A 72,089-nucleotide genomic window follows, 5' to 3' on the forward strand; every position below is an offset into this window, starting at 1 on the left:
CAAATGTGTTTTACCAAATAGCTTTCCAAACACTGATCATCAGTGAATAAATCATTTAAAATTTCAAGCTGATTCCACCTGGAACAACATATATATTTCTCACTTCCTTACATATTTCACAACTCTTTGTTATAGGATTTAAAAATATAGATGACGAAGCTACTGGGTTAAGCAAGAGATTATGCCTAGATTTCTTTTTTATTCTTAAGAAAAATCTAAAAATATTCAAAACAGTTGACTGCTCTATTGGTAAAAGATGATTTGCCATAAGAAAATTTAAAATGATGCTAAATATATTTATTCACTGTACCAGGACTGCCTTATGAAAAATTAAGCAAGTTCTATTTATTTCTCACCTATATAGACAGATTAGCTATGCATAATGTGTGTGTGTGTTCATATAAACATCATCATGTATTTTTCATATTACATAGCAAAGGGATTTTTATAATGGGTACTGATTCAGTTTGTGCTGAACTTGAGGTGCATGAAAAGGACACACTAGCACAGATTCTACTTGTAATTCACAGGATGGCATCCTCCTGATTGTCAAATCATCATTTGCAGATATCAATCATTCTTAAAACTTTGATTCAGAGATCCAGGAACTAAATTTTATATACTCAACATAGTTAAATGTAGACATGCAAAAATTTAACATATAATTTTAGAGAATTTTCAGATCATTTGTTTTCTATCCGTTTACCCTGCAAGGTCAATATACCACAGGTTCTAAGCCCCTAGCCTGGTAAACAAGTATGCACTGTTGAGACAGCTACAGTGAAGTAATGCTGACAGTGTTGCTGGCTTCATTGTAATATTAAACCTGTTAGGTACCATAACCAGCACAACAAATTCAGCTTAAGATTCTGTAAGTTGTTACTGAGGTATTAAGTACTCGTCTTTACCCAAAACTGTGCCAAGCATTGCATAAAGCAAATACATATCTTTGGAACTTTGGGGAAAATCCATAGGTAATGCTAAATTTTGCCCATATGAAGTAAACCAAATGGCAGAAGCCCCATAGCGGTCAATTAAAAATTTAAGATATTACTAGATTGTGCTTGACTTTGAGAAACTTTTAATATATTTTCCTTCTAGGACTAATGCTGGATTCATCCACACCCCGAGGTAAGAATCCAATTGACCCCTTAGATTTCAGTGTTTTATTGGTAAAACGCAGGGTTTAACCTAGACGCTTGTTTCCTTAGTAAACTTTGAAACCTAGATTTCTTTAACTCTGTATTTATACATTTTTATTTCAATCCAAGGAGTTCAAAGCACATTATTTAATCCCTATAAAATAAGCACTCGGTGCTTGAATATTATACTAGTTTTTCTTTTGTGAATTAAGCTAAAGAATGAGGATGCTGCTTTTGGTGACAAAAATCTTCTGCTATAACATGATCAATCACCTACACTGAATCATTCATCTCTCCATGGATAAATGACACATACCTTTAAAAATTTATCTTCACCTGGCAAAATTTCTACTTTCTACTGATTCATCTGTGCATCCTCTATTGGTAGATATATGCATCTTTGCAGAGGATGTCTTCTAGTAATTGGCATCTGATGAGCCAACCTGTGTCTCAGAATATGTTTGAAGCAGTGTCCTTTAACTAATAGTTTTTTAAAATACTGAGTATCAATATTAGTTATAAAAAGGTCACATAATTCATTTTTATAACTTATATCAGTAATTCCCAAATAGGAGTACAGCAGAGTCTCTGAGGGAGAGGGAGAGGACAGTGTGAGATATTATATTTACCAAAGGCAGCAAAGGTTAAAAAAGGTTGAGTGACTCTGTCATGAAGAAAAATTATCTGGACACTCTGGAGATCTTTCATCAAATGGAAAAAAGAAAGTTCACAAAAGTTAATTGATTTAAAAAAATAAACTGGATTTAGAACAAATGAATTTTAATGACTATTTGTTAATTTTGAATTCTAAAGCTAAAAGTTGGTGAGTATATGTGATAATATGGAGAACACTAGAATCAAAGCAAGAGAGGGCTGAGTTCAAGTCCCAGCTCATTTACTAAATGGTGGGGCCATCATTGTTTCAGATTTCAGTGTTCTTCTGTGAAAGTGAGGGGATCAGCCTAAATGATTGCTAAGTGCCTTAAAGTTCTGTTACTCTATAACTCTACTAAATTTTTATGTCAATTTTTATGAAAGTATTTTATAGACTCTATAAAAAACAAAAACAAAAACAAAAACAGGGGCACCTGGGTGGTTCAGTGGGTTAAAGTCTCTGCCTTCAGCTCAGGTCATGATCCCAGGGTCCTGGGATGGAGGCCCACAGCATCAGGCTCTCTGCTCAGCGGGGAGCCTGCTTCCTCCTCTCTCTCTGCCTGCCTCTCCGTCTACTTGTGACCTCTCTCACTTTCTGTCAAATAAACAAATAAAATCTTAAAAGAAAAAAACCCCCAACAACCTATACTTGTACAAAAAACCAAAAACAAACATAAAAGACCAAAAACCACAGGGGTGCCTGGCTGGCTCAGTTGATTTAAGTGTCTGACTCTTGATTTTGTCTCAGGTCGTGATCTCAGGGTAGTGGCATGGAGCCCCACATTGGTTCAGTGTGGAGCCTGCTTAAGATTCTCTCTCCTTCTCCTTCTGCCTCCCCCACCCCCACCTGTGGGCATGGTCTCTCTTTCTCTCTCTCTCTCAAAAACAAACAAACAAACAAACAAACAAAAGAAAACCAACCAACAAACAACAAAACAAGACAAAAACCCCAAGATAAACCACATAATACTTGAGGGATGATAGCTATAATTCTTTCTAATGAGAACCTAGGTCCCTGACTCCTTGATGCTACAGCCCAAAGACACGCAGATCCTGCATCTTCAATCCTTACTAGAATCATTTGTGCAGTATCATCAACCTGGAAGTTCTATTCAGTAGAGCTGATGACGCACCTAGCCTGTGTACTTTGAACACCTCTCAGTGATTTTGATATGTACCCTTGGTTAAAAATCACTCTTCTGGGATCTCTTCTGACAAAATATTTCTTGAGTTTAGGTTGCAAAGACTTTGCCAACAAGGGAAACAAAGTGATGCTATAATTCATCTCAAAAAAAGATTCTTTCTTTCTTAGTCATCTGTGGATAAACTCAGTATTTCGTATTTATTACTTCCACTGGATCAGTTTACGAATGCTAGATATTTCAAGTTTTCTCACTGTGACAATAAAGTACCAGGTAATAGGAACTCAGCTGGTACTGAGATTGAGAGAGAATATGTATTATGCAAGAGGAAAACATATGCATACTTTAAATTACATGTTTAAACATAATGTATAAGCATATAACAATAAACAAGTAGTAAACTTTTAATCTCTGAAATCTTTGTTTGCTCCTCCAGATCCACTTGCCACTTTTTTCACCCTTCTCCATCCTGTTCTCTATACCAGGAAGCTGACCGGAATGAATTGTTATAGCCCCTGTAGCCTCTGGCCAATGTATGCCCTAGTAGGACATCACAGGAAAGAAGAAGAGTAAGTTCAATGCATTTTTGTTCCTGGATCTCTCCTGGCAAGGTCATATTTGGTTGGCTGTGTCCCTTCACCAAAGATCACTGATCCTCTTCTGCCAGTAGGGAGCTCATGGTACTCTTTGCTTTCAGGTTCAGATGATTATCCCTTTCCTCATCCTTGAAGTATGGTAACAACACTGATGTGCCTGGGCCCTAGTTTACTGCACTAGTCCTCATGGCTTTTGTGAATTTATACTTTATAAATAGATCCTTGTAAATAAACCCTTCTGGAAGGAATTACCTTATTTTGAGCATGATGTTGATCTCCCATTTACTGGGATCATGACTGATACAGTCCTTTACATTGAAGTTACCTTTGAGAATCTTTGATTAACACAAAGAGATGGAGTATGTGAAAACTTGAGCTGTAGTTTGTTAAGGAAAAGAAAAGCCCTAGTTCTTTTTCCTAGTTTAAAAAAAAAAAAAAGTATGTCTAAACAATTGAAGAAAAGTAGGTACAAGTCATTTTTATAATTGAAGTAGTGGTGAATATGAGAAAATGGGATGATGGTCTGATCTATGATGTGGAAAACAAGCAAGGTGATGTGAATTTTAACTGAATACCAACACCAAGTCACAAGGCTGGAACCAGTATTGTTTCTTTACATGCTCCAGAGACACTGGATCTGTGATACTGCATTCATCTGGGGGCAGATCATTAACAGGGGGCCATAGAGGAGTAACAAAATGATAAAAAGCGCTGGAGGATGGACATGGGAGAAGAGATAAAAAAAGATGAAATCACTGGGCTTTTGTTAAATGGTGACTAAGATGGACTATTCAAGTGTCTACAATTATGCAAAGGTTATAAACTTCGAAAGAGAGGCAGTAATTACTACAAATCAAGGGAGTAGTGCTGGGTAAAGACACACATTAAGAAGAGAAAACTTGAGTTCAAATAACAGGGCCATTTTCTAATGTAGAGCTGTTTTATGTCTTATAAAGTTAAGTGTTCCCTACTAGAGTCTTTGAAAAAAAAATCAAATTACAGATCATCACTTAATGTATGTGGACTCTCTGTAGTCTATTGTCCACCTATTGATGTGTCTTAGAAATCAGCCACTCCCAAACATATTTAGAAGTAAAAATAATGCCTGCCACCGTTACTGTTGATTTTGTGCTACTTTTAAAGTGCAGCTCATTTAATTGTTATTATTGCATTTTAACAATGAAAGAAGATAAGAAGATGGGGGTTAAAAAATTTGAGCAGAATTCTGAACATCATCCAGCTAGTAAGTGTCAGAGACAGAATACAACCCCAGAGGGCTTTAGCTCTATGCCTCAGCTCATAACGCATGAATAGTTAGATTACTTTGGTACATCACTGTATCTGTAAATTTTCTTTCTTCTATTATTTACATGACTGTATGGATTATTGACTAATTCTTTAAGATATTTTGTTACTAATGTCCTTGAATACCTAATGGTATATTTAAGTACCTTGGGATGTGGTTACTCAAGGCTCATGGTCATTAACTTTGTAAGGGATAGCCATTTTCCCTTCCTGAACAATACATGAGGTCACCACTTATTCTTGCTGTGTTGATGATGTAAAGCCCAAATAATTTTATTTCCTTATTCTATACCCCACTCATTTTTAATTTTAAATAATAATTTCCTGGGCCATGATTTTATGCCATTCAAATTGTCCAATAAGTTAAAATGTATTTACAAAGTTGTAATTTTAAAGAAATGCTGTTAGGCAGCTCTCTTTTTAAAAAAAAAATTAATCACCTTTCACAGTTTAATTAATTGAATGAAGAATAGGAATCTCCCTTCCCCTATGACCTTCAGACTCTATGATCGGAATTAACCACTGCTAACAATTTCTTCTGTGTCTTTCCAGGAATTTTCTAGGCACATATTTGTGCACATTTTCTTTGTTCACTTAGCCATTTATCTTGGTTATCTTTCTGTGTCAATATATAAAGTGGTACTTTAGCCTTTTTAATGACTATATAACATTTTATTGCATGGGTGTCACGTTATTTATCCAGTTTCCTGTGGGTTGATTTCTGAGTAGTTTCTAGAGTTTTTAAAATAGTCAATTATGTTTACAACAGATCTAATTTTTTAATACATATACTGATAGGGTAAATTTCTAGCTGGAATATTTCAGGGTCAAAGCATATGTCTGGTTAAAATTTTTTGTAGGTATTTACCTGATTGTCATCTCCCCAGTGGATTTTACATTAACACAAAAAATATGGTGGTCTAAATAGGGCGGCTCACACTTTAAAACTCACATCAAACTCCAAGATGTCATGGTATTAATTTCTGTTTTGTGGGCATAAAATGGCAGTTTGCTAGAGATGAACATTTTATTCTACATAAATATTTCACTCCTGGGCCAGGCCTACCATTGCCCATCTATATTTTCAAGGTAATAACACATTACTTGTATATATTTTTCCATAAGTTAATTAAAAGAAACTTACTGATATTTAAAATAACAGATTTGACTATTTGTTCTAGGCCTTGGCTCAGGCCATTTCTTCCACCTGGAAAATCCACCTCATTCCAGCCCTGCATGTCTATATTCTACCTACCCTTCATGGTTTATTTCAAATGATAACTTCTTCTTCTAAATCATGTTTCTTCAAGACTCCTAGAACCTTTATCTAACACTTTTATAGTTCACATTTTACATTGTCAGCCCCTGTTACATAGTAGCAATCATTATTATTAGGCACTGGATTTTCCTCCATTCTATAAATGTTCTTCTGTTCTCCTATCTGTCCTTGTCTGCTTCAATGGATTGATTAAGCTCAAAACTAAGCGGTCCATGTTTTTGTTTTTAAGATCAAATGGCTAAAACAATTTTTTAAAATTCTAAATTCAGATTTTTCAACACAGCAAAAAATTATTTAAAATGTTTTTTTGGAAATCACCTCAAACAGATGCAACTTTAAAAACTGAGAGTTAACTCTGAAACATACTTGTGAAAGTAACATGGATGCTATCATATTAAAGGCCTTTGGAGGCAAGCTAGCATAGTTTACACGCCATTGGACCTATTTATAGAGATGACTCCTTTCTGCAATGTCAACTGTAACATAATACTTATTTTAAGCCTCAGTATCTCAAATATCAGCCTCTACTAGTTGTACAGTCTTCCCTTATTTGATATCAGAGAGCCCAATGGAGCCTTCTGAAGAACCTAGACAGATTAGCAAAGATAACTTTTTAGAAGTTCCTAATTTATCTGATTCTCTTTCTGAAGATGAGGAAGTTAAAACTACTTTCAAACCTGGCTTCTCCCCTCAACCTAGTAGACGAGGTTCTGATTCTTCTGAAGATATATACCTGGACACTCCATCTTCAGGTGCAAGAAGAGTTTCATTCGCCGACACTTTTGGATTCAATCTTGTGTCTGTCAAAGAATTTGATTGCTGGGATTTACCGAGTGTTTCAACTGGTTTTGACTTAAGAAAGGACATTTTTCACACAGAAGAATATGTTTTGTCTCCACTATTTAATTTGCCCTCTTCAAAAGAAGATCTTATGCAGCAACTTCAAGTACAGAAAGCAATACTGGAGTCAACTGAGTATCCTCCTGGGTCTACAAGTATGAAGGGCATTATTCGAGTTTTGAATATTTCTTTTGAGAAGTTAGTATATGTGAGAATGTCCTTGGATGACTGGCGGACACATTATGACATTTTAGCAGAATATGTCCCAAATTCATGTGATGGTGAAACTGACCAGTTCTCCTTTAAGATTTTACTGGTTCCCCCTTATCAAAAAGATGGCAGTAAAGTTCAGTTTTGTATACGTTATGAAACTTCTGTTGGTACATTTTGGTCAAATAATAATGGCACAAATTATATACTGATTTGTCAAAAGAAAGAACAAGAGCCGGAACCTGTAAAACCACGGGAAGAAGTTCCTAACAGACAAATAAAAGGCTGTTTAAAGGTAAAATCAAGGTGAGAATCTGTCTTAACATTCTTTACTCTTCATAATCTTAAAGTCTTTTTATGTCATTCTTATTTCATGTGTTGTAAGAAATAGCCATTCTGTTTAAAAATATACTGCTCATTATACACAAAACAATGGTGCTAGGCTTTAACAAGGTCAGTGCTATTCAAATAATAACACCATGTTAGCTCTCCTCCAAATGCAAGGAAAAGTATGGGTATAATATAGTAGATGGGGGAGAAGGGAGCACAATGTACAGATGGCTTGCCTAATGACTTAGGAATTGTTAAGTTCAAATCATGGAATCTCGATTCTTAACATGTACAACTTCACTTTGACATTTATAGTATATTTATTTTCAGTGGGTTTTAAAGGTCTGTGGTGTATTTCAAAATATTTCTGATTAGCATAAAACTGTGTTTCAAAATGTTCTTAGTGCTCAGAAATTCGTAAGTTTCCCCTCAAACTTCTTAATGATCCAGTCATACAGGGCTGTTTGGAGTACATGTTAAGGTAAATCATAAGATGTATGACTTTAATGGCAAACCAAGAGAAAGACAAAAGTATATGAATGTATAAATAATATACATAAATGTATAAATTACACACAGAATTTTGTAATTACAACCAAATATAACATTATAGAACACAAAGTAGTATAAGTTAGTAAAAGCAAATGGAGCAGAATTTAAAAAAATGACCCAAATAGAAGTAAGTATATTCAGCTTTATAGATTAGAGATTTGGGATATGATTCCTCATTAGTAACCCTGCTCTCCTGTTAATAAAAAAAAAAAAAAAAAGAAAACTGCATTCAGCCCTTTCTATTGTAGAGTTGGCTAATTTCCATGACACTGGGTTAGCAGATAAAACATCCAGGAGGAGATAGATCCCTTCTGCTCCTCAAAATGTCTCAGTGGGAAGTCCACATTGCTCCACAAGTCACAGGCAAAGGTTGGATTGTCCTGTGGGTGGTCCATCCTGTTACTAGACCTAAAGATTCTAGCAACTGTACCAGAAATACTGTAATATGATGAAGAGGGAACTGTATTACGAATCAAGACTCTGAGATTCCAAGAAGAATATAATGAAAACATAAGGAATGACATTGAAAAAATTTTAGCCTCTTTATGCTTTAGTGCCTTGTTCTATTATAGGACAGTAAATAGTAACTATTAAGTGTGTTAGTCTAATGCATTAATGAACTAAATATAACATAGATGGAAGCAATTCAGTCATATAAAATATTTCTATTTTCATTACCCTTTAGTCTTTTGAAAGATTGGGTTACTCAACTTTGTGAATTTTGCCAACTTTTAGTCCAACTAAAACTTTCTCAGATCTTAACTGATGCTATTAAAAGAATAATATAACCATAATCTCTACATGTGCTGAAATAATAACTTAGATGTTTATGAAATTACTCAGCAACATGTTAGCTATATAGGCAAAATAAACTCAACATTAATTTATATACACATACACATTAAATATTTTACAAAAGAGATGATCATCAGTGAATATCTATTAAACATGTTGCAACATATTCTCTCTGCTAGAGAAAAGCAAAATTTAGAAAAGTCACAGCCTTTTCGTCAAAGAGCTAATAGAAGGAGTGTTTAACTCAGAGTGTCGGGGACGACTGTTCTGAAGTGAAAGATGCAGCTTTAAAATACAAGCAATGCATACTCAACTATGGTAAAAACAGGGTTCCTTTGATAGGCCAAAGTTGACTTGATACCAAGAACAAAAATGGGCACTGATAGGTCTCAACTTCTATCCAACTCATGATATTATTGGAACTTCTTCTATTGTAAGATATGTATAACTATATATATCCATACAGACATTTGTATTCAGAACAGTAATCACTGGATTCATAGCGGACACCATTCAAGTTTTAATATTGCTTTGGGGAAAAACCTGAGAAGAACTAAACCACAAAATGGTCTGAAGGCCTGTAAAGTTTCCTAATGAGTTATAAAAATGGAAAAAATCTCTCTCCTTCAAAACCACAAATACATTTTCTGCACTTCTATAACTTAAAAATGACCAACATAATTCAAACCACATTTTGAAAAAAAGCATTTGCCTCTGGAGGAGGCCTTTTGTGCTGAGTTTCAGTCCAACATGAATTTTTACATCTGATTTATATACCACTCAAAATGGAGTGTATAAAGGAAATCCTGACAGATCCTTAGAACAGCATGTGCCGTAATAGAATATTTATACAGCTTTTCCATGATATAATTTATATGCAATGGGGTTTCAAATATTCCTAAAACTCACACAAGAGAGCATTATCAAATTTCTAAATGAATATTGCAGTTGGATTTCATCGTGAAAAATTTAGTTAGGGAAAAATAGCACACCTTATTAGTGTTATTTTACAAAACATATACTTGGCTAAAATAAAAGTGAACTAATACTTATCTGATCAAAAAAATTACAGCTTCGAAAATATCCTCCTCCCTCCGAAGAGTTGCATAATTTAAATGGGTCTTTTTTGAGTGTTTCCACACTTCCTCCATAGCTTAATTTGGAGGTCGCTTCTTCCAACAGATAAATACAGAAGAGAAATTTATATGAATCTTTGCTTCATTCATGCAAGTAATTAACAATAATGTGTTATATAACTCAGAGTTAAAGTGAAACTAAGCTGTCCTAATGTAGACAGTAACATCTAACTTGAATTCCTCTTAATACCAAAGTTAATTTGCTATCAGGGTCCTAGATATTTTATCTTCTGAAAGTGTCAACAATCCCTTCTAATAAGTTCAGAACGAACTATGCGAACACATTTAGTGAGGTAAGTTTTCTGTTATGTCAATCACCCTAGGCACTACACTTTTTCTACGGAGATTTTTTTCAGGTCAGAGTTTGTAAATCTCTACATTGATGATGTTGTCTATTTTCTTTTATGTTTGTTAATCCATCCACTTTGACAGAAATAAATATCTAGACTAGGGAGAGGAATGCAGAGTTTGTTACTTGTAGGCATGTGACTGATAGTGACCCAGAGGTATTTAATTGCACCGAAAGGCACGCATCAGGAGATACTCGATAAGTGTCACCACAGACAGGGCACAGGTGTATGTGCTAGGAAACAAACTAAGCAGATTTCTGATCCTCATCCCTTGGGCTTTATTTCAAAATAAATGACCAAAAGAAATAAATGACATTAATATGAATTACCTTAAATGTACATGAATAAATAAACTAAAAATAGCATTCAGAAGCAGTTAAAATTATGGGCTTCAAAGTTAAACATATCTGGCTTTTGGGTCCAAGTTCCACCATGCTAACTGTATGAATTTGGACAAGTTAAGCTTGGTTTCTTCATCTGTTAGTTAGGACTAACAATTGTACTATCTTACAGGGTTGGCTGAGATTTCTATGAAATAATACATATACACTTTTGGTAGAGTATCTGGAACATAGTAAATGTTAACCAGTATAAAAAAGACAAGGCTAACTTTAGCTTTAGATGGATCCCCAAAACCCTAAAAAGGCTCAACTTGCCCCAGAGTCTCTTTCTTCTTTCTTTCCAGGGTTCCTAAGTTTTTTAGCATTGGATCTCTTGCAGAACTTTAATCAATTAGCAAAACTAATTAAATCCTACCTTTTCTTGAGATGTCACCTTATATCTGAAACGTCTTAAAACTGGTTATCTTAATGACTATTAAATATTCCACAGTTACTAGATTATAAAATGGAGGACTAGATGGGAAGGGATAAAAAAGGCATGAAGTTTGGCATTGAACAGACTTGTGTATTAATCCCAGTAAAATATATACTTATAGCTATGTGATTGTGGACATACTACTTTACTTCTCAACACCTCAGTTTATTCATCTTTAAAATAGGAGTAATGATGCCTGATAGTGTGATGACTCAATTAACATAAAATTAGATATTCTTAAAGCTTTTAGTGCAGTGCTGCGCACATATGAAGTAGTCATCAAAAACTACCTATAACTGCCATAATCATTATCAAACCTTGTTCAGCTAGCTAATTTCTGATTCTTGGACTTGCATTATTTTTCCAGATATCATAGTCTACCTTGTTCAGGTTCCAAAACTCATTCAACAAGTGTTTACTAAGGACCTGTGTGTTATTAGGCACCAGTATCCATGAGAAACATGGCTGGAAATATGACCCTGTGAAGATGAAGAGAGGTCCCAAGAAAAAAGTCCTCACAAAGACTGAGAGCAGAGAAAGGGACAGAGAAAGAACATCAACTCGAATACTTTCAGTATACAATGGAAGCCATGGATAAAAATTAAAATAAGAACCATTTACATTATGTTTCAGGTTTTCTAGAATATGTGATCTATAACTGATCTCGTGCATGGGCTAGGGGAATGATCTTTTTTTCCCTCACCAGCTGCTAAACGTATGTTTCCAACCATTGGGTACACAGACTGACTTCATCTGGTTTTGTATTTTATTAAGTGAAACCAATTTATTATTTTAAATAAAGAAATGGCATGATATAGGTGTTGGATGGTATTTATAACTTGGCCAGGTGAATGCAAATAAATTCCTGAAAGACTTCAATGCCAAAGGAGAAAATTGATCAGTCTTCAATTTTTGTACCTGAGAAACAGAACCAGGCATATTCAAGGAGGGAAAAGAGAGAAATACATTCTAAAGCATGATTTTAAGATTACAGAGAGTTTATCTTTCAGGGTGGCATAAAAATCGCTAAAATGAGGCCAAGAAAAGCATTGGAAAATGAAGCATAAGATATGGTAATGTTGCATGTTCCAGTCAGAGCCATTGGATTGTGAGACTTCCTTAATTTACACTTACAGTATAATCTGGGATCCTGGAAATAGTCCAAAGAGGTGTAAATAGCCCCATGAGGCCTTTAGGAGTTAATGTATTCCATAACTAACTTGTTGTGAGTCCGTACTAATTGTGGAAGCCAGGTCTGCTTAAGGTGGGGACCTCTGGCAAGGCCATATGGAAACATAAAATGCAGCTGCACAGGACCTGTCAAGAGGACCGTTTGGAAGCTGCCAGCTGGTTTGACAGCAAGGAGCCAAGAAGCTTAGTTTCCTTGGAGATCTACCAGGGCTTTGTGGCTTCCTGGTTTTCTATAAATCCATACCCCTAGAAGACTAGACTCCTTGGCGTAGTTTTGTAACTTTTTCTAAGAGAAGGGAAAACAAGAGAGTCTCATCATTCAGGGTGTTTCTCAAGTTCTAGCTGAAGGGAATCACTATGGATCCCATTTCTTACATGGATCCTCTGGATCTCCAACTTTAACTTCCCACCGCAAGCCTGTAAAAATTATCATTATTATTTATTGTTATTTTTAGATTTTATTTATTTATTGGACAGTGAGAAAGAGCGCACCAGCAGGGGGAGCAGCAGAAATAGAGAGAGAAGTAGGCTCCCTGCTGAGCAGGAAAGCCCAATGTGGGCCTCAAACACAGGACCCTGGGACCATTACCTGAGCAAAAGGCAGACACTTAACAGACTGAGCCACCCAGGCACCCCAAGCCTGTAAAAATTTCTTATAGGGTCCAAGCATTCTGAGCCAGTAAGGCTCTAGGGGGGAAAAAAAAGGTAAAAAAAAAAAAAAAAGAAAGATTATGAAAGATTATGAACTAGGACACTTAGTTTTTCAACTTCTTCCAACTTTGCTGTGACTCTTGTCCCTGTTCTAAGTTTTTACCCCCAAACCCCAAGAGGAATAATGCAGGATAAATGAACTCAGAAGACACCTGAGGTGGGCCTGACCGCTTAGTAAACTGGCAGACTTAAAAGATCTTCTATGCTCTGACACTTCACTTTGAAACCATGCCTGACATTTTTATATACATGTATACACACACACACACACACACTCACACACACACACACACACACACACACACACACACACTCCCCTTCCTTAAATGCAGACACATTCAGGATGGCAGGGGCTATCTTTATCTTACATCCAATGAAGGTTGGTTGCACATAGGGGCTTTAAGTTTGGATTGAGCCAATGGAAATGGATAATTTTAGAGGAGAGAGCACTATGGGATACAACCAGGTTTGAGTACAGAGTTTGCAGTACGGGTTCCATAGAAGTATGAGGACTCTGGGCGTCTGGAGTGTGTGTGAATGTGTGTGTGAGTGTGTGTGTGAGTGTGTGTGTGTGTGTGTTTAGGGGAAAAGGTGGATTCCATAAACAATGAGGCATAATGGAAACAGCACACCCTTTAAATTGGGGCAGATCTGGGCTGTCAGTCTAATTAATTATAACTGTGTCAACTTAGATAAATTATATTTTGTGTCCTCTTTACAAAGGCCAAAATAGGGTTAATAATTTCTACTTGGCAGAAGTGCTATGAGAACCACATCAGCTAATATATATAAGCATCTGTCCCAGTTGCTGATACTTCATAGATATTCATAATGGTATTGGAGATAAATATTGCTTTTAAAAATCTTCTATATGACTAGTCCTATACTCAAAATTAGTGGAGGAATGCTTTATTTCCACTCTATCATTTCTGCTGCCTAAAAAAAAGTTTCAAAATTAGTTGTATTATAGAGTCAACAAGCTTTGGAGCACAAGCTTTGGAGTTAGTTTTGGAGAAACTAACTAACCAGAGAAACTTATGCCATTGCTGCTATAGGGAAAATAATTCCCAAATTCCAGCCATTTCTGGATGACAAAAAATTTTGGAACATTGCCTGTTCATAAGTTGAACACTACTTAAAAAAAAAACCTATAACATGTTTCTTAAGATAGTTCTTAAAATAGTTCTTTTGGACTAAATAAATGAGATAGTTGCACATAACTTCACCGTATCATCACTTTATACCTGTAAGATGAAACTGAATTTTACATAACACTTTTCCTCTAAAAAAACATATTATACACCAGCACATTTCAGTCATTCCTTTGTTTTAAAGGATTCTCTGTACCTCACCACTATATAAAAGAGGAAAAGCTTCTCAGGACATATGCCTCTAATCTTTTCAGGTTTTTATTCTGCCTCTCTAATAGTTTTACTTGGATAAATGGCATGGTAGTGTTATTATCTATTAAATAAGTAATAACCGGTTTTGAAGCCTTAATCATATCATCCTGCTATTTAAAGATTATATGACAAAACGGTAATTCCTAAATTGTACTGTTTTATGGCATTGTTTGGTGACAGAGATCAGTTGTACATTAAACAAAGCTGTCTTAAGTAATTTTGCTACTCCTTCCCCCTCAGGTGAGGAGAGGGGGTCTGAGAATGGTTTGTCTGTGTTGCATTTAAGTGCTATTCAAGTCAAAAAGAGAAATAAATGCGACCACCATAAGACAATGATTACTCTATGTGTAGAGTATTGTGGACTTGAATTTTACTTATCCCTTTACTTACCAAAAGATAAAATATCCCCCAAATTTGTATTTGTAAAGCATGACAAATAGTAGATTCTTTTCTTAATTATGTGAAACAGATTTTATAACCCATTTGACACTGATGGGATTCTGATTTGTTTTATAGATTTAAGCCATGATACAAATCAAATAGACTAACTCTGTAAGGAAAAACCCCAAGCTTACTTTCATTCTTGAAAATTACTGTGGTTTTCTTCACACAATTAAAAATCACAAAAAATTGTACAGGTAAATGTTAGCTTCATAAGACATATAATGAAATGAAGCTGGGAAAAATACTCACATCTTACTAGTACCTCCTTTTGAGGATAAATACTTACAGAAGATTTTAAAATGTATTGTTATAACTTAAATCTTCCGGGTATTTGCCAATAGAAATATCACACAGATTTTAAAAAGCACATTTATATGCAGTAAAAAAATGTAATCTTCATACATACTCTAATGGGTATATAAGACTATTGTGTTTGCTGTAAATAAAGTTCAATCGTTGTTTCCAGTGTTAATACAACAATTGATTTCCGAATCATTTTCAATAAATCATTGTTGTAGAAAATACTATTTAATTCTGTTTTTTTTGCTTAGAGGCAGAATTATTTTAAAAACTACCCAAGCCAAATGGTTATATATTCTCTTTTGAATCATCTTCTAGGAAGATTGTGTTCTTCAGTAATGTATTCTATCAGGAATTCTAGGTCTTTTATGTAGCCATTCATATTGTTCTATGTCTTCAATCTTGTCATTTGTTCCCTCTGATTCTCAGTTGAATTAAATGTTGGAGTCCCTATCCGTACAAGGTTAAGCAGAATCATATTGTTTTTGTGACTCTTTCTATTTTTCAGGTAAACCAACCTAATAACTTTAGATTTTTGCCCTGGGGTTCTAACCAGTAAGCTAATAAATTAGTTTGTATTATTTAATGCAAAAGTGAGACAGGAAAAACTCACCACCAACTAGATTCTCTGAAGGGGGAATGACATGACTATTACAAAGACCGTGCACTGCGGGCACGAACATTCCAGGGGCGGCAGGGAATAGCAGACTAACTAAAGAGCTCTCCCAATCCTGCCATCATTAGTTTTGAGTTCTGAGTACCGGAGGGATTGTTGTTACTACTGTACTTTCTATGGGGCCGAGGGAAGAGAAGTTACAAAATTCAAAATATTTGAGAAGATTACTCAGTTTATTTCTCAATTCTACCTAAAAAGATAGCCATTAGAATTTTTAAAATCCTCTTAGACAAATAATGAATAATTTAGAATAGCTATGCACACTATATTCTAGATATCTAATTTTTATTTTTATGTTTTAGATAACTAATTTTTAATAAAATTTCACTCAAGAATGTTAACTGTATGAGACACTGAAAGAAATCTTGAATAAATTTGTAAAAATCAAATGTAATATAGATCAGCTGAAACTTAAATTGGTTCTAATTATATCATTTTTAGAAAGTTTAATATAGGGGCGCCTGGGTGGCTCAGTGTGTTAAGCCACTGCCTTCGGCTCGGGTCATGATCTCAGGGTCCTGGGATCGAGCCCCACATCGGGCTCTCTGCTCAGCAGGGAGCCTGCTTCCTCCTCTCTCTCTGCCTGCCTCTCTGCCTGCTTGTGATCTCTCTCTGTCAAATAAATAAATAAAATCTTTAAAAAAAAAAAAAGAAAGTTTAATATAGTAACTACAAGCGAAATTCACCTGAATATATGTTAAATTTCTTGAACCTGTGTGTGTGTGTGTGTGTGTGTGTGTGCGTGTGTATACAGTATTAGCTAAAACTATTTGTTCTAATCAATGAATATGTGCAGAGAACTGGGAAGCCAATCCAGTCCATAATTTATTTAGTAAATTGAACTTAGGGAGTAGTTAAGTAATATTGCCCATTTACATTTCAATTATTCTTAATTTGTGTGGAAAAACTACACACACATCTGTAGATATCAGCTTCTTACTTAAACCTTATCTTGTTTGTGTGCATGTGTATGTGTGTGTAATACACATAAGAAATGCATTGTTCAGATAGTTCTTATTTTTTCTAATATTTTCTATTTTCTCTATTAATAATATCTCATTTAAAGCTAACTTTGGCAAACCAAGTTTTTAGGTAATACTAGTTGTAGGGACATTTAAGACATTTATCTACAAATCTCATTAAACTCATGTAGTTCAACAAGGCTCCTGGTCCTATTCCTGATTTATCCATATTATGGGATTGCCTTTGTCCTTATATTGCTTTGTCATTCTTCCTTTAAATTACAATATTTCTGGCAATATTTTTTCACGGAATAGTTAATTCAAGGGTACAAAATAAAATAGCTTTCCTTAAATGAAAGCATTGTTGTTTACCATGTTTGCATCTGATGCAATTAATCTATAGGCAAAGAAATTAACATTTAACAAAAGACTTCCTGTTTATCAGATATTCCTAAGTCTGGAAGGAAGAGGACTTCCATCATATGGCCCTCTATTATCTGTTTAGTCAAAATGTTTACGAAGGTTTTATTTATAGTGGTGGCCTTTCTCTGCACTTTAAAAAACCTATGTGTGTCTCATCTTCCCAACTGGTCTGCAAGTTCCTTGAGGCCAGGAATGATGTATTTGTCTAAACATTATTCCCCACTGTAACTAATAGAAGGATTTGCATATAAAAAGCTCTCAAAATTAATATTAAAGGCAACGGGTTTTTTCATTTATAACCCTGAGGCCTAGTAAAATCCAAAAGCACCTTCTGAATAATTGAAGAATGAATTATACTTGTTACAGTTTTAATGATGAGTGCTTTTATTGTTTTCACAATCTTTAAAAATCAGATGTCGTCTGGACATCTCCATCTGGATATCCAGGTGGCAAGTTTATTCCCTTAATGTCTCACACCAAAGTTGCATCTCTCCTCAAATCCTAACTCTTCTTTCTTTATTCTATATTTTGTTTAAAATCATAGTCATTCTCCCTGCAATGCAAATAAAAAACTTCAACATAATAACGGATTTCTCTTTTGCTGGTTCTTATAAATTCTATACTCACTATAGCCATGAAATAATGATTGTTCATTGGATCAAAAATAAAAATTACTTTAAAAATTAAAAATAGAATAAAATATAGAAAGACTATATTTACATAACATAAAAACAGATAAAAAGAAAATTTGTCTCTGCAATAACCATGTATTTATTGTCTAAATTGACTCAAAATTAAATATAGAAATGAACACATTAACCATTCTAACATCTTATAGATAATCTAAATTTAGATGGTTACTTTCAGTTATCAAGGTATCAACAAGAGATCATATTGAGAATAAATTAACATAGCCTATGATGGGATACTCTCATTATTGTCTTTCCTTCTATCCTAAGTCTATCCTAAAGAGCTGATTCATGGAGTCACCAAAATATTACTTTGAAGTAATAACAAGTAATCTTAACATCTCAAATAGAATAAATATTCACTGGTTAGCCTTCGGCTTTCTACATACAACAGTCCAGACCAGTAAAACCAGAGCCAGAAAAACCTAATAGGCTGAATAATGAAAAGACCAAACGCAGATATTGTATGTCTACTGATCAGAACAGAGTCATTCATCCTTCCTTCTTGCCAGGGCCAGGATCCCAGCCAATATTCATAGTAGTACTACTGCTGCTTATATGGTGTTCCCTGATTCTGACACCTGTGCATTCTGGGCTTGCCTGCTGTCTTATCTGCTTTCCTTTATCTTAATGTCTTCTCTTGACTGGGCATTTTGCCCCTACCAGATCCCTAAATCGAAACTTTTCTAAGTCATACAGTATGGTCAGCTCTGTCTTGAGATTGCGTTCTTGGTCTTCCCCTCCAGGAAACAAAAAACAAAAGTAGTTAAGAGGAGTAATGCAATGTGTTTAAAATGTTTAACCTTAAAGCTTACAAAAAGGTCGTGTGATGGATCTGCTACGTTCTAATGAATACTGTTTACAACTTTTTTGGATATAATTTTAGATTTAAAGAAGAGTTGCAGGAAGAATATAAAGACTCCCCATATTCCTGTGTACTTAGGTTTTAAAACTATATAACAGCGGGGTCCAGTTGCATTGACTCTTATAGGCCAGAGCTTCAACTTTTGAAAACTTTAAGCAATGGTAACTTTCTAGTTTGGAGCTAATTGCTGATTTTGCAGGATATAAAATACATTCAAAATATCTTGTGAAAACGTGAAACTCAAACTGATGTTGTACTGTCATCAGACATCATAATGTTCTAATTTTTTAAAAAAATTTAAAACTTTGAAAATTATATTATTTTTCTTCTTATGGCAGTAAAAATTGGGGAACAAACATATTTTAGGAAATTAGCATAAATAATTATATTTCTTATGGCAAAAATAAGATGCTCCCCTATACTGAATAGCAATTAATTCTTACACTACCACCCTCAACTAACATCTCACTGTTTTCATTAAGAGTTTTACTATAATTTTCCTAATATCCTAAAGAACTTTAGTGTGTAAAACCTAAGGTTACAACCCAAAGTAAAAATGTATTATTGAGGTAAGTAAGGCATAGAGTTTGTAAATAGTGATTATTACTATTTTTTTAAAGAAGTTTTTAAATGAAGTTTTCTGGAAATTAAAGTTTTACCATTTAAATTTGTTGTTTTCCAATTAATTTTCAATAAACAAGTGGAGATGGGTTCCTAATGAAAATGTTATTTGTGAGACTGAAGTAAATGTTTTCTGGGTAAGGTTTAGCTGCTGAGAAACTGGGGGTAATTTTTTTTTTAGTACAACAGAATGTGCTTGTCTGTGATTAATTGTAACCTTTAAGGAAATTAATTTTTTGGAAATCTTTTTAAAAATTATGTTGTCATGATTATAAAGGCCAGTTGTGTGTGGTGTGTGTGTGTTTCTCCAATTCCTAGAGAATTCCTTGACCACTTAAGGTATGAAATTCCTTTCATTCATCTAATTTTGTGTCTAAGGATCTGTTACATTAGTTAGAACTTGGCTGCCAAACTAGGAGGAAGTTTCATATCATGTATGGACTAAACCTTTTTGACAACTATAATTCTATGATATTTACTACTTTAATGTTACCTTGTTCTTTTATTTAGAAACTTTTAATTATATAAGCTTAAAGAATATGTGGTTTAAATCTATCATCATTTCTTAAATGATAAAAAATTCTCATTAGCTCACCTTTATACATTGTAGTAAGCAACACCAGTCCCATCGGACATAAGAATAAATTTAGGTAATGGGGATTTATTTGATCAAGTCCAGAAAATATTTAAGAGGAGAAAGTGGGTTTGTGATTTAAATTCTCTAATCTCCTATGGCTCTGAACCATAATGCCTCAATAAGACACTTATTCATAAAGAAATAATAGGGTTCTTATTTTGTGTAGGACACTTCTAGGTAGCTACTATCTTCAAGCATGAATTTGGTTAAGGAATATATTTATATACATGAAAAGTTAGCTATCAGTGTAAAGTGTGCCAAATAGAAGGACACATACTCAGAGAAAATTGTAGGAGATACAGAGCAATAGTCATTCAAGAAAGGACTGTTCAGCAGGCTGCCCTCATTAAGAAGAGCATCACGGAAGAACTGAACTTAACCTTGAAATGCTAAAACTTGGGTAGGTGGAGAAGGAGCAGGGGGGTATTTACAGACTGTAAAAAATATGTGTGGAATGGCAGCACAAAGGACAACATGGGGATTTTATTAGTCAATCAGATTGCCTAGAACAGACAGAATTGTGAAAGTCAAACTTGAAAAACAAAGATGGAAAAGAACTGTACACTCTTGCAAGGCTGAAATTTGAACTTTAGTCTCCCTGTTCAAGGATAAAGTAGTATTTTAGTTATATTAATTCAGAAAATTTTCAGAGTAAATTAATGAAAAGTATGAACTAGGTTGCTAACTGTAAGAAATGGGATTGATGTAATTGTAAATATTGAGCATAAATTCCCCAATGTTTCTCTCCTAACATGCTTTCCACTAATCGTGTTTTATGAAAGATTCTTTATTGCCTTGAAAAACTACTTACGGCACTTGCGAACACCATTGTACTTCTGCTTATGTTTTGGGAGTCTCATGGTTTAGAAACCTTTTCTAGGTTTTTAACCACTTTTTAAAAAAGATTTTATTTATTTAACAGACAGAGATCACAAGTAGGCAAAGAGGCCGGCAGAGAGAGAGGGAGGCAGGCTCCCTGCTGAGCAGAGAGCCCGGTGCAGGGCTCCATCTCAGGACCCAGGATCATAACCTGAGCGAAAGGCAGAGGCTTTAACCCACTGAGCCACCCCAGCGCTCTGTTTTTAGCCATTTTTTGCTATCTCTTTCTGTATTTGGAATGGTTAAATACAGGTCTTATTCTTTTTAAATTTTATTTATTTTTATTAAAGCTTTTTTTTTAAGATTTTTATTTATTTATTTGACAGAGGGAGAGAGAGTGAGAGAGGGAACACAAGCAGGGGGAATGGAAAAAGGAGAAGTAGGCTTCCTATTGAGCAGGGAGCCCAATGTGAGACTCAGTCCCAGGACCCTGGGATCATGACCTGAGCTGAAGGCAGATGCTTAACGACGGAGGCACACAGGTGCCCCTACAGATTTTATTCTATCCTCATTATCAATATTAGTTATTTAATTTTCCTATAGGTCACCTTTAATATAAAAAGCAGGTATGTATGATGATGTACATTTTTAGGTATTCTTACACCTATTTCATGAGTGATTCATTTTACTGCTCTGGTCATGTTCAGGGAAATTTTCCTTTTGTAATTAGTTGATTCAAATTCTTCCTTTAAAATCTAAGGTTTATGTTTTAACTTGGTGAGAAAGATTATTCCAGGCATCTCAATGTTTATCCTTATGGATGGGTACGTGAAAATTACACTAATATGCTTCCTTCTATAATACCAATGCCCTCAAGATTGAGAAAGATGGGTCTTAGTTAACTTCAAAGAAAAAAAATCATCAAGATACCAGTGGCAAATCTCTTATTGTGCCCTTTAGCTTGTACACTGACAGAGAATAAACCAAAAACCAAAAACCACGCGTGACTGAGAAATGACAAAAGTGTCTTCATGCATTCAAGAAGTGTTACTGAGTATATACTATGTGTCAGGTACTGTTCTAAACACTGGGGATACATTAGTGAAAAAATGACAGTCTCTTTCCTTGATTAGCTGATATTCTAATGGGAGGGAAAGCTAATAACTAATTAATTTAAAGAATAAATAAGTTATGTCAGAAAATGGCAAGTGCAATTGAGAGTATAAAATGCAATACCAGATAAGAAGGATGAGTAGAGATTGAACATCACTAAGAAAATGACAGTTGATCAGAGACGTGAAGAGAGTCAATCATGAAGACCCCTGGGAGAACAGGGCTCCATGCTCAACAAAGTCACAAGGGCAACACTGGAAGCAGCTTCAAGTGATGTACCTTTCCCCTCTGTTTGCATTAGATTCCCATGCTCCTGATGGCTCCTATAGACTCTTGGGCATACCAGTCACTAACTAGCCATATGGTCTCATGCAGGAAAGGCAGGAAAAACCATTTCTCTTTGACACCAAACCGGTTAAGGATCCCTTTCTCCTTTTTTTCTGGCTGCTCTCTGGCTTCCCAGAGTTTCATTTCCTATCTTTCTAGGTCCATTTTTTCCCCCACTGGCGCACCGCCTTGCAATTTTGTTTTAGTGAAGATGGAGTTGTACTCCAGTTAATCAAAGAAGGAATTCAACATTTGAGTTATTGGAGTTAAAAAGCACTAAATAGCTGTACCTATCATTATTTTTATTTTCAACTATTTTGATTATCCTGACTATAGGCTATTAGTATTATGCATATGGGATAAGCTTATGTAAATTGAGACATGTAAAAAGAATTTTTTTTTCATAAAATCAACTCTATATACATATAAATGAAGCAAACAGGTGTAAAATGCTGATCCTCAAAGATAGCAAGTGCCTTCACTTACATATCAAATAAGGAAAAATGAAGATCAGGTTGTGGTATTTTTGTATGAAACATTCTCTTAACACATGATAAACTCCAAACACATTAAGCTATCAGCATTATCCACAAACTTACATTTAAACTATTATATTGCAATTTCTGCCTTTTTCAGTGACTGTCATCTCATTTCTATTATTTTTACCTCAAGACTCTAATTGTTCTTTTATAGGATCTAACCGACAAGTGTCCTTGGCAATACACTTTATGGTGCTTGCATCTGCAGTAATTGTTTGGACAATTTGCCACAGAATACAACTGGAAAACGTTTTACTAGTTCAGGTCTAAATCTTTATAAACACTATCAGTTTCATAATGAGCTATATAGCTGTTAAAGTAGAAATGATGACTGTCTCTTACCCTAAACAGCATGTAGGTTTCTTTTTAGTTAAGAAAAATAAGTAAATTTAAATGCACTGAAGTATGGGTGGGTAATCCCCATGATGAATAAAAATTAATTGTTTTATAGACCTAACAGTAGTGGACGTACAATTTGTATAAAATTTACATTAATGCCAGCCTATTTCATTATGTATATCTTCTTCTCTCCCCACCCCATGGAAACTTAATAGCGGAGTATTTTTACTGAAGGACTTAATTTCCCACATCCATACCTTCACAGAGTAAAAGCCAGGGTAGTATAGTGGTGTAAACCGAACTTTCTCAAGCTTGATCCACACAGGAAAAGGAAAAATAAGGCACCCATATGCAGGCCCTACTACAAAGACTAACTGAATTGGTCTGGGAGCAGGGCTCAGGCATAGGTATTTTTAAAAAAGCTCCCCAGGTGATTCTGATGTACCCCAGGATTGAGAATAACTGGTGTAAACAATAAGACCTAAACATAGGTGTTCTGAATTATAATTTTTTTAAAAACTAGAAATCATTAGTTTTAGTACATATCAAAAGAGCAATACTATTTAAACAAAAAGAAAGTTAGTAAATCTAAATGAAATAACGCTTTTGTAGGTACGGTGAGAGGGTTAAGCAAGAGTAGGAACATTGGGGTAGAGTTTATTGCCATTTAGAACGAAGTCAAATTTTAAGAATTTTTTTTTTTAAAGATTTTATTTATTTATTTGACAGAGAGAAATCACAAGTAGATGGAGAGGCAGGCAGAGAGGGAGATAGAGGGAAGCAGGCTCCCCGCTGAGCAGAGAGCCTGACGTGGGACTCGATCCCGGGACCCCGAGATCATGACCTGAGCCGAAGGCAGCGGCTTAACCCACTGAGCCACCCAGGCGCCCCTTAAGAATTTTCTTTTAAAACAGTTTTTCTTCTTGAAAAAAATGTATATTGTATGATTCATAAAATCAAGCTTTTAAATATGATCTGCAGTCCGATTGCAGGATCTGACCTCCTTCCCGTCTAATGTGTCTTTACAAGCCCACATGTGTGCACAGCAGCTACTGCCTTCCTGGGCTTCCTCCCTTCCTTGAGTTTAGGGTAGTGCTCCGAGTATTTTTTGCTGTAGGACCCCATGCTTCTCCAGCTCTGAATAGAACAATTGTGATTTTTAAACGGCTGGTTTGTATTTGTAGTTCTTTAGACTGTAAACTTTATGAAGGCAGAGTTTGTTTAATCCTGGCTTGTGCTCGTGGTTTAACTTCTAGGATAATGCCTAGCAAATATATATTTTTTAAAGATTTTATTTATTTGTGAGAGAGTGAGCACAGGCAGACAGAGTGGCAGACAGAGGCAGAGGGAGAAGCAGGCTCCCTGCTGAGCAAGGAGTCGGATGTGAGACTTGATGGAGGCGGGGCTCATGACCTGAGCCGAAGGCAGAGGCCTTAACCCACTGAGCCACCCAGGAGTCCCATGCCTAGCAAATATTAAATATTTGAATACACACTGAGTTTTGTCTAACATTATTCTGAATTAGCATGATGTGCAAGAGAAGGACTGAATCCTTTAAGCCCACTTGATAGTATTCTTCAGAGTGTTGACTGCAAAGTCTGTTGTTGCCTTGCTAAGGGTGTGGCGGAGATCCTCATCTTTGGCAATGTAGCTGGGTCTCAACAGAATTTGGCATTTGTACCAGAGTCCTTCTGCAGCCCCAGTCTGTGGCCTAATGTCTTCAGTCAAAAGTCTCCTTGCCTTTTGGTTCATATCTGGGTCTCAACTAGTCCTTCCCAAGTACCCTATTGCTCTTGTTTTGATCTCCAACCATAGTTTTATCTTATTGAGCCCTTCTAACTTTATCTACTTGGGATTTCCTGGAATAAACTTCGCTCTATTTAATCAGGGATCTAAAGGCCTTCCACTGGGATAGTAATCTTGGCACAGATGATCTCCTCCCTAATTACTCTATCTCGTCCAGCTGTAGGCTCCAGAGAAAAATAGGATAATGTTTGTATTGTGAGCTTCCTAAATCAGTTGAACTTCTTTCCTCAAATCTACATGTTCGTTTGAAGCATTTCTGAAATCTGCTTATATCTCTTTCAGTGTAGAACCTGGGTAGGACCAATAAGCATTGGATGTTTTCTAGCATTCAGTATTTGAAATTAACATTAGAAGACTGTGAAGTATAATTAGGTGCTTGTGATAATTATATTAATAAAGACTATTTTTGTTAAAAGTATTGTCTCCTATTTAAAGAGATTTACTCAAACAAAGTCTATATAGGGGGCACCTGGATGGCTCAGTGGGTTAAGCATCTGACTTCAGCTCAGGTCATGATCTTGGGGTCCTGGGATCCAGCTCTGAATCAGGCTCCCACTCAGCAGGGGGTCTGCTCCTCCCTCTCCCACTGCTCCTCCCTCTGCTGTACCCTCCCTCTCTCTCTCCCTCCTTCTCTCTATCTCAAATAAATAAATAAAGTGTTAAAAAAAAGAGACAATCCACATAGTGGAGAAAATATTTACGAATCATATATCATTAAGTGACTTATATCCAGAAGAATTCTTACAACTCAATAATAAAAAGAGAACTCAATTTTAAAATAAGATAAGCATCTGAATAGATGTTTCTCTAAAGAAGCTCTTTTAAAGAACTGTTAAGCACATAAAACAGTACTCAACATCATTAGGAATATGCAAATCAATACCACAATGAGGTATCACTTCACGTGCACTAGAATAATTATGATCAATAGAGGTAATAGCAAACGTTGGTGAGAACTTGAAGAAATTAAAACCCTCATGCACTGATGGTAGGATTATAAAATGATGCAGCCACTTTCTAGGAAAATAATATGACAATTTCTCAATATGTGAAATACGGAATTACCATAGCCCAGCAATTTCACACCTAGGTTTCCACCCAAGGTCCACACAAATGTAAATGTTTACAGAAGTACTATCCACAAACAGGAAAAGGTGGAATAATCCAAATGCCCAACTGGTGAATGAATAAGCAAAGTGTGTTATATATATATAATGGAATACTAATAAACAATAAAAAGAAAGCACTGTTACATGCCTCAACATCGACGAGCCTCAAAACATTATGCTCTGTGGAAGAAGCCAGACATGAAAGGACACATATTGCATAATTCCACTTGTACGAAATGCAGATTAGGCAAATATTTAGGGACAGGAAGATTAGTGTCTCTAAGGCTGGGGGTGAGAAATGAAGAGTGATTCTAAGGGATGTGAGGTTTCTTTTTGGGGTATTAGAAATGTTTTAAGATTACATTTTGGTGATGGCTGCATGATTCTGAAAATACACTAAATATACTAAAAATTATTGTATTGTACATTTAAAGTGGGTGAGTTTTATGGCATATATACTATTATTTGATAAAGTTGTTAGCTTTAAAAAACATTCCTGATTTTGCATGGAGATGTGGATTTTGTGACAAATAGACTTGTAGATCTACTACAGAGTTGAGGGCTAATGGAAATTAGAAATAGCGTCTATTTCTCCTGAAACTTTGCAAAGAAGGTATTGTGTTTTAGACAAGGTTAGAATAATAGAGTAGCAAGAAAATGAATATAGGTAGTATATAAAGTCCCACATGAAAGGGCATATTAAAATGTAGCTTCTATACATGAAATGTGGATAAGCTTCAAAGGATACCTGAGTACCTCTCCATGAATGCTGTAGCTAATTCTGCTATAGAAATAAAGAATGTGTTTGATCCCCTCTTCACGGTATTCTAATTTAAAAATGGAACAACTTTCACTCAATAACATTTTTCTTATTGTTTCAAAAGGAAATGAGGATATCAACTTCATCTTTATGCAAAGTTCAAAATGCCAATATAATAGTAACAGCTACTAATTACTGATTGACTTGCTGTATGCCAGACATTGAGTGGCTTAAATTCATTTCTTCATTTAATGTATCACATTGGTATGAATAGTTACTCTTCCTACTTCGTTTAATTAAACTTTTTTTTTTTTTCCTCGTGCCTTCTCTGTTGGGCTTTTCTCAACTCTCTTTTTCTCTTTTCCTTCTCACCTTCAGTATAAATGATACTATTCATGTTTCAGAGTCTCAGTTCTTAAAAACAACCACTTTGTTCATGTTGCCCTGCCTTTAGCCAAAAACTGACTTGACATGGGAGAAATACATTCAATCAGATTTTATGCTGAATTTTTACTGACTTATTCAAAATGTTCAAGGGGGTTTGTGTATGTGAACCTGCATTAAATCCCAGAAACGTGGGCTGAAGGGTCTTTGAATATAAAGTGGTAGATTCTGCAGGAGTATGGAATCTTTTGTGGAGAGATCTGCAACAGAGGATGGGTAAAAGAAGACAGTTCACAAAAGGTGTGGGTGAAGGGTGGCAAAAAAGACATGTAGTGCAAAATGTGGACATTTATGAGGGATGCCTCAGTGCATTGCATTAATAATTTGCATATTAAGAAGTCATGAGTCTTCCCGTTAATGAATCCCTAACTAGTCTCTGACACAATAGACTGAACCGTCCCTGGAGGAGTCATTATGGCCTATCATGTCAATGAGCCGCATATTAATGACTCTCTTACATGCTCATCAACAGGTAGCCTAATAGGCTCCCATTGAGTTCTTTTTCATTTGCTTTTTAAATGTATCCTCTCCTCCCTTCCTTTTGTAACACTATTGTGAAGAATTGACAAAAAGGTGCATTAAGATGACTTCAATATGTGACGTAAGTTCACAAAAGCATTAAATTCAGAAATAATGCTTTAAGTCTTACTCCTCTGCCTAGAAAACTTCTCAAATGCAGTTAAATACAAATCCAGTTGGATAATAGGATCCTTATTTGGATTTTAACATAAACCATCCAACCCAATTTACCATATTTCTCTTTTCCCTGATATATCAATTTATGCTGTCATTAGCATAAGTAGAATAGCTAGTTTGGAAATATGTTTGTGAAACTGAATTACTCAAACATGGAAATGAATTAGAATAGATTTCATATCTTAAACAGTCATTAGAACGAACACAGCTAATACCTAAAAAATTTAAAATAAAGAAGAAATGGCAGACATATATTAATTTCAAAGCAATAAAGAAATGACCTAAAAAATGACTTTATAACTTTTAAATTGAACAATTCAAGGCAGTCGCAGGAAGGCACTATTTAAACTTTTCTAGCTTGCTTTGGTACTCCTTGACTTTTGCTAGTCCCAATTACTATATTTAAAATATCTGGTGCTTTTTTTGCAAACATAAAATCTATGATCTCCTATTAAAAAATACTGAAGAATTGTTCTTCCAGTATTTCTACTGAATTACACACCACCTCACCTGATTTATTTTCTAGATGAAGGAAGGAGTATCGACACATGCTTGAAATTCTTTGTCAAGAGACAGGAATGGGTAGAAGCTGGGGGAAAAAGTTGGAGAAGTTTCCTAGCACTTTGTTCCCCATTAAAAAAAATAATAATAATAACAAACGAACAGGCAGTTGTAAACATTGCTATTTTGAGGAACAATTGAGGGCAAAGATGCTCAGGTAAGCAGTTACAATTTGGTACTCTGATCTCATACCCGTCACCCTCCATTTGGCAAACATTTTTTTCTGAGACGGTCACTTCTTGAATGACTTGATTTCAAAGTCTGGAAGTCTCTTGCTCCTTTGTGTTGCCTCTGCCTCCTAAGCCTCCCCAAAATACACTGGATATATCAATTTACATTTTAAATTGTTTTTTCTTAAAACAGTTTCGAAACAATTATGTAACACAAATGCTAAGGAGGTTGTATGTCAAAGCTCAGTATCTCAGTATTTAACAAACCAAATAGCTTAGCAATACTTACATGCAGATTCCACAAGGAAAATGTGTTTAATCAGAGTTTCTGTAACTGCAATTAGCTGGCTCAGTAGCTGTAACTCTGTGATAGTGACTTTTTACACAAACACAGATAAATCAACATCATTATGAAAAAAAGAATGCCTGCAACTTAGTATTCTGGGGGAAAAAATACACATGACAATACTCTGGTAATTTTTGGAAGATGGAGATGGTATAAAACTCTTATCAACTACTTTGCAGGGGAACTCTGAAGAATTAGGATGTTCGACTTCTGAAGTAGCAGGACTCTCAGCTGAACAATCACTAGTTTCTGGTCACCCACCTACTCTATGGGTGACAATTACTTCCTTTAAGAACTCAAGTAAAATAAGGCTTTGGGGCCAATAAGTTTAAGAACTTTTTCTGATATCCCTCTGTTATGTATTCTTGAGTTTTTGCAGTACTCGCTGTTTAAAAACATTCACATTTCTCTCTCAATGGAATAGAACTGACAGATTGTGGTAGAGTATCCCTTGAGCCAGGTTTACCTAGAAGTCTTCTTCACTTAAAATTAATGGATTCTGCTTATAATTATATCCCCTCCCAAAGCAACCTACAATTTTTGGTTCACACTTGGACCTCCAGGAGGATACTTAATTCTTCACTGGATGCTCACAGTGTAGTACCTCTTTAGGAAATACACATTGCCACAAAATGGCACATGCTGCCCAGATTCAATCACAGAACTAAATCTAAATAGTCTTTTTTTTGTCCTGATTCCTATACGGTGAGGTGAGCAAGAAAAAATAGCATCTAGCACTCTGACATGGCAAGGCAGATTTGAATGGGCAATCCTTAGTAGGCAACCAAGTCACGAAATGAAGAAACTTTGGAAAAGAAACTTACCAAAGGATTCTTCAACAAAGGTATGTTTTCAGTTATTGAAATTTCATAGTACCATTGTTTTCAGGATGTTTTCAAGATCAAGCACCAAGGCAATGGGCAATGCTCTAATTGAGAAACAGAAAAGATTTTTAGAAATGTAGTAATTCAGCTCTATGGAAAGCAGGAAAATGACTCAATAAAACCATCTGGTCCCTAATGTGGCATATGCTTAGTTCCTTGAATGCTTGAGCTGTTCACTAGAGTTTACTCAAGGGGCTTGTGGTTTGCCATGGTTTATGATTACATTTTATAAGTAATAAATGAACTTATATGATAGGTATTATCCAATACATTTGTTTATCCAGCCAGTTGTGATTTGTGTAATGTTCTGTTATTTGAAAAGTTTTACCTGAACATAAGTAAGATGAATTGGAAGCAAATGATTCTGTAATCTTTACTACAAATAATGCAGGATCAGCTCACGAACTGTGCAGCTAGGACCTCTATCAGTTTGAACTGATAATGCTGACCATAAGATTTAACCAAGAGTTTATTCTTGACTGTATTGAAATTTTAATTTAGTAGCTATTTGTACTGATTTTTCTAGCATTTTATTTTTTTAAAAAATGGTTTAAGAAAATTCCAAATTAAACATTTCAAACCATATTCATAGATACTCCTATTATTTATATAAATATAGAACTCTAAAACTGGAAGGCATGTTATTTCATAGCAAAACTAAGAAGGGCAAGTTCATTCCAATTTGAGTAATAAAAGGGTTGATGGGTAGTGGCCGCCTGGCTGTGTGGAGAAGGTTCATAGAATTGAATCTGGTCTCAGCAAGAAAATTCCTTGATCTGTTATCAGTGCTTGCCTTGGGTGCTAGAGAGAGAGGCCAGCATGAGGGTATTGTATTTGATATCCTTAATCTAATCCAGAACCTTCACTTTGAAGATAAGGAAATGTGATGCCCAAATAACCATATTCCTTACCATATTAGTTATTAGTCTCCAGATTCAGTGTTGAAGGGAATATAAAGCCATTTAAAAATGTTTTTGTTTTTTTCTCTGAGATTATTTCTTGCTTCTTTCAATCCCTGTGAATAACGCAGAGCTATCATTATTTTATTGTCCTTTCCTTATCATCAAGGAACTGAATGTAATTTGTCTTTTCAACCTAAATTCCTTCTGCATCAAGCCTTTAAATTTTTTTCCTTAGATACTTCCACTCACAATTAGAAATTTATCTCTTTAATTCTCTGTCTTTTGATCAAATATTTTGCGTCTGTTTTTGGTTTTACTCCTTATCAAGAGAAGACTACTGGTATTGTAACACCAAAGGAACATATATTAAGCTCCAGTAGCTAATGTATTATCAACATTACCTCTTGTTGAGTATAAGCTTTTGTTTTCCTCCATCCTCTAATTCAGAAGTGGCTTAAAAAAAAAAAAAGAATAATAGAAGGTGAATTTTCAGGAAAATATCACCACAAAATTATGAAAATAAATAGTATACAAGATGTAATTATTATTCTAGGAAAGCCTTTTCAGTCTTTCTAGAAGTAGCCATTTGTCAGTGCCAATGACAAAGCTAATGTATTCTTAAGTGTCTTTAAAAAAAAATCGCAAAAAGGTACCATTTTTTCTAATTTAAAAGCTCTCCATTTTTTCCCTTTCTTTCTTTAAGGAAGGAGGAGGATAGAGGAAACAAAATGAGACCAAAGAGGACAGGCTGAAAGGCTTGAGAGTTCAACTTTTATTTACTTTTTAGCTGTTTCAGAGTGAAAGGTGGTGCCCAAGAATTCCAAGTTTGGTTCTCTTTGAGCAATGCTGAACACCTTGCAGCAGTGTTAAGGAGACACAAATACAAGTCATGACTCACTTTGGAAATGATCCTTTTTTATGCCAACTTTTTTATTCCTTGTGGAACAGAGTTACAATCTTGCTGCCCACAACCCAATCTTGATACCTACCCGGACTGGCTGGGTAATTCCATCACAACAGACTCAGATTGTGTGCACCAGGTCTCTGAGAGGTTTCACTCACTTAAGAGACATATGAGCTTTTTAGCACAAAGGCATTGTTAAGACCTTAGGAAAACCATATCATTACTTATACGAAAACAACTACATTTCAACAGTGTTAAAATCAACTCCAAAAGCAGAAGTGCCACATACCCAGAAACTGGAGTAGTACAGTAGTATTAACATGGTGCCTAAATCTTGACACTGAATAAATAAAGTGTGGGTTAACATTCCCATAAACACTATTTGGAGAGGACATTTTTAAATAAAGGCTACTTTTACCAAAGATCTAGTGATTTTTCTTTGGAGGATGGTCTTCTGAGAAGGGCACTGTAGAAAGAACTAAGCAAGTATGCTAACATGGGTTGCAAATTTTACCCTTGAAAGTAGCTTGTAAATTAAAGATAGAAGAGCATATAAGGTAAACATCAAAAACTACGGATAACTCCAAGTGAAAGGAAAAGATTGGTACTTGGGTACCATGGTAGTGTAGAGTGTGTTTATCACACATCACTAATAACAATAACAACAACAATAGTGATAATAATGATAAACTTATTAAACACTTCCATGTATTGAGAACTATGCTAAATTATTGCCCTGTATAAGGAGGAGGCAATATTTTGGAGCAACCTGAAGCATAGAGAGGTTATCACGTCTGAGGTCACATGGCTAGAAAGTGGCTTAGTAAGTGGTAAATAACAGGAAAGAATGAGATTTACATCCCCGTCTTCCTGCTCTTTTTCACTCCGGACTGACCCTTTATGAAAGAACATTGACATGGTAACCAAGAAACTTGTATGTAGTTCTAGTTTAGCTACTAAACTAGTTAGTGTGTGTGTGTGACTTCTGCCATATTGTTTAACTAGGCTTCAGTTTCTGTCTCTGTAATATGATGGGTTGGGACTGTCCAAGCATGAGGCCTCTTATAGATCTGAGATCCTGTGAATTGAAGGAGTTTGGCATAAAAAGTATTGTAAACTTTCTGAAGTTACATGAAGCTCAGAGGTAGACAGTCTATAGAACTGACTCAAGTTTTGAGTGATTAACTGCTGACTCAGAAACACAAATTATTGTTTTTCTGTTAACTTATTAGGTTGCAAATACATTTCAATTCCTACCTTATCAATGTTTCATCATTTTATTCTCCAAGGCACAAAATTGGTCTGTGTTTCAATGTATTTATTTTATGGGTATATGTGATGCATACACAATTATTTTCCTTTGTGCATAGAACTGCACCCCTCCTTACATAATCGGATGTGAATTGCTGAAAATTCAGCGACATAAGGAGACACTTCCTGTATTACCTTCCTGGATTCTTAGAGTGTTTTCCTATAGCCCTGATAGGAACGAACACTTAGATCAGATGTCTTCAAACACGTGAACATCTTTGAGCTTTTACTAAAAAAATGCAGATTCCTATTCCCCACGCCAGACATGCTGATTCAGATCTGGTTTGAGGCCTCCAAAGCAGCATTTGTAATGAGTGCCAGGTTATTTTCACATAGAAGGTCAGTGAACCACATTAAAGTTTGTGCCTCTTCAGCTGGCTGACCACCAATCAATACCCTGGGTTTCAATCTTTCATTCTTCTTGAATTGTATCTTAAATTTCTTGACAAGTTTAGAATAGCTTTTTTACGGATAAGGCATTTGTACATGCCTTAAGCTCAAGGCACGAGAATTGAGAGTTTAAGGGGAGAATTGCTGCCCCCCTCTTCCCTAACAAGTGTTATTTCTTGTTTAGTTTTCAAATTAAAGGGCAAACCCTCCTGGGCACTTTCATACCCCATACTACTGCCCACTGAGCACACAATTATTACACTGCTGGGTTAATCCTTTATTTAGTTGTCTGCCTTCCCTTGTGGTTTGTGAGCCCTTTGACAGCAGGAACTCTCTCTTATTCATTGCGGTGGTCTAGTACAAAATTTGGAAATTTGTAAGCATTTGAATATTTATTAAATGATGACTAACTGAATTAATTAATATTGATTACCATGTATTTTAAGTTACTATTATATTTCTTATAGATCATTATTGATTGGAAACCATTAGTTTTTTTATATACTCAAAACATATTTTTTATCTACTTGAGGCCATCACATAAAATTTCAATGTCATGTACCATTTCTCTGAAATGGGGGAAAATTTAAATTGTAAAGAAGATGCAAGCCTTTGTGCAATGATATTATGAGAGAAAAAACATTAAAATCTGGGCTTTTGGATTCAATAAACCCTAATTTTCACTTCCCATTTGGTCAAAAGCTCAAAGGCTTTCTAAGCCTAACACATTTTCTCAGTGAAACTCATTGCTTTCCTTTACCATTGTTTCTCCTCCTGAATTCTCTATCTCAAATGATGCTAGTTCCATTCTTTTAAATTCTCAAACTAGAAGCCTCTGCATTAGTCTTAATTTCTCTCCACTCTTAGTGTTTTCTAATAGCAGGAAAGCATGTTACAAAGTCATAGCAAACTAACATGGAATAGGGTAACCAGGTTTGGGACCAGGAGGGCCAACTAAAGCAGAGCAATGATTCTTCCCACTGCCTATCATTGAGGGAAGGGGCAGTGTGCATAGCTTGACCCGATAGACTCAGTCCACTGAGATATATCACATCTTTATCGGGGTTTACAAATTTGGCCTCACATCAAAATCATCTTGGGAGTTTCTCAGCTCTATAATTCTCCATTCCTTACCTCCATGTGAAGGTCTATTAATTTAAAACTTACAGAGATCAGATCTGGTGCTTCTGATATGAAAGGCGATTTGGGGATCTGTTGTTATATCAAGAGCTATAGTGTTCACAGGAGAAGGGAGGGACAAGGTAGCAGGGGTCCCAAACAGTAGAGATGCTTAAAGTTATTTTATAAGCTTGATCTTGAGTTCCTCAAAAATTCATCTAGAATAGAATGCTCAAATCTAGCAAACTAGTAAGTTACTACTTACAGGCTGGCTAATAACCACTTAGAATATTATGGACTGAGGTGAACAGTGTGATGGAAGGCATTTTATTTTTCCCCAGTGAAGGACTAGACTGACTAAAAGCCAGGAGCCTAAGCATAACTGTGGGTTCCCTTTCCAAGCATGTGAGATTAAGGAAGAAGGTGCTTCTCCTGGGTACCTGAGATGTAGATCACCCAGTCCATAAGAGATCAGAAACCACACTGCAGATTAACTCAACACCTTCCTGACTTATAGTACAGGGGCCCCAGTTAACTGTCAGATTTAACTCTTCCTTGCTTAGGTCTTAGGAGTGAAAATATAGTTTTCTAAATCTCATTAATGCAACCAAGGTCAGGCAGAGAAAGTGATTAAAAAAAATCTATCTACAGGGACTTTATCAACAAATCATATTGTTTCCACATCACGAGTTGTAACTCAAATTTGATTCCTCTCCTCTTTTCTCATTGCCATTCATCTCAAAACCTCATCATTTTTGTGCCTGAAATACTGTAGTCTTCTACACAGGTTCTCCATACAGAAGTCCCTAAATGAACCTCCAGAGATTGGTTCTGAAATGGACATCTGACCATGTCTCTCTCCCACTGAACTCCCTTTTCCCACCACCCCCTGCAGAGGTTAAAAAGTGTATAAAGAATTCAGCCCCACTCTGCTTAGCATGCTAAGCCCTTTTAAATTGGAGGGGGAGACAAACCATGAAAGACTGTGGACTCTAAGAAATAAACTGAGGCTTTTAGAGGGAAGGGGGTGAGGGGTGGGTGAGCATGGTGGTGGGTATTATGAAGGGCATGTATTGCATGGAGTACTGGGTGTGGGGCATAAACAATGAATTCTGGAACACTGAAAAGAAATTGAAAAAAAAAAAAAAAAGAAAAAAATCTACTCAAAAACAAATTGGTGGTTACCAGAGAGGAGGTGGGCTTAGAGATGTGTTAAATAGGTGAAAGGGATTAAGGAGTTTAATGAAGGGGATTAAGACATTATAGTTTATTCATCTTTGATTTCCCAGTGTTTGTTATTAAGTTGTGAGAGTGGGTGATCAAAATATATTCTAGAAGAATGAATGACCCTTATGATTAAATAATACAAAGGACTATATTATATGATTTAAGATGCGTTGGAACTTTCTCCACAAAATACATATCTTTTTGACATTTTAATTTCTAAGTGTATAACATTTTAGGAAGTTGTTTAATTATTTGAGTCATAATTAAAAACATTTTTCTGAGCTTTGGAAGAGGGGAAACTTTCAGCATTATAAGACAAAGAGGTAAAGAGAAGGTAAGAGTAGAAAAGATGCTGTGCATTTGCTCAACAGCATTTGTTATGCCACTAGTATGGGTCAGGTGCTGTGTTAGCCACTGGGAATACAAATAAATATGAAACTTCTTTGCTTAAAAGGGCTCAGTCTCCCTTGGAGACTAGAAATATTCAATAGTACTTTTCCTTTCTATGACAACTGTGTATAGTTCTGGGCCCTATCATCAACCATCAAGTGCTTTGTTTTTTTCCTCAATTCTTCTAAAGTTGTTTTAATTATATCTTTAGATATAATTGGTCATATGACGGGCACTTTGAATTTCAGAGTGGGATTTTATCTAAAGTCATCCTCTAATCTAAGTCACAGAGCAACTCTATATCTCCGTATCTATATATCTATATAGATCTCTATCTCTATATCTCTATCTATCTATATCTCTATATCTATCTATCTATAGATCTACTCTTACTAAAGTAATTTGAATATATATAGATAGATAGATCTATAGTTACCTATAGATCGATAGATTATATAGATCATCTATAGATCAATAGATATCGATCTATGATCTATAGATCTATATAGATCTATCTATATAGATCTCTGTCTCTTATAGTTATCTATCTATAGAGATAATATAGAAGATAGAGATCTATATAATATAGATATATATTTAGATATATTTAGATATATAGATATATATCTATATTTATCTATCTATAGATAGATATCTATCTAATATATATCCTATATCTATCTATATATATCTATATCTATCTAAATATAGAGATCTATAGATAGATAGATATCTATTGATCTATAGATAGATCTATATAAATCTATCGAATCTATAGGTAATTATAGATCTATTTATATATATATTCAAATTACTTTAGTAGTTAGTTTTAGCTTATAAAAAAAGAACATCTGATGTAATGTTTTGGGACTATTCATTTAATGTTGTATTACTAAGATTTACCATACTGTTGTATGTCTTTGTGGTTTATTGATTTGAGTGCTATATAATATTCCTTTTTAATGTTATGCCATAGTTTTGTGTCTCTCTCCTGTTGGTGGGCATTTGGATTGTTTCAAGTTTGTATACTTGATAGCAATTTTTATCAATTAAATGGTATTAATTTTTATCAATTAAATGGATATTAAATGGATATTAAGACCTTGTGGTCTTGATTTACATTTCTCTGTTCTCTAACAATACTGCCTATCCCTTTCTGTGCTTACTGGTTATATGTAGTTTCTCTTCAGTGAAAGGTCTGTCCCTCTCCCCTGATTCTATGAAAATGTTTGGGCTTTCTTATTGAATTGTAGGAGTTCTTTATATATTCTTGATGCCTTTTTGTGTTGGTTTTATGTAACATGTGCATTTTATCCTAGTTTGTAATTTTTATTTTTCTCTTATAAATCTGCCTTTTAATGAACAAGTTTTAAATTTCAACATAGTTAAACTGACAATCTTTTTTTTTTATAGTCACTTTTTTCCCTTCTTATTTAAGAAAACATTTCCAGGGGCACCTGGGTGGCTCAGTGGGTTAAGCCGCTGCCTTTGGCTTAGGTCATGATCTCAGGGTCCTGGGATCGAGTCCCGCATCGGGCTCTCTGCTCAGCAGGGAGCCTGCTTCCTCCTCTCTTTCTCTCTGCCTGCCTCTCTGCCTACTTGTAATCTCTCTCTGTCAAATAAATAAATAAAATCTTTAAAAAAAAAGAAAACATTTCCACTCTGAGTGTGTAAGATATTCAAATGTATTTTCTTTTTTTTTTTTTTTAAGATTTTATTTATGTATTTGACAGACAGAGATCACAAGTCGGCAGAGAGGCAGGCAGAGAGAGAAGAGGAAGCAGGCTCTGCTGAGCAGAGAGCCTGATGAGGGGCTCGATCCCAGGACCTTGAGATCATGACCTGAGCTGATCTATGACCAGAGGGCTTTAACCCACTGAGCCACCCAGGTGCCCCACATATATTTTCTATTAAGAATTTCAAGGCTTAGGGGTGCTTGGGTGGCACAGCCAGTTGAGCGACAGGCTCTTGGTTTTGGCTCAGGTCATGATCTTACCATAGTGAGAATGAGCCCCACACTGGGAGTGGAGTGGAGTCTCCTTGAGGATTTCTCTCCCTTTTCCTCTGCCCCTCCTCCTGCTTGTGCTCTCTAAATAAATAATTGATACTAGCCATACTTCTGATAATCAGGTCAGTGACAATTGTAACTTAATGACAATCCCATGACTCAAAATGGCTTTCCATCAAAGTAAAACCTGTTAAATAGATACCAGAAATATACAGGAGTAAAAATAAACCTCTACTGGTCAATTTAATGAAACTGATTGTATAAGTTTCACATTTCAGCAGAGCATTGGCAAAGAGAATATTTTGACTTTATATACTTAAATCAGATGCTAGATTTTTTTTTTTTTTTCTGAGTGAAGGAAATGTTGAACTTCTGGGTTCATTAGACATTAGTTGTATTACTGCCAAAGTTTTTGTTGCTTCTAAGTAAGTATGATTTAGTGTATTGCTTAACCTATTCATAGAGACAAATTTGAATCTTAGTTTTTTTGGTTGTTTAAAACAGGAATATATTTTCAAAAGAATAAATGACTTTAAAATTCAAATTGTTTATATTTCAACATTCCATAGTGGAACACTTCTGTATTATTTTTCAATTTCAAAGATGGTAATAGTTAATTTAAGTTTCAAGGGTAAATTTCTTGAACAACTTTGCTTATATTTGTTCATTATACCTATTTAGGAAACCAGACTTTTCATGAACATGCACAATGTTTACAGAGAGAGGTATATCTAATTTAGGGTGTGCTATAATAAAAGCTGTGTTTTGGAAAAATTACATTGTGAGTTCTCTTATGATTTTTTAATATAGAATTACAGAAATACAGAATACAATTAAATCATCTAGATTCTTTTTATATTTTGTGTAAGTATGGTTCCAGGTGGCTAAATTATTTTAGGATACTATTAGTCTAATAAGCAGAAATAAAAGCAATATGAACACTTCTGCTACATGTGGGTCCTGCTGGAGAAGTTAATGTAAGGCTGTAAACATTGGTCTTGCACAGTATTGGCCACAAACATTAAAATTAAAATGCATATATATATCTGAAAAAATAAATAAATCTTTTTTTAAATAAAAAGATTTTATTTATTTATTTGACAGACAGAGATCACAAGTAGGCAGAGAGGCAGGCAGAGAGAGAAGAGGAAGCAGGCTCCCCACTGAGCAGAGAGCCCAATGTGGGGCTCAATCCCAGAACCCTGGGATCATGACCTGAGCTGAAGACAGAGGTTCTAACCCACTGAGCCACCCAGGTGTCCCATAAATAAATCTTAAAAAAAATAAAAGAATTTCAAGATTTTTGACATTTCAGGTCTTATTCCATCTGGAGTTGATTTTTGAATACATGTTGTGCTGATTTCATCTTTTCTGTAGAAGCAGCCATTTTCCCTATCTCCATTTATTGAACAATCTCTTATTACCTGCTATGTAACCATGTTTGCCATATACCCAAGTTCTAGATATGTGCATCAACATAGCAGTCTTTTTTTTTTTAATTATTTATTTGAAAGAGATCACAAGTAATTAGAGAGGCAGGCAGAGAGAGAGAGAGGAGGAAGCAGGCTCCCCACTGAGCAGAGAGCCCGAGGTGGGGCTCGATCCCAGGACCCTGGGATCAAAGACCCGAGCAGAAAGCAGAGGCTTTAACCCACTGAGCCACCCAGGCGCCCCCAGCATAGCAGTCTTAAGTAACTAAAACTTCATAAGATTTCTTGAAATTAGGTAGAGCAGGTTTCTCCTCAAAGCAACTTCTCAGAAATATTTCATCTATCTTCAGGCCTTTAGTCTTCTCTTTAAGATAGTGTTTTTCAAATTTTGTAAAAACAAAACAAAACAAAAAACCCAAAAACCAAAAAAACCCTGTTGTGTATTTTAAAAGATTTTATTTATTTATTTGAGAGAGAGCAAACAAGAGAGCCCAAGTATGGGAGAGGCAGAGGGAGAGGGAGAAGCAGTCTTCCCATTGAGTAGGGAAGCCTGATGTGGGGTTCCTTCCTAGGACCCCAAGATCACGACCTGAGCCGAAGGCACATGCTTAACAGACTGAACCACCTAGGTGCCCCAAAACTGTTGTGGAATTTTGATTAGAATTGGACTTAGTCTTAGATCATTTGGGAGAGAATTAATACTTTAATATATCTTCTTCCTATCTATGAACATGGTATGTATCTCAATTTTTCTAGGTTTTTTATTTCTTGATACAACTTTATTCTTTTCCTTGTAGAAGTCTTACACATCTTCTATTAGTTTTCTTCATAGATATTTGGTATAATATTTAAATTTCATGTATTTCAGCTTTTCTTTCTTGTATTTATCCCTGAATCTAAGATTTCTCTCCCATTTTATGTATTTACATGTTCTATAAGACACCAATATAATAATATACATTTTAGTACCTAATTTTTTTGTCCCTCATATTAGTTAAAAGCAGGTTTATTTTCTTTTGATGCAATCATTTTTTAAAAATTGAAGTATCTTAGAGAATTAAATTAGAAAAATTATTGATTGCATTTTGGTTAGTCAAAACCAGAAGGCTTTAAATGGCTGTTTTTCCCTCTACAAATGAGATTTTCAACACTTTTATGGAGATAAAGAGAGAGTAAGAACAACTAAATGGTGTGTGATGGTTTATATATTTTTAAGTACCTAAATATCATGTATTTAGAGAAGGAAAAAAACCCATCAGCTTGCTGTTAGATTGCACAAAAACAATTCTTTGCATAATTATTGGCCTCATTAAACAATACAGATTTATAGGTTCAGTATCAATTATGTAATACTATATTTTTCCAGTGATGTTATATTTATGCAGAAACATTTTCTTCATGGACCCACTGGAAAATACCAAATATTTTTGGTACAGTTAAATTAAACTTATAAACATAAATATATACAAAATATATATGCAAAGCATAAATACATATCAAAAATACCTTCTTGTTTAGTCTAGATGGAAGAATTTGAAGTTTTCTCATGATTGAAAAAAGATTGGCTTTCCTGGGATTTGGAGCAACATTATCCATGCAATGAAGAGTAGACTCTATTACACAACTTTATCAACCATTGCCAACTTTCTAGATGCATTTTATTAAAGAGAAAAGGTCATTGAGAAATGTCGTCATAAGAAAATTCAGCTGAGACAATACAAGAAAATGTGAACACTGGCCCAATCATTTCCTGTTTGTTGAGTGTCATGGACAAATCTAAATTCTAACGATGCCACAAATATACCTACAAATAGAGTACATTTGAAAGAAAAATGTATTTGTCTTCCTTAATCACCATGCAGAAAATTATCATAAAGGAAGTATAATCCAAATCATTTTAAAGAAAGAAAATACAAGCTTTCATATGTGCAATCTGAAGTCTTGGTTGTAAAATTAGCCTGTGGCAATACAGACATAAAGTCTTTGAACTGAGTATAAATTTAGCTGCCTTTCAGTTTTTAGTTTGTTTTTTTCTCCTTTCCTGGAGAGAGAGAGTTAATGTTATATCCACCTAACTGAAAGAATTTTGAATAAAATGCAACACAAAAAAATTAATAATTGGAACATTAAAAAGCAATTTCCACGACCACAAAAGGACTGTCAGTTCATAAAACTTTATCATTTAAACCAAGAGAAAAATGTTCTCACTTGCAAAGATTAAATTCATGCATGATGGAATAATCAGCATTTACATATATTTTTGCTTTGGTTATGTAAGTTTTAAATATAGACAACACAATCTTATTTATAAATATGGCATTGTGGAAATTATTTAAAAATTTTTCTACTACTGGTGAATTACTACTGAATTATTCCAAGAGATTAATTTTATTTAAAAAGCATACCAAGTAATGCAAGAAAATATGAAAGCTTATATAATATTTGACTTGTTATCTGTTTGAATTTTCCCCTGTACAAAAATACTTAGAAGAGGTAGTCTCAGAAAACATTTATAACATTCTGTTTTAAATTTGACAGTAAAGAAGAATCATTAGCAACATCAAATGAGAGTAACTTTGAGAACTCAAAGATTACAGGTAATATTTTTTATTTGATTTTTTAATTTAATTTTGAAACAAAATCCGTGTCTTTTGTTAAAACCTACAATGATAACGATCTTACACAGACACAATTTTATTAACTTTGCAGATACCTATATCCCAACAATTGTTTGTTCTCATGAGGACAAGGAAGACTTGGAAACCAGTAATCAAAATGTAAAAGATGTAAACAGGGAACATGATGAACATAATGAAAAAGAATTAGAGATGATGGTAAGTGTTCTGGTTGCCACGGTATTACAGAGGATGAATCCATTTATGCTTCAAAGATGCTGCAATGCCTGCCTTTCAATAGTTTCAACTAATATAATTTGCAAATGTGAAAGCACAGCCTATTTTGTCCTTGCATCTCTAGCTTGATCAACAAGGCACTTTGATTTCAGTAGGTTGCTTCTGGTCTCTGCAGTGGTAAATTAATGACATTCATTTCTTATCTCTTCACCAGCGGCTCTGAGTAATAGTTTGTAGGAATTAGAGAAGAGGAAGCACTATGCTGATGTGCATTTCTAATCTTTGTGACAAGTGTACACTTAGCATAAACTCGTCTGTAAAATGAGAGGGTTGGACTCGATGATTGTTAGAGTCTGTCCAGCTTTTCAAGTCTGAATCCTGCATTTAACAGCATTTTTTAAAAAAACTTACTTCCATCTTTGTGAGAATCTCACAGTTCTATATCATTAGGAAGTATTAAATTATCAAATGAGGAGAAAATAGCCTGTGCTATATTTTTTAAACAGGAAACAAATTCAGTACTGTACAATTTAGTATTAAATTTGTTATCATAAATTTCACACTTGGTGAACATTCAATCTATTTGGAATTTTGGGGGGATGGTTTAGATAGCATTTTTATCACAAAGGAAGAAATGGGAGTAAATGAGTCACATAATGCAATTTATCCTTTACTGTATTTGGTTGGAGCTCATATCATTAGGATACATGGATTCATAATCATCCAAGATTAAAATGACATTTGCCTCTTCAAGTGTCAGTGCTGAAACAGAAAAGAAATAGAGCTCATCTCTTTCCCCACATTTTCCACCTTTTCTATAGTGATATGGAAGCTGCATCACTAAAGTATGCAATTTACTTTGCTCCAACTTTAAGAAACTACAAAGTTGTCACCCATTGTGAGAATTCTCACCAGCTGAAAGTTAACATCGCCATTTTTTTTTTCAAACCACAGAATATAATGAAAGGGCCCTGAAAAATCACATGCTTCACCAATACACCTCATTACAATGAGCAGGCTCAAATATAAAAGTTTGTTTAGAAGTTACTGAGATTGTACATCCAATAAATGAACAGGGAGCTGTAATTTAGATGCTAATTTGCTCCATGCTGACGTTAATGCATAAAACAATGAAGCTCTATAATAGATGGAAATACAACCAAATCTGTGGAACCCACAGGCATTGGCTTACAAGACAGCTGTGCAGTTGACAAGTAACATGAGCCTTATGTGAGAAGAAGGGGAAAACGTAAGATTTGCATATAATTATTGAGATCATGCAAATGTCAGTTATGAGGAGGAAAAAAAAACACAGGCATCTCACTGTTAAATCCTGACAGTTGGCATCACTGAAGAGCTCAAATACATTTGAGTACCAGTTGGCAGAGGGTCATTAAAACAGAATTTGCAGAGACATTAACTCCCTCACTTTTCTTTGAGTGACGTTTTGCTATTAATAGTTTGCAGAGGCTTTGCAGAAAACATATTAATAAGAGAAACTGTAATAGGGGCACCTACAGCAAGTGTAAATGCAGCAAGGGGCACCCAGGAAGCTGCTCTCTAATTGATTAGCATGGAGCTATCAATGTGTATATCCTAAGTGAGGAGAAAGTGCAATGACAAGCAAGAATAGTTGAATAATACAATGTGATATTTGGAAGCTGGAAGGAGAGTGATTAATTTTGGTCCCTTTTCTTATTAATCTCATTCACAAGTCATAGCCTAAAAGGATCCCCCCAAAACATCCGGCTTTCAGAATTTATACAAAATCCACAAATGAAACGAATCAAGGAAATCTATGAGTTAATTGCTAGCCCCACTAATGAAATCTATCTAATTCATTCTGTATATTTAAAATAATTTGATCATTATCTGTTTTGTTTTGTTTTTTATCCCTTAAGATAAATCAATGTTTAATAAGAAGTACTGCTTCCAGAGATGAAAAGAATACCTTTGCAATAGATCCGGTCAATTTTCCAAATAAAGCTGAGGGGTTAGAGAAGAAGCAAAGCCATGGTGAAGTACACCCTGACTTGTTTAAAAGGTCTTTGTCTCCAAGTTCATCAGCAGAAAGCCCCTTAAAGGGGGATTTTTATTGTATTGAAAAATATTCCCCAGAAAATAAGTGTAGACATCAACCTTCAGAGGAAATTACTACAGATAGAGGAGAAATCGAGCCACCATTGGGAGATACTAGCAGTAATGAATTAGTGCGATTACCTCTTGGCAGCAAAGAAGTACTGGATGATAATGCTAATCCCGCGAAAAGGAGAGCCAGAGTGCAAATATCTTGTCCCTCCTCAGATCAACTAGTTGCAGACAACTTTAATAAAAAACATGAAGGAAGAGCTGAGAAAATTGAAATAAAAGATTGGGAATGTTTAAGAAGAGATTTCCACTCAGAAGAATCAATGGAAAAAGGGTCTTCTAAGAAAGGTTATGACAATCGTAAGACTGAGGAGGAGGAGCAAAGAATACAGTTAGGTGTTAATGTAAAACAAAGCAAAAATTTTCATTCAATCTTACACGACCAAGAAAGGAAGATGGGCCACTCTGAAATCAGTACAGAAGGGGCGGCAGCTAGCAACAGAGACCTAACCATTCAGCTGAGTAAAGACACCACAATTCCCAACCAGGCAATCAGCGCAGATATGTTTCATTCGCCAAAAATAAGTCTAAGTTGGGAAAAAGCTGTGTTACCAACTCCAGGACGTGATCTCTTGACTAGTGAAGGCACTACTTTAGGAGGGATGCGTGGCCAAGTTTGTTCACCAAGAAGTGGAAATGTTTTGAGGAATGATTGCCTTTTCCAAGTTGAAGAAGAAAAATCAGATTGGATTAATCGTGAAGATCAGAATAAGAATGCACAACAAAAACAAAGTTGGAATGTTCTAGAAAGTCAGAGAGAAGCAAGAGAAAGCAAGACAAATAGGACAGAACAGATCAAAGAACAAGCAGATTGTGAAGACATGTGGGAAAAAAGAGATAATACAAGGAGTTTGAAAGCTACTCCTATGGAAGAATTGTTTACCTGCCAAGAAACAGTGAGCTGTGAACTGTCTTCTCTAGCTGATCATGGTGTTACTGAGAAAGCAGAAGCAGGTACAGCTTATATAATTAAGACAACATCAGAAAGTGCTCTAGAAAGCATGTCTGCTAGAGAAAAAGCAATAATTGCTAAGGTACCTCAAGAGACAGCACGAAGTGACAGGCCCATCGAGGTAAAGGAAACAGCGTTTGATCCACATGAAGGGGGAAATGATGATTCACATTATACCCTTTGTCAACGAGATACAGGAGGTGTAATTTATGACAATGATTTTGAAAAGGAATCACGTTTAGGTATTTGTAATGTACATGTAGATGAAATGGAGAAAGAAGAAACCATATCTATGTACAATCCTGGGAAGACACATGACAGGAAGAAATGTGGCATTGGAAATTTCACATCTGTAGAAGAATCCTTACAAGTTGTTACAGGCAATCAAAAAGCAGCATCAGAACTGGATTTACATTTGGGGATGTTACCAAAAGATGAAAAAACATTTCCAAAAACTAAAGATCATAAACAGGTCCAAGAATTAAAGAAACGAGATAGAGATGCTCTTATTCATTCTGCTTTAAACTCAGACACTAACAGAGCTTCTCAGAATGGCTCTCACGTTTCCAATCACCATGCTAAAACCTCAGTGCCATCTCATGAACAGGCAATTGCTGTAGAAAATATAATTACTACCATGACTCTCCAATCTATTTCTACTAAATCAGAATATAATTGTAATCCAACAAGTGAAATCCAGGGTGTTGAGAAGCACCCTCATCTTGGTTCTATACCTGAAGAAGTTTCTAAAAGTCCAGGAACAGAGACCTCAGGTAGTAGCAAAGAAAGATTTAAAAGCCAGATTTTTCAACAAGGAGAACACGGTGTAGAAAAATCTCTACGGTCAACGATTTTCATCGGCGAAGCTCTTGAGAACGTGGAACAGGCAAGGCATGAAAATGAAGGATTAGCCTCTGGACAATCACTGGGCTCTTCAGGTGACAAGCAATCTGAGAGCTCTACTTCCACTAGTCTCCCTGCCCAGGAAGGTCAAACTGAAAGCAGCGAATCTCTGCTTTCGAAATACACCAACTCTAAAGTCCCTTATGTCCTTTTGTTTCTGATATTTCTTGTAACCATCTACCAGTATGACTTAATAATTGGCCTGGCATTCTACCTTTTTTCATTGTACTGGCTTTCCTGGGAAGGGGGGAAACAAAAAGAGTCTGTCAAAAAGAAGTAACTTCACCACTATTATTATTTTCTCGTAAAAGATAAGCTTTTTAGTCCCAAACATTTGGATTGGTGAAAGAGACTATTCATTGTTCAAAGAGCCAGTGCAGTTTTTCTCTTGAAGGATCATTTAAAAAGGAATGCGTATGAAGTTTGCTCCTTCATATAAGTAATTATTCTATATAGGACCATTATGTTTGGATCATTAAATACCTATATGAATATGAGATCTGAAGCACGTCAAGTTGAAATTAGGTACAGCTGTTGCTCCTTAGCAGGCTATGAAGTTGCAATGCTTCACGTCTCTTCACTACTTAAAGTGCCATTTCTTGCATTCATTTCTTTTGCAGTAAAGCTTCAATTTTTCCCCCCTAGGGTATTTTTTCTTCTACGGTTTTTTAAAAAATAGATAAAACATGAACAATGGTAGAGGACCTTTTTTTTTTTTTTTTTGGTCTTTTGGTATTGACCATCGAATTTGCATTTATCCCTTATCATTTATCAGCACATTTTGATAGATCAAATCTTTAAACTTTGATTTCATATTTTTAAGAGCAATATCCATGTATATTGAAATGCATAAACTTAAAGACCTTTTGCTTGAATAATACTTTATACACAGATATTTTACCTCCTATATACCTACAAAGTTAGAGCACTCATAAGCCAAATCTGACAAAAACTGAAACAATTGGGAGATGATCTCTCAGTTTACAAAATTTTGTGGGTGGCTTGTCAATAAGCAATGTTTTTGTCTTACAAAGAAGAGAAAGTATAACACAGCTGAACAATTTTAATGTCAAATATTCAGTTTAGATTTTAAATGAAAAGTTCCAAAAGCATCGCTTCAGAATGAATTTGTACCTATAAAGCATCAAGTATTAAATGGTAATAATTAAAAAGATACTTCCAAATGAGCTGTTTTACTTGGTAGTATTTTTTGTCTTCAAACAATTTTTTAATCTTTTTTTTATAAGACAATGAATTATTTTCCAAGGTGCATATAGAGACGAACTAATCATTTGTGATTGTTACATAATCATCAGGTTGTTAGATGATAACTCATGGTTTTAGTGGGCAGATAAGTAGACCTGGAAATCTACTCAGGGAAAAATGAATATCCCGGATAGCAGTGACTTTAGCTGCTGTTATTATCTATGGTTAAGTATGTTAAATAATGGAACTAATCATTTTGGTCACATAGTGGGAATGTGAAGATTTTTATATAAGATTTCAACAACCATTTATTAAAGGACTGTTAGATCCAAAAATCCTGTGCTCTGGTCTATGGCACAGTACTTCCTTTGATACCCTGAATGGTTAGTTTTCAGGGAGGATGCATAGGTATGTAGTTTGATACCTCTGACTTGGCCAGGAATATGGAAGAGAGTAACACTGAGGGGGTCCATTTGGGTGATTTCTTTTTCATAGGAACTTCCTTCATAGAGCATGTAACATGATCTTCAGAGAGAAAAGATAACCTATTTATCTGTAAAGGTAAATTTAATGAGTAAAACTTGCATATAGCATCCCATGCTTCTAAGAAACATACATTTATGGGAGTAAAAAATGAGAACAAAGCATTTAAACTGACTTTCATGTAGTAGTAAATGATTTCCCTAATTTTCATTAGGTACACAACTATTTCCAAATCCCTAATTGTATGCTTGTCTCAAGTCCCATTGAAATTGAATGCTTGACTTTAAGTTTTTAGTTGAACAAATACAAACATCCTGAAGTAGAACTTAGGGCAAATATTTGATTGTTTGAGAAAGCACATTTTCATTAAATACAAGTGGAATACTGTAGGGCCATACCTAGAATATTATCTCTAAAATTGCTATCCTGATAATTTTGTTGACAGGTCCAAATTACAGCAGAGTTAAGGTTAGTATTTCTTCAGATCTTAATGGCTTGGTTTTTGCATTCTACCTTTAAGAGTTTCGGTCAATATGCCATATCTTATTAATGCAAAGAACACTACATTACTTTATTAACACAGGTGCCCGAACTATAATTATTTCCTTATACATAAAGAATGAATTTTTTTCTTTTACTTAACTTTTGGTAACATTAACTTACTAAACCTTCTCATTATGTATTTGTAATATGACAATAGAAGTTTCAAAGACTTTAAAATATTTAATTGTGTATTTCTCTGCATGCAGTGAAGAAATAATGGGTGATTTAACTGACTTTCCAAACATTTCTTATGAAGAATTTGAAATAAAGTCATAAGAACTTAGGAAAGTGTTGCTAGGTGGAGGGGTAGATTTTTGCAACCCATTTTGATCACAGCATTATGACGAGCAAGAGAAATGGATCTCAGAAAGAAGTGGGAGCCCCTGGTTAATAAAGATTCGACTGTGAATCATCATGACAAGGTAATTTTTATAAGTATAGATGCCTTCACTGTGTCCCCCCCCACCCCAAGTATAGGTCAAAGGCAAAAAGAGGGCGTGGCAGAAAAATAAACAGAGAACTGCATTACACATCTGCCTCCTATTGTGCCTAAGAAATGTGATATAATAACTATCACCTTTTATTTTGCTGAGCTTCTATTAGAAACACAATTCTGAAAATTAACTGGCAAGTATAGGTAGTAAAATCAACTATCTTAAAAATCACATATCTGAATATCATCGATATCCCAATAGATTTTCCACATAAATGGAAATGAGTCAGTGAAAGAACTCACCTTGCAACATTCAAGAACTTTGGGTTAATGCAGTTACGCTTCCCTGCTGAGTTCTAATATTTTGATAATGAAATAGTGATTGTCACTGTTTTGTGAGAGAAACAGGATCATCTCTTACTTGTGATCTTAAATCGGTCTACTGGGTAAATGGAAAACTTAAAAATATCCAGACCAACTTGAGGATATAAACGACTTCATTTTCCCAAATTGCATTCATGGCACTTTCTTGATCATTTTTTTTCAGTCATGAATGTTATTCACATCACCAGGACGCATTGCCTTTTGTACTAGGCTGAATTTTGCATATAAATACATTAAAAAAGCACAGAAAGTAAAACAAGAACAAACTAGCAGGAGAACTAGTAAAGATGCATGCAGGAGGACTGTCATCCCCAGCGCCAGTTCATCCACTGATTCCTGATACCAGAATCTCTGCTCGCTCTTTCAAGTTTTCAGAGTGAATACAGAAACTGAACTATGCAATAAGCACTGTCTTTTGTTCTTTGAACTCTGCCTCAGCCAGTTCTTGTGGAACTGAGGTATAGGGTCAAACTTGGTTCTACAACAAAGTATGAAAAGAAACATAGGAGACCATGTTTTTCCCAGTGTCTTCACAGTTGTACACATGTGTGAAGAGAACAACTAAGGAAGTTACTTCTATTTATTTAATTAAATTAAGTTGCCTTTTCTATTTTCAGAAATAGTTCATAATAAAAATCATGGCAACGTAATCTACTTTTCATCTGTTAAAAATAGGTTTGGTCATTAATACATTTCCATAACTTTATCTGAACCTCTTCGAACAGCAAATTAAAATTTTCGCTAGCCTAGCTTTGAACAATCACGTGTTTTTCATGAAATGTCGTCATTGTAGTATGCTAAAAACTTATTAAACAAATGACTCTTTAAAAAGTTCAGCATTTTTGTTTTGTGTTATTTCTGTATTTGTTAAATACATATATATTACCTTCTCTTTTTTTTTTTTTTTTAACTTAAGTAGGCTCCACATCCAGCATGGAGCCTGATATGGGAGAGCTCCAACTCATGACCCTGAAATCAAGACCTGAGCTGAAATCAAGAGCTGGATACTTAACTGACTGAGCCACCCAGGCACCACACCTTCATTTTTCAAAGTGAAACAATATATTATGTAAAAATTTAAGGAAAAATTCCTTAAGTTTTCCCCTAATATATCCAATTCTCTATATTCATGATAATAAAGAGTGGTATGAGTAAATCAATTTTATTTGACTGAGATGCCTCCACAACTTGATTTTGGAAAACATTTCATTCAATGCCTATTCAAGTTACTGGTCTTGGTTTAGTGCATCATCCCTAACACCCCACCTGAACCACAAGGCCTTATTTCCCACTGCTTTCTGCCTGAAGTCCTCTGTCAGTCAAGCAAGTCATGTTGTCCTTAGAACATGCCATGCACCTCAGTGGGTTAAAGCCTCTGCCTTCGGCTCAGGTCATGATCCCGGGGTTCTGGGATCGAGCTCTGCTTCGGGCTCTCTGCTTGGCAGGGAGTCTGCTCCCCCCCTCCCCCTGCCTGCTTCTCTGTCTACTTGTGATCTGTCTGTCAAATAAATAAATAAAATCTTAAAAAACAAACAAACCATGCCATGCACTTCTGTTCCTCTGTGGCTGCTCTTGTACACCCCTTTGTCTGGGGCACTTCTAGGTATCTTTACTCTTCCAGTCCAACTCTGTACATTTTTTCTACGTACACCTCAAGCCCTTATTCTTTTGAAGTCTCCTCCTAGTTCAGTTTGTGGGATATCTTTGTTTTCAGATCTCTTTGGACACTCATCTTCCTGCATGCAGTGGGCATTTGAGTAATTATCCTCACTGGACTGCCTGCTTGTTCAGGACAGGGACAACGGTTTCTTCTTCCCTTCCATCCTCTCACAAGGAATCCTTGGTCAGTACTTGTGGATAAAACTGAACTGCAGTGATGCCTCCTTCCTATCTTGTTTCTAAAATGTAGACAAGATACTCTGAGGTCTGATTTTAAAATGAGTAAACTTATATGTCGTTTGCAAATATCTTCTCCCATTCTGTCAGTTGTCTTTTGATTTTGTTAACTGTTTCCTTTGCTATGCAAAAGCTTTTGATCTTGATGAAATCCCAATAGTTCATTTTTGCCCTTGCTTCCCTTGCCTTTGGCGTTGTTCCTAGAGCGAAATAAGTCAAGCAGAGAAAGACAACTATCATATGATCTCCCTGATATGAGGAAGTGGTGATGCAACATGGGGGCTTAAGTGGGTAGAAGAATCAATGAAACAAGATGGAATTGGGAGGGAGACAAACCATAAGTGACTCTTAATCTCACAAAACAAACTGAGGGTTGCTGGGGGGAGGGGGGTTGGGAGAAGGGGGGTGGGGTTATGGACATTGGGGAGGGTATGTGCTTTGGTGAGTGCTGTGAAGTGTGTAAACCTGGTGGGTCACAGGCCTGTACCCCTGGGGATAAAAATATATGTTTATAAAAAATAAAAAATTAAAAAAAAAAAACGAGTAAACTTAGTCAAAAAAAGTTAGGATAATTTGGTGAACTTTCAAAGACCACATAGAAAGGGGCAAAGAGGAAAACAAGACAAAGTAATGCAGGGGGTTTGGGATGTGGAAAAGAGACAGGCAATCCTTTCTCTCCATTTCCCTTAATAATTAAATTGATTTTCTATATTTATGAATTCTTCTTAGCATGGGAAACATTCTCTTCATTCTATTTCATGGGAAATAACACACAGATTGTATATCAAAAGAATAATAATGTATACCTTAATTCACTGAAGGGAAAATTGATAGAACAAGACCTGCTTTCAGATAAAGTAGTGCAGTCGCTTAAAAACCAACAAACATCACAAGGTATAAAGTGTAAGAAACTCAATCTTCTCAACTGCTGCCATGCCCTTTGAAAATGGCTGATCTCTCAATTTCACACCTGTTCTGCATGTCAACTTTTCAGGTTAAGCAAATAGCACAACCATCAAAAACAGTCACTGGATTTTTTAAAAAGAAAACATTTGCCATATTAACATATAGAAGAGTCTGTATATACATATTTACAAATATATTCACATAAGCACGCAGGCACACGCACATATAAACGTACACGGGTATTCCAACATCTGACAAATAACAGGAATGGCAGAGAACATAGTCTATAATACAGTGTGTAGTAATGCAGATGATATGACATGTAAAAGAGTTATCCTTTCCTTGAAGACACTTATTTTATATATTCGATATGAAATTAAAATGGTAACACAAAAATATGCCTATTTTTGCAGCAGACTCTAAAGGAAAGCAGTGTATGGCCTACAAATGTAGTATCATGTCATGTAACAGCTTGACACCATCAGAAATTAGTCTCTTAAGACTTAAAAGTAAAATAAGATACACATTTACTGTATTGTAGAATTCATTGATATCATGTATTGATTTGGTTCTGAAACAGATTTCAAATTTCCTAAAGATGCACTCTATAAAACATAATATCAAACAATAGAGAGGTGGTGCTTAAAAATCACTCTAAGAGGTTAGACATTCTCTTTGTAAACACTTAAATAAACCATATTCTACTTTTAATAGTTTCGTGTAGGAGCCTTTTAATGTTCAATTTATAAAATATTTTTAGCATGGAGCATTTATGAAAATATCACACATTTAAATAATGTTTATACATACATTATAAAATGATATTTATATCATGCTTTCTATACATCAAACAACTCTTCCCAATTAATCTATGAATTTTGAGAAATTCAATTGTCATTTTCGTTATGCACACAAAACTCCATGTTAAAGTGAAAAAGTTCTGACTCCTACCTAAGGAAGGAATAAAGGTTAAGGAAAAGATAATTTCCCAACTTCATAGACATAAATGGAAATATTTTAAATACATTTCTATTCTTTGCAAGTTGAAAAGGGAAATAGGAAGTAAAGATAAGAGATTATAAATGTCCTTCATACAAAGTTCCTCATTTCACTGTCTTCAATATTTGGGGTAAATCCTACAGATTTCAGTTTTAATTAGTTATTTTCTCCCATGTGAATTATTTGGCTTACCTTGTCTTATCTTATCCCCATCCTTTTTTTTTTTTCTTATCCCCATCCTTAAACCAGTATTTAATTTAAGTGCAACATATTGATTTTTCATTATGTGAATGAAAAATCATTCTTGCTCAGCACCCAGCTAGTCTGGATATTTGAGTATAATATCTACATCTATAGCTCTATTGATCTGTGCATGTGAAGTTCATCTTTAATAATAATAGTAGTAATAATAACACTATAACTATTATAGTAAGAGTTATTGTAACAATAAAGCAATAGCCAGGTCTCAAGCATTTACAATAATTGGGCACTGTTTTAAGTCCTGTATGTACAAAAACTCATTTATGTTTACAACTCCATGAGAGAAGTACATCCTATTAACCTTCCCATTTTACAGATAGAAATGGATACAATGAGAATCTAGCTTTTCCAGGGTCACACAGCTAGTAGGTGGCAAAGTCTAGATTCAGACTCCAGTAGACTTTCTCCAGAGTTGACCCTCTTAACCATTGCATTGTGTTGCTCCTTCAATTCAGATATACTAAGTTATGGTATGAACCACAGTCATATTCTAACATGCTACATGGTGTTAAATTGTATATAAAAGCATTACATGTAACACATCATCTTTTCCACAGATAATCCTATCTTTAATAATGCTCCTAAAAAAAAAAGAAAGCTCCTAAAACTATTCTGTTCTTTCCAATTTATTCAGATGGCCTCAATTAGAAAAATATATATACACTGATTCTCTTCCAGGCCCCAAGAAATACACCAGTCCCATGTCATATACTATTCTGAGTGAGCAAAGGAGATGGAGACATAAATCAGCAATTGCAATCTTGTGACCAGTTCAATAATAGAGGTAAGATTTAGGAAAAGAAGTGGCACAAAGGAAGGACTGTTTGGTCCTGTAAACACTTTATTTTGATTTCAGGGATGTGCCATCTTTTTAACACTATAATTTTAGGCATCAAGGAAATAACAATAAGACCCTCCAAATATCTCATTAGAATTAAGTTTTACAATCTTAATAATTACAGTGAAGATACATCTTGATGTAAATGGTATAGTGCTTATTTTTGCCTGATGTCTCTCTATAATTATTAATAGTACTATTTTCATTTTCAAAAGTCACATGACTTGACTGAAAAATTACAAGGTCTGCCTAAAAATCCAATAAAATATCCTAGCTAGGGCGCCTGGGTGGCTCAGTGGGTTAAGCCTCTGCCTTTGGCTCAGGTCATGATCTCAGGGTCCTGGGATCGAGTCCCGCATCGGGCTCTCTGCTCAGCAGGGAGCCTGTTCCCTCTCTCTCTCTCTGCCTGCCTCTCCGTCTACTTGTGATTTCTCTCTGTCAAATAAATAAATAAAATCTTAAAAAAAAATATCCTAGCTAGTAGGTATAAATCACTCTGTGTCACATGAATAAAAGGGGAAGCATCCAATATGAATACCTCTATAATCTACAGACAAAATTCTTGTCCTTAGGATTGCTGAATATAATTCAGATATACCAGCCACTGGTCAACATAGGTGAAGAAGTGCAACATTTTTGCTGATTCAGTATTGCTGAGAGCAATGATTAAAAAACAAAAGCAGGGACTTTTTTAAAGAATGCACTGGTCAAAAGCCATTGGAAAGATGTCATTTACATTATTGGCACAAGATTATTATAACACTGTGGAACTAGACAGTATAGCTTATACCCTATTCAGAGGGCTCAGGACATGATAACTACATTATACATGATAGCCAAAGCAGAATTATCAAGATAAAAAAAAACCTTTACAAAAGCTATGGTAGCCACTGTATGTTACTCAAAATTATAATAGTCTATGTTGTTGGAAGCTATATTATGAGTATACATTCTTCTCATTATCTGTAAGAGGAAGAAAAATTTTGTGGAAACAAATTAGACCATATTACTGGCATTTAACAAACATGACATAAGCCAATAGCATTACAGTAGCCAAAATAAGTTAAATTTAAACAAATGACCTAAGATATTCAGTGAGAGACAAAGACATTTGAAGACAGAACCGGTGTCCCTCCATCTAGTTTGGTCTTTGCAATAACCTTAACTTCTGGACTCACTTCAAAACAGGTGTGCTGTGCTCGGACAGTGAATGGCAATGGATTCAAGTGGAAGCATTTCTTTCACTTCTACTTAGGAGATGTGTGTATGCAATACTACCTAAAGAACTACTATCATAAGTTAAGACCACAAGATATGTTCCTGCTGAATGAATGGCAAAAGGTTAGCATACTTGTCTTAAAAGCCTTTAGCTTTTCACTACATCTATATCTTTGGGGTAAATAACCAGGAGTGCAATTGCAGGGTCATAAAGGAAGTTCTATTTTTAAGTACCAGGTGGTGGATATTATAGAGGGCACGGATTGCATGGAGCACTGGGTGTGGTGAAAAAATAATGAATACTGGGGACGCCTGGGTGGCTCAGTTGGTTGGGCAGCTGCCTTCGGCTCAGGTCATGATCCCAGCGTCCTGGGATCGAGTCCCACATCGGGCTCCTTGCTCGGCGGGGAGCCTGCTTCTCCCTCTGTCTCTGCCTGCCATTATGTCTGCCTGTGCTCGCTCTCGCTCCCTCTCTCTCTCTGACAAATAAATAAAATCTTAAAAAAAAATAAATAATGAATACTGTTACGCTGAAAATAAATAAATTTAATTAAAAAAAAAAAAAGAAATGGACTCTGATCCAGTTTTCTGTGCAGGAAAAATAGCACGTTTTCCTTAAAAACCAAAATGAAGTTGCCATTCTCTCGAGGGAAATAAAAAAAAAAAATAAAGAAGAAGTAAAAGAAATTAAAAAAAAAAAAGCCTTTAGCTGTCTTCAACCCACATAAGACAAAGAGGAGCAGGTTTTGAATACTGGTCCTTCTATATATATTCTCTCCTCATTTAAAAAAAAAAATCACTGGGGTCAATATTATGTATCTATAAAGCTATTCTATTGGTGAAGGTGTAAAGATCTTTGTATTTTATAAAGTTGGGCATCATTTTTTAAATTGTTAAAGCCAAAGGGAATTTGATAATAGTCAATCTCATTCTCTCAAAGTGCTTTGTCTGGAAATAACCAAAACCCCTCAAAGTAGTTTAAGGGACAAAAAAGAAAAAGAAGAAGAAGAATGTATCATAAAGAAATAAGACAACTACTCCAGGGCTAGAGTGAAAATAGGCATCAATAGGAACAAGAAAAGTCGTCAAAACTGGGGTTTCTCAGTTGTGTTTTCCCAACTCCTCCTCCCCCATGTCTACTTCATTTTTCTGTTTTGGTCAGTGGATTTTCTCTTTTGACTTACTCTTCTAGGCATGTGGTTCCTAAAATAGAATTCTCCAATAGCAATATTACAACCTGATTGTAAATGTCCAAAAGTTAACTGGTTAGAGTTTTCTGGATGTCAGTTCGAAACTCCTAGGAGACAGAAATTCATTTGGCTCTATCTGAATAAAATGTTCATTCTAGATGGAATCCACTGTGTCCCAGTAACTGGAGGCAGAAAGTAATGGATTTTTGTGGATATATTTTTGCCTCTCTTTTTCCTTTTGTAGACCTATAAGGCCCCAATTTTTTTTTTTTTTTATTTCCAGCATAACAGTATTCATTATTTTTGCACCACACCCCGTGCTTTTTTTAAGATTTTATTTATGTATTTGACAGAGAGAGATCACAAGTAGACAGAGAGGCAGGCAGAGAGAGAGAGGGGGTAGCAGGCTCCCTGCTGAGCAGAGAGCCCGATGCGGGCCTTGATCCCAGGACCCTGAAATCATGACCTGAGCCAAAGGCAGTGGCTTAACCCACTGAGCCACCCAGGCGCCCAGGCCCCAATTTTTTTTTCTAAGTTTTTATATAAATTCCAATTAGTTAACATATAATATAATATTAGTTTCGGGTATAGATTTTATTGATTCATCACTTACATACAACACCCAGTGTTCATCACAAGGGTCCTCCTATAACGCCTCAATTTCTATAATTTATAGTAGATATTGATATTGGGAGGCAAAGTAGATCTTTATATTGGTGAGGTAAATTTCCTATATTTTGTTCTTTAAAATTCTACAACTCTTGGCCCTTTGCTTTTCCATCTGAATTATAGGATCAGCTTATCAAGTTTCATGGAAAATTGTTTTTAATGGATTTTTTTCTGTGTACAATAGAGAATTGACATTTTAAAAATATTGAGCTCTTCTACAAAAAGTGTATTTTTTGTTTTCAACTATTATTTGTAATATAATCCATTAGTATACTGCCCATTTCGTATTAGATTTATTCCTATATACTTTACGGATTTTGGTGCTATTGTGAATGAATTATTTTTTCCTATTATATTTCTTTTGGGAAATTATTAATATATTGTAAGACTTGACTTTTATGTGTCACTTATTCAATTACTTTGCCAAAATCTCTCACCAGTTCTATTAGTTATTAGTTTGATATCTTGTTGGTTATACCAATAGTGTATAGGAACATTATTGATTTTTGCATACTGATATTCTTTATGCATTTTGCAAAAAGTCTCACATTAGTACAACTAGTTTGTATTGCTTTTAATCCTTTTCTTTGTTTTTTTTTTTTGAGGTGAATGTATACCTCATTTATTTTTAATCCTTTTCTTAAATAAAGTTCATATAACACTATAAAATAAAGCTAACATTTTTATCTGAATTGAACTGGTCTTGAGATAATTATCTATGCCTCAGAACATGTATGTGTGTGTATATATGCATATATATAATATTTTTTAGTTTTCCATTCACTAGTAATTATTTCCTGTTTCCCACAATTCCCACTGGAATTTAACACACAAATGTGTTATTTAACAGGACAGTTAATTTATTTAATGATCTCTGATTTTTGGTGTCAAATTACATTAGACTACTGTCATAGAATATGATTTATTGTCAATTATTTGAACTGTGATAACACTTCATCTGTAATCTACTATTTATGAACTTAATTATTATTCTATGTATGGATTCATTTTTTTGGATGTAGAATTCTGTATATATTTACTAGGTTGAGCTTTCTAAGTTTGTTGTTCAAAACCACATGCTAACCAATATTTAGTCTGCTTCAACTAGCATTCCATGAAACCTTCTACTAATATTATAGAGGTATCCATTTCTTCTTGTAATGATGCCTGTTTTGCTTTAAATATTTCAAGACTCTTAGTTCTTAGTTGCAAATAAGCTCATTATTGTTAATATTTCTTATGTGACTTTTTCCCTTTCTTTTTGTCCATGATATCTTTATTAACATTTTGCCTTAAATTCTATACCATCTTTATATTAATATTGCTGTACTAGTTTCTTATGGTTAGTATTCACATCACTTTATCTCATCTCTCTTGCTAGCAACTATGGCTGTGTTAAAAAAAAAATCCAATCTGTAATCTGTCTTTTAATAGGTGAGTTCGAGGCATTTACAGATTTTTAATTAATATATTTGAATTTATTTGTATCATGCTATTTTAAGTTTATATTTTACAGTTCTTATCTCTTTGTTCTCTATATAGCATTCTTAATGAATTCCTTAAATTATTCTTCCAAGTCACTGGTTTTCTCTTCTACTTAATGTAAAAATTATTTTTCAAATTTTAATAACCATGATTTTTATTTAAATGTATAGAATTTTTCTCTTTCATGACTAGCCATTTTCATTTTTCTTCTTTTTAAAAAATAATTCCTTGTTATTTAAAAATAGAAGAATTCTTCCATTGATCAATTCGAGTATCATAAATGTAGATATTCAAAGTCTTTATCGGCATAGTTCATAAAATTAATTTAGCTTGGAGTGAATGTGCCAATTCTCGCTTTGATTAGCTGTATTTGATTTCTTCATGTGCTTTAGAATTTTTGTTTATAAGCTCATTTGTCACTTTCTTTCTCTGAGTTTGTTTCTCCCTGTCTCGATCCCAATTTGTGGTTGTTTTCACTTGGCATCTTGATCCTCATATGCAGAACTAATCCTATCATCATTTTGGGGGCTTCTGTGCTGTGGGGACAATAGAAACATTGCAGATTCTGTCAACTGCAAAGTCAGTTGGTTGTTTTTGTGCTGGTCTTAGCAGGGAGGCTATTTACTCTTTGTAGACTTGTAGCTTATGAAGGTTGTATTCCAGGTTTCAGTATGTGTTTTCTCATGAGAAGGGGAGCTCCACCCCGTGAGCATTATCAAATGTTTGTATTTAGCCCAGTATTGTATGTGTCACATCCCAGGAAATGGCAGGTGGGAACTGGAGGGAGAAAAACGTAGTCTTGCATGTTAGTTGAAATGGTATTAAAGGGAGAAGAAAAGTACATGCACTGCCTGTCTGTTTAATAATGCCCATTTAAGATAATCTCACAGTGATAGAGTGAGATAGTTTACTCCTAAGGTTACTCCTAAGAAAGGCTTTGTTTAAAAGGTTTGATTGATCAATACTAGTTTTAACAATAGCAACAGATATTGAGTATATTGTCTTTTATTCTCTTTGATGAGTGCTAAAAATTTAAGTAATAAGAATTTAGAATTTTATGTTTGTACTGGAATTAAAATAAGAAATTAATGAAATTTAATATAAAAAGAAGTTAGAATTAGATCCGAGATGCTGTGGAATTGATTTTTCAAATATTTATGATTTATCTATAAATTATACTACCACATATCCCTTTATGGGATTCAAAATATGTAGAACTTACATTTGAACATCATTATGTTAAAGGGAAAGAAATGATTTGTTATTAGGGGCTCCTAGGCCTTTGCTCAAATGCTTATTTCATGTAATCCAAGGATTCCCTAGGGCTTGAAAGGTCTATGTCTAAATGCCTAATGGAAGCAAATGTTCTTTGTCATGAAATCCAGGTACATACATTTGAAGTAGTTGATATTATTTTGTCATTTCTTCACACTTGTAACAGAAAAACTGAAAGTATCCTGGGTAAGGGATCATAATCCCACTGAGAAACGTGAGAGAGAACTCAGCTTTTGGATTTCTAGGCTTTTTATTTTCCATTTCATTTTATATCACACTCTCCCTTTCTTTCTTCCTAATCTTTGCCACTATGATGATAATCTTTGCTGCCTTAAGATGATCTCAGATATATATACATACACACACACCCACACCCACACCATCTTGCAAGATTTTAGACTGAGTCAAAGCATGTTAGTGTTTGCTATACCACTAAAGTATTATCCCACTAAAATATAAAATTACACCTAATACTAAAATATAAAACAATACTTAATATTGTATAGATTATTCTCATTAAATAACTAGTGAGAAGCAAAAGTTATTTTAGTGCTGAAAACCAATTAGCCAGTGACTGATTTAGACTACTATCATGTTTCAGTTTCAAAAGGCATGACCAAAACACAGCAACATCAGAATACATTGCGACCACTCCTCTGGTTATTTGTGTCACCCTCCTCAACCACATCATGGCCTATGGGCTGACCTAATAAGATATCAAGTCCTAACAAGTGTAAAATCCCTTTCATCTTATTCAGGGAAAATGCCTACTATATGTTTACTTTTCATTATAGGAAAATACATCGTTATGTATTACCTCATCAAAAACATGCTTTAATACAACCTAGAAAATTGAGTATGGTTCGTCAGATACCAAAACAATTCTTGTATGGGAAAAGATTGAATTAAATTGGGATTTTACTAGCATATTGAGTAAACACTTCATCTTTGATATGTTAACGCTACCTGGGGACCTTGAGAGGTTTTTGCCTTCCAATTTATAAATTAGAATTCTGCTGTAGTTGTGACCAAGTATAGAGTTTTTAAGTATTCCTACTCAGGACTTTCAAAGTATTCTGCCTACCACAAGAATAATTTTTGCATGTTTAAGTGAGCCAATGGAACGATTAAATCCAAAACACAAGAGATTAATCATTTTTCTATTGTCATGAGAAAAAGTTGGTAACTCCATAGCTATTTCTTACATTATTGCTAACCATAGCTGACCATAACTATTTCCTGAAGCTAACAGATGTTATAGTTAGATGCTGTGGAAAATTAGGAGTATACCACACTGTGAAAGAATACTCTTGATGGTATTGGGAAAGAGTTTCAAGAGAGTTGGCTCACAGGCAGGTCCTTAAAGCCAGAATAGAATTTTGATCGGAGGCAAGAAATTAAGAAGTGTTTATCCACGATAGCTGAGTTAATTTAACTCACCAAATACTTAGAACAAACTATATTAAGTAGAGTTAACTACTAATCAGCACTGCTGTGTGCTAGGCACTACCCTAAACATTTAACACAAATTATCTAACTTAATCTATTTAAAAACCTGAGATAAACACTATTAATATTTTCACTTTAAAAATGAAGCGCTGAAAGACATGGATGGAACTAGAGGGTATTATGCTGAGTGAAATAAGTCAATCGGAGAAAGACAACTATCATATGATCTCCCTGATAGGGGGAAGTAGAGAGGCAACTTTGGGGGTTTGGGGGTAGGAAAAGAATAAAGGAAGCAAGATGGGATAGGAAGGGAGACAAACCGTAAGAGACTCTTAATCTCACAAAACAGGGGATTGTTGGGAGGAGGGGGGTCGGGAGTGGGTGGTGGGGTTATGGACATTGGGGAGGGTATGTGCTATGGTGAGTGCTGTGAAGTGTGTAAACTTGGCAATTCACAAAACCCCTGGGGCTAATAATACATTATATGTTTATAAAAAAAAATTTAAAAAGTAAAAAAAAAAAAGGTAAAACATAAATCAGGAAAAAAAAAAAAAAAGTGCGGCACTGATGCACACAGAGAGCACTCAGCCAGTAAGTGGTAGAATCAGGATTCAATCCAGAACAGCTGACTTCAGAACCTAAAAACAAAGGTCTTGGAGTTGACTGCCTGGCTTCAAATTCTGATTCGAATCATCCACACAGTACATAGGATACTGCCTGCTACCGGGTTAAGTGCCTAATAAAAGTCATCTATTTTAATTATGTGTATTGTTATTACTAATAAATTGCTATCTTATTGCTACTTCTCTGTGGCTATATGTAAGTTGTTCAATGCACTGCAGATGATACAAATATGCTAGATTGAAGGTCTCCGTCTTCAGTGAACTTTCAGATTTTTAGGAGCAATAGGTATATACCCCAGAGATATAATAGGTTTAGTATGAAAGAGATTAATTCCAAATGGAGGAGATTAAGGAAGGCCCCAGAGGTGGTTTTTGAGTAGAAGACTGGATGGTAAGCTTGCAGTTGAAGAGATAAGGGGCAAGGCTTTCCAGGGTGAGAGGACAGTATGCTCAAAAGGCAGAGTGTTTTCAAAAGGTTCAGAGTGTTTTTGGAGAGTAGCTTGACTGATACTTGGTTTGCAGAGAGGAAGAGAAAGGCAGTGAGAAAAACAGGCAGGAAAGCAGCCTTAAGTTTAGATTTCATAGAGCCCTGAAGAAGTCTTTCAACAAGTCAGTGATAGATCCAAGGCATTTCTGGAAGATTATTTTGGGAGCAGGCATAAAGTTGAAGGCAGGAGGACAGAAGTATTACTATGGGTATGAAAAAGAATTCGGGCTTGTTGCCATAGTTCATTTCACCTTAATTATTCTAATGGCACACTCTATCATTCATTTTTATGTGTGTCACTGGACAAGTCCCTTACTATTGTGATTCTCTGTTTCCTCATCTATAAAATAAGGATATGATCACAGAGAGTCATGGACTCTCTGTGCTTGGACTTTGTGCTTAAAACTGTAACAATTTTTGTGTATGATGATGGATTTGAATATCTTTCCTTTCTTGGAAAATTATTTTTAGTATTTTCATTCATTTGGCACATAATTCTATATTTTGATCATTATTTTTTTACCTTATTTGCATTTCTTTTCAACTAATGGTAAGTTGAAAGCCCATATTTTATGCTTCTATATCTAAATAAAAAATAGTATATCATATAGGCTCAAAAAATATTTACTTATTTAATTAATTAATGCCAATATGAAGTTCTCTGCCTTTATGGTCCTTTTCCAGTGAGTTTTAAAATTTACTAGATTAAGTTTTCATACAAATTTGTTATATAAAATTAAAATGATGATTCATTTTCCTATCACTGCTGTGTAAACTAACAGAATTTATTTTTATTGTGTGTATTTTTACATCTTCTCTCCAAAACCAGAATATATACCACACAAAAGAGTGGAAGAGGACTTTTTTTTTCTCAAAATAATAATACAGATCCATGCAGCATGGGACAGTTATACAATGATTATTTTGAGGATTATGAAAAGTCTAAATATATATTCCATGTAAAGAGAGTTGACCTCAAGTTAAATGGCTTCTGCTTGGAACTTTTGTTGTGACTTTCACATATATTTTCACATTGCTCTTTGACTACAGTAAACCATAGATCCCTTGATATTTGACGACTGAATGTCCCCTAGATACCTTAAGATGCTATAGCAAACAAAGTCCTGTTGATCTCAGAAGCCACTAGAAGTAAATCTTAAAACTAATTATGGCTCTCCTGCTGAGAGTTTCTTTAAAGAGCCACTTTCCAATTTCTGTCAAACATTTGCAGTTCTAGTACAAATACATTAATTTTTTTTTCAGAATTCACTTGCATTTCAACTTCAAGACAGTGTTTGTCTTTCATTGTGAAACAGGGAAAGGTTATAAAGAAATTTCCAAGGAATTAAAAATTAACTCTTAAAATCCTATTTTAATTTTGCAAGAACTTGATGGATCCAGTTCTAAAAATCATAGAGTTACACAACCATTTTATAGATTTGGGATGGCGTCATTGTCAATTTTGGCTTTCTTTTTTTATAGATTGGGGATGGTGTCATGGCCAATTTTGGCTTTGAATTTTTAAAAAATCAGTTTCTTAAAAATAAACTCTCTGAATTGATTTTATTGCCAATATAAACCTTAGTGGAAAATTACCAAACTTCCTTTATTCTTTTGGTCACATTAGTTTGTATTCCACAAAAAATACATAGCAGCAATGAATTCCCTGTACTGTTCTCCGACCAACAAGGCAGAGGTATTATTATTTGTAGATGATACACTCTCCCCAGTCAGGGGTTGCATGGAAACTTTATACATTTAAGATGTCTCCCTGGCAGACATCATTTTTGTTCTAGAAAAGGAAATGGATTGGATTTAGTCCAATTTGTCTCTAAACTCCGTCTCTTCACAATTGTTCAAAGAGAAGAATGAGATCAACTATAAGTCTAATTGGGCTATTTACCCCAATTAAATAAAAACTCGCTATTAAAAGATTATTTGATACTTAGACAAATACTATATATAAAAGAATTAGTTATATGAATATAAAAATTGAACTTGCATTAGATTATAAAATGCTAAGCTTTATTGTTACCATCTTAACTAAATAATTCATGCAAAGCATCTCTTATAGTCTCTATTATATTAACAACCTGAATGGAATGAAGGCTACTATTTGTAATTTACTAACATACCTAAAAAAATGTGTAAAGTTAGTTTCATTAACTAGGTTTACATAATGTATTTTTCTTATGACAATCATACCTCTTATGATATTCAAGGATATATCCCTTTAATAAATTTTAAATGAATGAATCACTTTTTTTCTTGGTTCACTGTCATTTGACTGAACCCTGTAGTTATATCCAATAAGAAGTAAGGTAAAAAATGAAGTTTCTGTCAACTATTTTCCACTAGCAAACATAGTGACTCACCTTCCAAATAAAAGCATATCAACATGAAAGTTTCCCAAGGGTATATTCTAGGTCATAATCTTTATGTTAATGAATTCCTTACTGAATAGTAAATCGTAAGAATATATTACCTTATTCCTATAATACATTACCTGTCAGCAGGTAATTACCCATCAAAACCTAAACAGAGAGGAAGATTGCCCTGTGACAGCAGTGACCCCTGCAGGTAAAAGTAAAGAAAAGACGTATACTGTAATTGGGCAAAGATTCCCACTGCATATTAGAATGTAGTTAGCTAATGCCAAAGCATAACATTTATCAGTAAATCCCAATGAGACTTGTCATTATTTTCTAATTGTCATTGGGAATTTTATAGTTTGTAGAATAAATCAAGCATATATTTTAATATTTTAGCTATTATTCAACAAATTTACCTTATGCACATTACCAGAGTTTCTAGAAAACTCTGTCCAGATAGGGCCTTTTAAAAGGTATCTGAAGTTATCTGATTGAGGAGCTAGAAGAGATCACAAATGGTATCTGTTTTACAGCCTGCCTGATCATTAGTTTCAATAACCAGCTAAGTGAGAGCTTAAGATGTACTCAGTATTGCACATGGTGTCTCAGGAAATCCCAGTGAGATAAGTAACATTATAGGAAAAGATAGCTGAGTGGCACTAAGTGGCAAAGTTGAGAAACATACCTCCAAACCCCTGTTCCTGGACACTATATTACAGGGTGAAGCTAGTGTTTAGGAAAGTTCACAATACGGATATGTATACTTCAATTTCAATTTAATGGCATATATTTAATGCTTACTCCTTTGTTTAAAATGTATGGAGTGATTATTTAATATATTGTTATGGGCTGGGTCCTGAAGGGATATGAGAAATAGCCAACAATTAGCATGGGGAATTTTTTAAAAGAACAACGTATCACATTAATGGTTTAAACAAATGGAGTTTCAATTCTCTGATGGTAATAAAGAGAGTAGCCACCAATTCAACCATTTCATATATATAATTGGGTCATTATTTGTAGTACTTATATCAACATTACACTTCCCCAGAAACCTATGAGAGATATGAATAATTTTTATAGCTAAACATTTTTCATGGTCTCTTATATTGTTTTTCAAAAGGGATAGAGCATTACATTTTTTTTTTAAATTGTGCTTTGGAATTCAGTATAAGTTTATTCTTCTTTTTTTATTTAAATATTTTATTTATTTATTTTGAGAGAGAGAAAGAGAGAGAGGGAGGGAGCAAATGCATGGAGAGGGAGGGGCAGAGAGAGAGAGAGAATCACAACCAGACTCCATGCTGAGTGTGGAGCCCAAAGTGGGGCTTGATCTCCTGAAACTGAGATAATCACCTGAGCTGAAATCACGAGCTGGTGATAGGTGGATAGGTGCCCCTATCCTTGTCTGTTATGTTCTCAATTAACCTATGTAAAATGTGAGACACAAACAGGAGAATGATGATTTTTGTTACTCTTAGAATATAGTGATGGAGGTGTATTATGGTCAAATATGTCATTATTATTATTATTATTTTGAGAGACAGAGTACACATGTGCATGTGTGGGGGAAGGGCAGAGGGAGAGAGAGAATCTTAAGCAGACTCCATGCCCAGCAGAGACTGACATGGGGTTCAATCTCATGACCCTAAGACCATGACCTGAGTTGAAATCAAGAGTTGGATGCCTAACCAAAGGAGACACGCAGGCATCCCAAAATATTGTCTTTAAAAGACCTTTCAATTAGCTATAAAATTCCTAAAACCTTAACTTTCTTAATCAAACACATAACAAAAAGCAAAAATAAAAGCAGAACTTTCCATACCTTGATATTTTTTTATTTTTCCCATATAATAGTAAGCAGATTGCCAAAACCAAAAATAATAAAAATGTACCAAGACATCACAGGGAAACCAAGTATTAAATGCCTATTCATTTTTTTTCATAAATATTTAATGAACACCTAATATGTGCCAGGCAATGCGACAGAAACTGGGTGTACTACGGTCAAAAAACCAGACATATTCTCTTCATCACAGAGCTTAACTGTCTAAAGTGAGACCTAGCAATAACAGACAAATAATGAAGGGTGTTAAGTGCTCCTAAGGAAATAAAGCAGAAGATGATATGAAGGAGAACAACATGGGGAAATCTAACAGACAGAGTCCGCAAGGCAGGCAGCCATAAAGAAATGTTCCGAATACGAACTAAGGCCTGTATAAATAAAAGGAACAGCCATGGAAAAGCAGAGGGAACAGTGTGAATGGAGGATCCTGGGAAGGAAAGAACCAGCTCTTGTTGAGGAACTAACCCCAAGCTAGTCAGGGTGGTGTGTGGAGTGTAACAAGCAGCAGCACAAAGGAACTGAGGTCAGAGTAGGACGTGTCTTATAAATCACGATGTGGAGTCTGAGTCTCATTTAATGTGTAATATTCAGGTGGGGACTAACAGAACTTTCTCTTGCTGCTAGTAGTGATAAGTCACAGATGGAGATGATTAGAATGGGGAAGGAAGGATATGGGGAATGAAGAAAGGATATTTCAGTGGATAAAAGCCAATTTTACCATTAGAACAAAGTCAATTATTTCCTCACATTCCTATAAATTGACAAGGACTGGGGATATTGTCTTAAAAATATCAGTTGCGGGGGTGCCTGGGTGGCTCATTGGGGTAAAGCCTCTGCCTTCGGCTCAGCTCATGATCTCAGGGTCCTGGAATCGAGCCCAGCCGTGCTCTCCGCTCAGCAGGGAGCCTGCTTCCTCCTCTCTCTCTGCCTGCCTCTCTGACTACTTGTGACCTCTCTCTCTGTCAAATAAATAAAAAATATCTTAAAAAAAATCAGTTGCTAAATTAATGCTAAAATAAAAAATTTTTGTAGATTACATTGATTCAATATTGCTTATACCAGGTAAATACATGCACTGTCATACTTATAATGGCTACAAATGCTTAGTCTGTGCTCTACAATTAACTGAAGTAAAATTATATCCCTTTTAATTAAAAAAAAAAGCAGACAAAAATTGGCCAGTCTTCAAATAGATTAGTGGAGAAAAAACTCTTTCATCAAGTAAATTCAGGGTGCTCCCCCCCACCCAGGATAATAAGCACAGGCCAAATTAAAGTAACAACAAGACAGTCTGTACATAATGCCTAACAACCAGGCCAGTCAATGAGGAAAATTAGTCAAGCCAGTTATACGGCTACGGGAGAATCCAGAAGGGTGGGTTTTCTGCATTTAATACTTAAAAGAACTGGCTGCTCACATAACTATAATTACTTTGTTCATTTATAGGTAAAGTGGGATAGAATAATGCCAGCATAATGGGATTTAGGAGAGTTGTATGAAAAGTGTCCTGCCCATAGTAGGTACATGGTTTATAACCACAGCTGGGGGCCCATTTGAAGGGACTCAGAACCACAGATGGGATTAGGGGTTTATGGAAACTTTGATGATTCATTAACAGTCAATAAAAGAGAATAATTAATTTAAACTTATTTAAAAAATTTCATCAGGCAAATCATAAGTAGGAGATTCTGTTCTTCAAATATTCTGTAATTTTAAAAATCTAACCAAGTGAGAAGAATGTAGTAATTACACTGAGAAGGTAAGAGAGTCCGTGAAATTCAAACATAATTTTAAGTCCTCTAATCAATTTTGTTGCTTACTGGGATGTGTTTCTCACTCTCTTCTGTGTAACTATAGCATCCAAAACACAATTAGGTTTAGGGAAAAAAAACAATTGAGAATTTTATATGTTAAATTGTGTCCTTCAAAAACACATATTGAAGTTCTAACCTTTAGTACATCAGAATATGACCTTATTTAGAAGTGTCTTTCAGAGATAATTAGTTAAGATGAGGTCATACTGGAGTAGAATGGGCTCTTAGTACAGTTATGACTGGTGTCCTTTTAAAAAGAGGGGAATACAGAGGGAGAGACATTCAGGTAAAAGCAATGTGACAGCAAAGGCAGGGACAGGAGTGATGTGTCTACATGCTGCAGAATAGCAAGGACTGTAGACAAACAGCAGCTGCTAGAAGAGGCAAGAAGGAAATCTTCCCTACAGATTTCAGGTGCCTGAAACGGCACCCTGGTTTCAGGTTTTTAGCCTCCAGAACCGGGAGACAAATTTTCGTTATTTTAAGGCACCTAGTTTGTGGTACTTTGTTACACCTGCCCTAGGAAGCTAATACAAGAGTATAGCCACACGGAGGCCCAGTGTTGTCCTCACTCTAATTTCTACCCCCATCAAAATGAGAGAAGTCACAGCCACAGAGAATGAGAGGATACCAACAGCATGGCATTCTTAACCTTAATTTTGATGTGGCCGACTGCATGCCTTACCAAAAACCAAACCAAACCAAACAAAAAAAGCAAACGAACACCCAGACCTCGACACATTAATTACATCTCTTCGGAGTCACTTATGCCTCATTAAATGACAGACAAATGTTTATCACTGTCGGACCTCCAGGGCCTCCACAGCTGAAGAGAAATAAGGCCTATTCCACTGACTTCATGCATCTTTAACAAGGGTGCTGTTGTGGTCGAACACCAGAAATCTCTTTTATTGATGATGATGTACGTGACTAAAACAACACAATTGGATTTTTTTTTTTTTTTTCAGACCCAGGTACATGAAATTGAGCTTACAGTGCTGCAAGTTAGGAAAACCTTGTTTTTAAGGCTGTAAACTGCACATAACTTTGTGAATGTATTCATATGCATTATATTAAAATAGATTATGTGTGCCTAAAATCCTAGATTATAAAAATAGCACCTGGCTAAAAACTGGATTTTTTTAGTCACTGTTCTCCCTTTCTGTGACCGTTATAGTTTTCTGTGTCCTGTCTTTCCTGCACAGTCTTATTTGCCATCAGTCTTAATTCATTTTCACAAACAAATTAAGGCAGAGAGCCAGGTGAGGTTTGCAACTCTACTCCCTATCATTCACTTCCCTATGCCTCTGTCAGAATCAATAAATACTCATTCAAAGGAGGGGGGCACTATGCAACTCATTAATCCTCCTGCTCACTGCTTCCAAAATATGGGTGGCTTGGTAGGTGCCCTCTGAAATCCATGGTGCAAAGTGTAGCCTCTGAACATTGTTAAAGACCCAGCAATACAGCTGTAGAGCATGAGAAGAGGGACTTATCTGTAATAATTACACTGGTGTATGTGTATTCTGTGATACATCAACTCACAGCTTTTTCCAAACAACGTTTTTTCCTCATACAGGATATTGGTGGTGGGTTGCCTTTGTTTTCAGAGACTCTTCCAAGCCTGATGTCTCCTCATTGTTTAAATCTGTCCTTGAACACGAGTAACACCCTAGAAATTTCCAATTTTATACAACACTTTTCAAAGCACATAAAAAGAAAGTTCTTCAAACTCCAAGGAGTGAATAGTGGTTGTTGACTTGTTTAGACTGAATACTGAAGGAGGTGGTGTGCAGAAACTCCTTCAGCAATTCATGTGAGGAATGTGGACATCAACACCATTGAAATTCACATGTAATACTGGGGGTCACAGACAAATACAAACTCTGAATGGGTCTCTATGCTTAGGTTTCTCACTCTCCATGACCTTAAAGCTAGAAGTGTGATATCTTGGGCTTACTCTTTGAAATCTTTTGTTGCCTTCAGTTTGGAAGATTTTATTGTTATTGCTCATGGATTTCTAATTCTAAGAGAAGTGATGTGAAAAATAACATCAGTCTGAACTCAGTAACCTCCACTTTATTTTATTTTTTTAGTTTGACTTGCCTAAAAGCCTTTATAGCTGCTGTTTATTATTTCAAAACACCATTAATACTTACTATGTGATTCATTTCCATGTAAATTTTTCTTGTAGAGAGCTTTGGTTTAGAGCAATGTATGCATTTGGAGGAAAACATCGTATAATTATTTACTCAAAAAACAAGAGAGACGAGGGTTGAAGAGAGCATATCCCATGAGGTTTAAGACTGACAGATTCGCAGCAAAAAACCCTTTGTCTGGAAAGTGAGAAAACGATCCTAAGAACTAAGTACAATATACCTCTCATCTTGTCAAAACCAAAGAAGATGCTTTACATGTGCAAAATGTCCAATTGTCTATTCTCATACACAACTAACTAACTTGGAAATATATCTGACTTGGAACATAACCAAATTGAAAGTAAAACCTGTAATCATAAACATGACACTTTTATAGATTAAAAAAATAAAACTATTAGATTTTTTAGAAGTAGGACTTTGCGGTTTCATACTTTCAAACATTTATTCTAGTGGATTAACTTATTGATAAAGTACAACAAAGTGATAGTTTATCAGAGGGTACTGAGCATCAGAATCGTAGGGATAATAAAAATAAGAGCTTCTGTCTTCTAAGAACTTATAATATTCCAAGCGTAATGTTAAGCTCTTTATTTAAAATGTTCCCTCTCATCATCACAATGAGGCTATGGATTTCACAGTATTATCTTCATTTAAAATATGAAATATCTGAGAATCGTCGAAGTTAACTACCTTGCTTAAGATGGCATAACTGAAAAGAGGCAGAGTTGGAGGTCACATGCAGGTTTGTCTACCCTAAAATAAGTGTGCTATTTGCTATGCCCAAGCAGCTGTGCTGACCAGATATTAGAGTTTTACCAATTCACTGGATTTCCGAAACTCCCTTCTAATCTCTCTCCATTTCTTCTTTCCTTTCTCCCTTCCTTCATGCTCTCTCTCTATTTTCATTCTACTAAAAAAAAATGATTTGAAAGAACATATAATGAAGTACATGTATAATAGGACCACTATAAGCTCCCCAAGAGATCATATATGTCCATAAGTTTATGTAATATATAGGATTAGGAGTTACAACAG

The 72,089-nt window shown here is 35.0% G+C and overlaps 1 protein-coding gene and 1 long non-coding RNA gene across 2 annotated transcripts; both read left to right on the plus strand.

Annotated features, from left to right (window-relative positions):
• Nucleotides 1–6,642: 6,642 nt before the first annotated feature.
• Nucleotides 6,643–47,019, plus strand: PPP1R3A (protein phosphatase 1 regulatory subunit 3A). The gene is made up of 4 exons (XM_032305553.1): nucleotides 6,643–7,474; nucleotides 42,202–42,260; nucleotides 42,373–42,497; nucleotides 44,417–47,019. Exons 1-4 carry the CDS (start codon nucleotides 6,687–6,689, stop codon nucleotides 46,796–46,798), a joined length of 3,354 nt encoding a protein of 1,117 aa, XP_032161444.1. The 5' UTR covers nucleotides 6,643–6,686; the 3' UTR covers nucleotides 46,799–47,019.
• Nucleotides 47,020–51,082: 4,063 nt separating this feature from the next.
• Nucleotides 51,083–55,868, plus strand: LOC116569365. The gene is made up of 3 exons (XR_004276997.1): nucleotides 51,083–51,410; nucleotides 54,308–54,413; nucleotides 55,656–55,868. It is a non-coding gene; the product is annotated as an uncharacterized LOC116569365 (long non-coding RNA).
• The last annotated feature ends 16,221 nt before the right edge of the window (nucleotides 55,869–72,089 follow it).

The sequence above is a fragment of the Mustela erminea genome, chromosome 11, assembly GCF_009829155.1.
Source record: "Mustela erminea isolate mMusErm1 chromosome 11, mMusErm1.Pri, whole genome shotgun sequence".
NCBI lineage: Eukaryota > Metazoa > Chordata > Mammalia > Carnivora > Mustelidae > Mustela > Mustela erminea.

Excerpts from the sequence above, each read along its gene's own strand:
- PPP1R3A (XM_032305553.1), top strand. The coding sequence starts at position 6,687 with ATGGAGCCTTCTGAAGAACCTAGACAGATTAGCAAAGATAACTTTTTA. Across the intron at positions 7,475-42,201 it reads TGTTTAAAGGTAAAATCAAG|TAAAGAAGAATCATTAGCAA; the intron begins GTGAGAATCTGT and ends TAAATTTGACAG. Across the intron at positions 42,498-44,416 it reads AAAAAGAATTAGAGATGATG|ATAAATCAATGTTTAATAAG; the intron begins GTAAGTGTTCTG and ends TTATCCCTTAAG.